General features: G+C 40.7%; 1 protein-coding gene and 1 pseudogene across 2 annotated transcripts; one reads left to right on the top strand and one right to left on the bottom strand.

Annotated features, from left to right (window-relative positions):
- Positions 1-11472: 11472 nt before the first annotated feature.
- FCRL2 (Fc receptor like 2) lies at positions 11473-39321 on the bottom strand (the record flags this gene model as incomplete). Its single annotated transcript, XM_081308849.1, has 11 exons — positions 11473-11550; positions 11647-11675; positions 13298-13366; positions 13594-13743; positions 27352-27468; positions 28129-28407; positions 29612-29899; positions 30707-30991; positions 31253-31510; positions 38361-38381; positions 39291-39321. 11 exons carry the CDS (start codon positions 39319-39321, stop codon positions 11512-11514), a joined length of 1566 nt encoding a protein of 521 aa, XP_081164975.1. The 3' UTR covers positions 11473-11511.
- Positions 39322-62234: 22913 nt separating this feature from the next.
- Positions 62235-62560, top strand: LOC308656856 (thioredoxin-like; annotated as a pseudogene). Its single transcript has one exon. The product of its transcript is annotated as a thioredoxin-like (transcript).
- Positions 62561-72089: the final 9529 nt, after the last annotated feature.

Below are 72089 nucleotides of genomic sequence, written 5' to 3' on the forward strand. Positions count from 1 at the left end.
ATTACTGATTAGTTGTTCAAGGTAGACATACAGCGGCTAGCGTGTGAAGGGAAGGGAGAAGAGTGTGTCTGGAAATCAGAATCTCTTCAAGGCACCTCCTCTTGGAGTCACTCGTAAAACTCACAAATTTATTAATACGAGATTACTCTTTATATCTTTTGTTAGGTAGTTACCCTTTAATAGTCTGTATTTTGTTTTTCTGCATTTTCTTCTTAATAAGTTTTGCTAGATGTTGTTTATCTCCTTTTTTTTTTTTTTTTTTGAGGAAGAGCTACTGGTTTGGATGATTCTCTTTTTTTTTTTTTTCATCCTTTTATTATTTTTGCATTTTTCTTCGCTTCCGTTTTGGTGGGAGAATATTATTGTTGCTTTTTCTAGCCTTTTTAAATTGAATGGTAGGTCTCTTGACTTTAATCATTTTTTTATTAATTCAATAAATAAAGGTTAATGAATGAAATAAAACTCTCTCCAAGAATTGCCCTGGCTGGGTTCTGTATCTTGCACATTATATTTGCATTACCAGCCTGGTGATTTTATAATACTCTTTATGATTTCCTCTTTAACTACAGGGCTATTTTGAGTAAGTTCTTGTTTCTTCTCGAGACACGATGTGGTTTTCACTCTTGGCTTAAATCTATTTTGAATTTTATTGCATAAAGGTTTGAAAACACAATGTTGGCTTTTTATTGAATTTATGATTTATTCATTTGAATATTCCGTGTGTACTTCCAAAGACAGTAAATTTTCAGATCCTTGTAAGCAGATTATTAAAAGCTTTGACGAGGCATCGGGATTTAATAGCTGTAAAATTCCATAACTAGTTGGCAAGTAGTCATAGGTGACTTTTAAAGTAAATTCTGAGAATCTGTTCCATGACTCTTGAACTCCTTATGTGGTTGAGGAATGTGAGGGGATGGGGAGAGACAGAGGAGACTGGGGAATATGCTTCTGTGGGCCACCTGATGTGCTGGGTTCTCCTCCTTAGTTTCCACAGTGGGAGGGCGGGTTGGGGGTGAAAGCATCTTTGCCTGGATCTGGACATTTGCTGCAGGTGTCTCAGAACTTTGACGTGTGTTCAGATGAGTGAAGCCTGCTCCTCTCCTGCCTGGCCTGCTCCCGTGCCAGTCCTCCTGGGGAGAGTGGAGGAAGAGAGACCAAGTTCAGCTCAGTCCACACTCTCAGACTTCCAGCGTGACACAGATATAGACTGAGGAAGGGGATCAATTTAATGCAAAGAAAAGGGGGACAGACTGAATATTGACTACGTACCTTGTGCTTAACACTCTAGTTTATAATTAGAGCATTAAATATGCAATTACCTAGCACCTAGGAGTGGGAAGAAAAAACATGAGACTTATTTGAATTTTAGGAGAAGGAGAATTTTATCAACACAAAATTCACTTTAATGGTAAAATCAGAGACCGAAATAGTTTTATTTTCAATGTAATTCAAATAGCATTGTTTGAATTGAATGAGATCGAATTGCAATGGTATAATATTGTGTTTATTTTGTACTGTATTATAAATATATTTATAAGCACATATTGAATTTTTTAAAAATATGATCTGGGACCATACCTTTTGATTAAGTTTAGCCCTCTTAAAATTATTGTTATTACTGTGCTATTGGGACCTAGTTTCTATTATTTTACTTTTTCATTTCTGTTTACTCATATTTTCTTTTTGTTTTTCTTTCCCCTTGCCCACTGTTTTTCATTCTGGAAGCTGAATTTTCTGTTTTTTTTTTTTTTTTTTTTTTTTTTTTGAGGTTCTCAATATTTTATTCAAGTTCTATTTTAAATGTTACAAATTACACCATTTGAAGGAAGAGAGCTAATTTCACACAAGGTGGACGCCTCTAAAATGAGCCCATTATACTGCTAAAAAAGAAATCGAATGATGAGGATTCAGCACAAGTCCAATTTAGATCTGGAGCATTGTCACTGCATTATTACAGCGGTAGGGGACATTTCTCAGCTTGTGGCTGGAGCTCCTGGTGGCTCTTTCTTACTTTGGAGCAAGGACAAAAGACAGCCACATCAGAGGGAATTAATTCCTTCATTATTTGCTTCATTACACACACTGTCTTGCCTGCAAAATGGCACCAACAAATTAGTCTCCATGCCCTGCAGACTACTTTTGGTGTAGCGATGAATTCAGTGTTTGGAGTAGAAATAGATCTTGAGGACTTTTCTTATCCCTTTCAGGAGAGTTTTACACACAGAGAAACAGTGAGCCGCTCTTCAGTTAAGGTACAAAGCTAAGGTTCAGATCTACAGAAGTCACAGTTTTATTCATTTACTCAATATGGATTTACAAAGTTACTACATATTACCACTTGCAGCTATTTCTAGATAAAATAGAAACTTGACATCTCTGGAGGGACCACCAATTCTCCCCAAGTTTACAGGTGGAACAGGGTTCATTTTTGTACTTTTGAAAGTTGAATCATCTTTAACTTGGAGGTTTCTCAAGATGTTGAGTGATACTTTAAAGCATTCTAGACTTTTAACATTAAAAGAAACACTAAATTATGAAGGTAACTATGCTGCAATATAGTTTAATGATTATACAGTGTTCATTTATGCTTGAGATTCCAGTCATAGACCAAGTAGCCACCAACATTGACATTCAGTCAGTAGACCTGACATATTTGGTTTGATACCTGGCTTTCTTGAGTCTGAGTGTATCCTAAATCTATCAGTTGGAGGTTACTCACGTTAGCTAAGAAATGGATGTTGGGATCGATCCATCTGACTTTTGGCTGCTATTCAAAGTGAGTATAGCTATCTCCTGCTGTCCAGAAGATTGACAGTTGTCTCTAACTTCTTGTTCACTTCTGGTAGATGGAGTCTCCAAACTCTGTCCCGTCATTCATTTTAGTCTAAAACTAGAGTTCACCAGTCTTCCAGCCAACTACAAAGTTGTTCTGGGTCACTTGGGACTTAATCGTCTCAAAATTCATTTGGTAGCCAGGCAACCAGCCTTCCTCACTTAGCCTCAGATCACCCTGTACGGAAGATGAGAGGTGTCAAGATCCACATCTCTGACCGGCCGATAAGCACCCACTAGTACTGTGTATTTATTTTAGCATCCTCCCTGTGCCCCAGTGTTAGGTGGCAAGAATGAAATACAGATCCGCTTCAGGCCATGTGCAAACTGATCTTCCTGGTCATGTCAGGGCCCAATGTGTTCTTAGTGATCCTCTTATCTATGGATACCACATGGACATTATTTGGTCTTTCTGTACTTGATCTCCAGACCATCTGGCACTTTGGTAACCTCAGTTGAGACGGAGCTTGTAAATTCCATTCTGGGCTCAGCTTTCATTTTCATTTTCAAATCTACTTTTGTTAGGCCAGACCCAGAGCCTTTGGGAGGGACATCCCTGGCAGATTTTCAAGATTGTGTAGGTGGGAGGCACCTTCTGCTCAGAGAAGGTGGTGGCCAGCTCAGTATCGCTACCACAGGGGTCAAGGTTGAATTTTCTTAGGTTGCTCCAAGAGTTGCCCATTCTATTCTCATTTTGGGTGGAAAGTACTAACTTACTAAAATGAATAATGATGCGCATTTGTTTCTTCTAATTGATTTCCTCCCAACCTTTCAATCATGTTACCATACTCTCAAGTTTAAGTGATAGAATTTTATTTATTTCATTGTGTTCATCCTATGTACTTTGTCATTGTTCATTTAAATGAAGTCCTACTAGTTTGCATACGGAAACTCATTTTCTGTGTCTGGTGGAATATTCCTCTGTGTGTGTGTGTGTATATATATATATATAAATATTTTTTTTTCCTCACTGGAGACTTCCTCTATGTGTTGTGTGTTTGTGTGAAACCTGTTCTATCCGATTATATCTTTATTCACCCTAAGAATTAAATGAGAGTCTAGATAGATACAAAATAGGTTTGACTCTTTTCCTTGAACACTTTGAAAATATTATTTGCATTGCTTCTTAAACTGAATGTTATTGTTAAGAAGTCTGAGGTCTTTCTTATTCCTGTGATCTGTAGATAATACCTTTATTCTCTTGACTATTTTAGAGTTATCCCTTGGTTCTGATATTCCTAAATTATCCTTTAATGTTTAGGATTTTTTTCCTATTTAGCTTAGCAAATGATTTTTATCTTGATAACTTTCCATGTGAAATCTTTCATCTTTCTCTGATTTTGTAAAATCCTTCTTCCTCTTCCACAAGTTTTCTCTTCTTACCTGTGATACCTGCATCATGCAGATACTGACACTATGCTTCCTAACTTTCCTTTAATAGCTGATCCCCTTTCCAAGATGTTCAGCATCTCCAGATTTCATTCTTCTCCCTGCTATTTCCACAGCTTCAGGGACCTTATATGCCTAAGACCCAGAGCCAGGGATAGAATGTAGAGAAGGGTCTCTCTCTCTCTCTCATGTACTGGGTATGTTATGGCCCAGGCTTTGTGGGCAGTGACCAAACAGACTGCATTTTACCCAGAGACTCCATGCCATGTAAGAAATGCTTCTCCCATGGGGACACCCCGCCTCTGTACCCATGAGCAGTGGCTTAGCATGTTCCGTAACACAAAATGGCAGTTCTTATACAATGCAAAATTGTTTTGTTTTTTTTTTCTTGGACCAATGCACCCTGTCAGAGAATGATTGTCTAGACGTTAGTAATCGTTCTTTAACTTGTATTCAGTTAGGGTCATTTTGACTCACTTCCCCTTCTGCTTATGATTTTAGATCTCATGATGTTTGATTATGGTCTTGAATCCTAGCAACAGCCACTTATGATTAACGTACTGACATGCTTTCCTTATGGTATAAAAGGTGTACTCAACCCCCAGAGGGTGTAGACTTGCAGCCTGCCCCTTGGCCCACCAGCTGGTGAATCCAGACCCACCAGCTGGTGAATAAAGATGGTTCTGTCTCCTGCTTTAAGATTGACTCGGTGATTTATTGCAGTCTTACCATAACAGTAGGAAGTGCAAGTCCCCTCTTCCCAACTTCAGGTCAGTTTTGGCTTAAGAATCCATTTCTTCATTCTAAAATTAACCGAATGTCTGAGCACAGAAAAGGAATCACAATTCCTTAACAAATTTCTCAGCTTCTCTTGTCTACTATTAGGAAATAAAATCTTATCAAGAGGTCTCAGAACCTATGGTGAATTTTGGTCCTTTATCTAGTGTTGATTTTTATTTTGTCATTTTCAATACTGGAGTTTGATATTGAAAAAGTCCCAATTACATCATTTTTAAAATTACCTATGAGATCAGAATGAAATTCACTGCAAAGACACTTTTATAAATTGAAATGTATCACTTTTATATTTTCTTGGAAATCTACGTCTTTTCATTTTCTCAGTTCCCAAATGGAGGACTAGAGACTAAAAGTGAGACTCGGTCTCCCTGCTAGGCTTTGACCAGAGGTAGGCTCTAAGAAAGTTCCAAAGATCTCCAGATGCTGGGTCCCCATCCTGTCGATACCCTAGATCTTGCTCCAGGTTGTCCAAAATGAACACCAACAGAAAGACCCAGTACCTTGAAGCCTCCTTATTCAGCCATTGAGAGGGGACTGTGCCAGCAATTGACCTGACAGGGTTAGCAAAAAAGTAACAGGGGGCACGGATGTTCCACTCTTTGGAACATTTGACTAAATAGAAAGCAAGAAAGGAAAGACTTCCCCCTTCCTGGTTTCTATTTGCTCACATAGTTTATTGAGAAAACAGAAATCCTTCTCTCTCTCTCTCTCTCTCTCTCTCTCTCTCTCTCTCTCTTGGAAATCAGATTGTTTCTGTTCTTTATCTTGATAGTAGATATCAATAGATCCTGGATATCTCATGAAAAATGTTGCCAAATTATTGTGTGACTTTGCATAGAAAAGGGCTGGGAATGTAGCTCAGTGGTGGAGAGCATGCTATTGGCCCTGGCCTCAATCCTCAGTACTGTCAAAAAACAAAACAAAACAAACAAACAAACTAAAACAACCAAGAATAACAGGTTTCATTTATCTAAACTAGTGATGCTACCCAAAATTTTGACTTAGAGACAAGGAGGTTCGCTGCAAAACTGTTTGTCAAATCAGCCCTCAAATAAGTCATTTATAAGTTACTATATATCCAAACATACCACACAAATATCTTACTACAATATTGAATGGTATGAAAACATAACAATAATATTAAAATAGAAAATGTTATCATATTTTAAATAGCATATATTTATGTATGTGTGAGCACATGCATAGAAAGTGGCAATCATCTTAGTGATGACGATTCGTGATTCTTATTTCTCTCTGACTTATTCTTATTTCTAGTTTTTCTATAGTGAATACACACACACACACACACACACACACACACACACTCCACATAGGTTCTTGTAGCTCTTCTCAGCTCCAAAGGGTCCAGGTGATAGTCCTCTGAGATTTCAGCATAAGCAGGTTGTATGTGTGGCTGTTAAGCAATTAGAGGAGAGTTGATTGGTCAAATGACGTCATCAGAGAGTCTCCACCTGAGACCAGAGAGGTCACTGGGTCAGACCTGGGATTTGTGAAAGTCTACAATTTCCTCTGGTTTCTGGCAAACCCAAAATAGGTAGATGAGTGATTCTTAAGGGAGAAGGGTGAGTTTGGGGCAAGCACTCCTAAACAGAGATACAGCAAGTTGCCCATGTTCCCATGCACACTTTAATATGTTCCCCCTCAAAGCAGCTATTAATAATGGGAGTGTTCCCTCTTCCTCAGGAAGGGTTGGACATAAACAATAGTGAATAATAGTTCATCACTACAAGGTGGTACCAGGTCCGGCTTGGAAGTTCTTTTCAGATTTTCTGAACCATTGATTCATGCCTGATTGTCTAGGAAGAATAGATTGGGTGGTTGTCTAGGTCAATTGATTTGAGGCCTCTTGTCTCTATTTTTTAAAAATTATTTATTTTTAGTTGTAGTTGGACAGAATACTTTTACTTTATTTATTTATTTCTATGTGGTGCAGAGGATCGAACCCAGTGCTTCACTCATTCTAAATGAGTGCTCTACCAGTGAGTCATAACCCCAGCCCCCTCTTGTCTCTTTTTTTAAAGTTCACATTTAGTATTTTCACCTTAAATTTATATCCTGATACCTGCTAATTCCCCAGGGTTAACTGTACAGGTTATACTAACCCACCTCTTGATAGCCCCATGAAACATGCTCGCCTTCAGTCCCCGATGCTCAGACTTCAATACCAGAGATGTTCCTCATTTCATTCTCATTTAACGTCCTGCACGGCTGTTTACTGTTTCCCAAACCAGGCAGTGAGGGGATTAAGAGAAGATGAACAGACACAAAAGTAGAGAAAAAGTTGGGGGCTCGGTGCTTCAGCCGACTCCTGGTGGAGGAAGACTGACCACAAGCAAACGCCACACGATTACTATATAGTGTAGACATCAAAAGGATTTACTGTGAGAAAGGATCTTCAAGATAAACAAAACTCAAGTTGGGGCTAAAACAGCCCAGTTAGGGCTTATCAGCGTGTGCCCATGACTCTCTACTGGGCAGCAGGTGTTGGAATCCAAGGTTATAAACTGATAAAATTCCTTAGCTAGCAAGGAATTCCCCTTGGCAACTGGGCAATCTCCGCTGGGCCCTTGGTGCTGAGAGTTCTCTAGAAGGGCTGCACCTCTGTCTCTGGGCAGTTCATAGACCCATAATCCATTTGCGGCTCCTGAAGGCATGCTTGTAGGTATTTCTATTATTTGTTCCCTTTCACCTGCATAATATTTTGAAGTAATTTCTATTTTATGGGTGGCATGTGCCAATACACATATTTTCCCTAATTTTGTGTTTCTTCAGTCATTTTAATTGTGATATGAAAAGAAAGAAAATTCAACCCAAGGATAAAAATAACAATGAGAATAATAATCTGGAAGGGGAGACCTCTCTCCTCTTGATATTTTCTTTGCCATTTTTTTTAAACCTATACAGATGCCCCCCTTTTTTTTCCTTCTTGACTATATTCTTTACTATAATTCTGTCATGACATTTGGTCTACATATTCCTGCCATTATCATGCGAATTGCACGTTAGAGATGAAAACATGTTATTTTATTACAGCTGCTACTCTTCTCATTAGCATTTGTTAAAAATAATTGATAATGAAATTGGAAGAGAGAATTGGAAGAATTGCTTTTCTGGGTATTAAAGAGAATTACAAGACTGAGTATGTAGCTCAGTAGTAAAGTGCTTGCCTAGCATGTCAGTTTGATCCCCAGCACTGAAAACTAAAAGTACCAGGTAGCTACAGTAATAAAGATATAATTTTGGGCTGGGGACATAGCTCAGTTGGTAGAGTGCTTGCCTTGCATGCACAAGGCCCTGGGTTCGATCCCCAGCACCAAAAAAAAAAAAAAAAAAAAAAAAAGAATACAAGTCTGTAGAAAAGAATGTAGAACCCAGAAATAGACATATTTGCCCAAGTGATTTTTGCCAAAGTCTTGAAAGGTGGAAAGATAACCTTTTCAATGAATGATACTCAAGCAATGAGACATCCAGAGGTGAAGAAGATACACCTCAACCTAAGCTTCATATCTAATATAAAAATGGATCACATACTTAAATGTAGTATGTAAAAATATAAAAATTTGGGAAAAAAAACATGAGAAAAACCTATGTGGGTTGAGAATAGGTAAAGAGTCTAAGACTTGATATAAAGCACAAGGAAAGAAAAGAATCATAAAAGAAAAAAATCACTAAATTTGACCTCTTTTTTGGAGGGAGGGGTACCAGGAATTGAACTCAGGAGCTCTCGACCATTGAGCCACATCCCCAGCCTTATTTTTTATTTTATTAGAGACAGGGTCTCACTGAGTTGCTTAGCACCTTGCTAAATTGTTGAGGCTGGCTTTGAACTCGTGATCTTCCTGCCTCTGCCTCCCGATAAATATGACCTCTTTAAAATTAAAAATAGTTTCCCTGGTATGTGAAAGACCTATTATGAAAATGGAAAGATGAGGTATAGACTTGGGAGAAAGTATTTGCATCCAATATCCAACAGAGCTTATAAAAAGCTTTCAAAATCCAACAGCAAAAGCAAACAATTCAATTAGGAAATGGACAAAAACCTGAATAATATTTTTCTCAATGAGGATCTACCTGTGAAAAACAGGTAATAAAAATATATAAAGGTCAACATTAGTCCTGAGGGAAATGCAAATTAAAACAACAATTGGATATCACTGTACAGCTATCAGAATGGCTTTAATGAAAAATAGCAATGAGACCAGATGCTGGCAAGGATACAGAAAGAACAGATCACTCATTCATTGCTGGGAAATGAAAAAGAGTAGCTATTCTGGCATTTTCTTTTCAAATTAAACATGCACATGCCATTAAGACCTAGTAATCACTCTTAAGCATTTATCCCAGAGAAATGAAAACTCGTGCTCAGTAAGAACCTGTTGATAAATGATCATAGAAGTTTGATTGGTAATAGTCAAAACCTGGAGCCAACCTCAATGTCCTCCAGTAGATGAATGACTGATCTGTGCCGTGGAATACTACTCAGCAATAGGAACAATCAAATTATTGAATGACATGAAGATGGCTCTCAAGGCATGTGCTGAGTGAAAAAAACTCAATCTGAAAACCTGTATATTTTATGATTCCATTTAAATAACCTCCTTGAAATACCATGGTTCTAATCATGAAGAACAGGTTAGTGGTTGACGTTAAAGATTGGGAGTGGAGACAAGACCATGTGGCCACAGAGAGCTCGCTGTGAAAGCAATCCTCTAAATCCTGATCACCGTGGAGATTGTTATACAAAGCTACACTGTGGATAAAACTGTATTGAAACACACACGCACGCACGCACGCATGCACGCACAGTGAGTGTTTGTGGAATGTGTGAAATCTGAAGACATTTTGTGGATGACACCAACATTGATTTACTCAAGATGTTACCTGACAGAGGTGCTGGGTCGAGGGTACACAGGTCTCTTGGTTCACTGTGTTGAAATTTCTGGATAATCTATAATCATTTCAATAAAAAATTAAATAATAACAGTCATAATCACTCTGGATTATTTTTTTCTAACGAACTTTATGTACTTCATACATTCTGAATTATTTTCAGTTGTTTAAATACCAACTCCAAGCCCACAGCCACCTACATCCTTCCAATTGGTGACTGCATTTGCCAGAAGGAATTATATAAAGAAAAGTAACTTGTCCTCCCTAGAACAGATTGTTGCTCTGCATTGGGACCTGTCATCTGTACTCACTGTGCTACTCCTGCCAACTACACTGTGGATGAACGGTATGAGCAAGAACACAAGTCAATTTCTTCTCACCAAGCAGCTTATTTTACCGTGACAGAAATAAGGGCATGAAATTATATAAAACATTCATTTAAAAAGCAGAGTGGTGAAAATTTGCTAGTTGCCCTTGACAGTCAGTAGATTTGAGTTCCTCATTACTTCGATTTCTTTTTTTTTATTTATTTTTAATTTTTTAATTGGTTGTTCACAACATTACAAAGCTCTTGACATATCATATTTCATACATTAGATTGAAGTGGGTTATGAACCCCCAATTTTACCCCAAATGCAGATTGCAGAATCACGTCGGTTACATCGATTTCTTAATTAAGCTGGAAGCTTTAGGGCTGAGCTTGAAGGCGAAGTGATCATTTTGTATATCTGACATGAACACCAAGAACTTCTGTAGTGTGACCTATAAGGCAGAAACGGTGTCAAGCAATGAATGGATGTTTACATAATCCTCACGGTAACCCTGTGGGTTATACTTATCTAAAACCATAACCCTGTGGGTCATACTTATCTAAAATCGAGGAAGCCGAGGCCCAAGAAGGTTCAGTAGTTTGTTCAAGAACACCCGACTGGAAGGGAATGGGGGATTGGGGCCACACCGCAGGACTCCAACGGCTGTGTTCCTACTGCCCACACTGTGGGAATCCATGCGCAACACTGAACACTTCAAAACACGGTAAACCCCCTTGTTAGTTTGTTTAAACTGATGTAAAATTGAACCTTCCAGAACCTGGACACTGTGGCAAGTACCCCAGGCTGCCGTTTCCTCCCACAGAGTCCCTGTCAAGTTCTCACAAAAGCAAGAGAGAATTCCGTTTATCAGTGAGGTCTCTGGGGAGGCAAAAGGTAAAGAGTCCTAGTTTGGGAAGGAAAAAGAAGCCCCTAGACAGGTTCTATTGTTCTCACTTCAGAGGAGGAGAAGGCGAGGCCTTGCCTCTCGCGTTCAAGTCTTTTCACATTGATAATTTAGGATCTAGAGATCATTGACTTCACAGTACCTGGGATGTAGTAGCAGTTCAAGAAATATTTAATGAATAAAAGAAAATATTGGGGAGGGAAGTTGATGGGAATAAAAAATCATGACGCGAGGTGGCTTGCCCAGAGTCCCTGGGGCACATTCTTGCTGAGACAGGGGATCAGCCTTGAGCATTTGCATAGGGGCTAATAAAATCCATAGTGAGGTGCTATCTTTGCAGCCATCTGCTCTTGATTCTGCCAAGTTTTATGACTTCTTCACAGAAGAGTAGATGACTCGGAAATCCTGGGAGAGACACAAAACAGTGGGACATACCAGCATAAGAGAAGGAATAAGGTGAAGAAAGTCGAGACGCAGGGACTGTCACAGGCTCTAGCTCACCTTGTTCTCCAGAGACGTCCTGATGTTTGCTGTGGAGGCAAAAAACAAATGGTACTGAATACTTGGGTCTCTGCTTATATCCTACGCCCAGACTGTGTGCGGCAGGGCAGAGAACTGCTAAGTTTCATGGATAGAAGTCCAACCCTTCCTGTTCCGTAAAATCCATCCATTAAATTTGCTCACTCTGAGCTCCTAGAAGACTGCATGCCCCCTGTCCCCCACCAACAGTTACTAACAAAGCTCTTCCTCTCTCTGATGCAACTTCCTGTGAGCTATTATCCTCATGATTTATTTTATTTTTTATTTTTTTGGCTTCTCTGACCATTACAATATCCTTCCAGGGCTCATTTTTCTGTCATTCCTCTATGTTTTTTTTTAGATAATCCACCACGGATGGTTCACCTTACCATAGAGAAGGATACTTAATGCACATTCAAAGAGGACAGGTCCCAGTCACCCAGCAGTTGGAGTCTGGCTGCAGGGTCTGCTCACTGCTGTCTGCTTCTTTCCCCCTTCTTTCAAAGTGTATAGTAGGACTGAATCTCCTCCTTCTTAACTGCGGATCGACACCTCAAGAGCTTGGAAGATGAACACCCGGTGGACCCTACTGTAGTTTGTCTATTCTGCTAGACTGGTCCCAGAAGGAAACAACAGTGGCACTACTTTAATCCACACTAACAGAGGACCTAGCTTCACAGGTTCAGAGGACAAAGGTTGAGTGACCACAGGTCAGGAAATTGACCAAGCTACCAACAGCCACTGGCTCTGTCAGAAGCTAAGAGCACAGAAGAAAGGGCAGGTTCAGGGCCACAGCTGGAAGTTCTCACTCTGCACTGCCACAGAACTGTCCTCTTGGTTCCTGCAAAGCTATGTGTCAAAGTGACAGTTGTCTAGATCAGGTGATTCGTGGAGTCATCCCAAGTCTTCAGGCACTTAAAGAGAGGCGTAGCTTATTTCACTTTGCATGATGTTCTCCATCTCCATCCATTTACAAACCTGGGAGGTACTGTGGACAAAATCTACCCAAATCATGTTGTGTCTACACATGAATAGACCACAAGAAATCCCACCTTTGTGTGTGATTAAGATGCATCACTTAAATAATGGTAAATAATAATGGTGATAATATTAAAAATAGGAGATGAATAGAGCAGATTACACAGATTGGGGGGGGGGATAGAAGGGGAGGGGAAGGGAAAATAATGAGGCATGAGATTAACCAAATTATGTTATGTGCATGTACGCATATGGCATTTTCAATCCCACTATTATGTGTGATTATAATACACCGATTAAAACAGAAAACTGAAAAAAAAAAAAAAAAAAAAGAGGCTTCGCAATGACCCATTCCAACCGAGACTGGACTTTGGATATGATAGCTTTAGAAATTCTAACTCTTCTCTGTTTTTCTTCTCTCTTTCTTATATTCTGGATACTCCTTAACTGTCTAGTCCTATTCAAATGAAGAATTATTGGATCTTCTGCTTTTTTTTTTCTTTAGTTCAGTTTATTCACAAGAGCCTGCCTCCAGGTACCTCCTGATCCTTCCTGATTCATTCCAAGGGTAAGTGATATCTTGCAGCCTGTTGTGCACAAAATGCACATTTCCAAGGAACATCCACCTGACAGGAATCACTCTGAAGTTTCTTACCTGAGCCTTCTGGTTGCTGGCTGCTATAGATCTGGGAATAAACCACATCCTCATCTCCCCCGGGACTCACTGCAGGAAGAAGACAAGCATTCCCTGATGTTCACAGTTAAGTTCAAGCATCAGCCACACCTTCCCAGCCTCCTGCTCCATGACCACACCCTCAACGTGGCTCTGAAGGACTCATTGGTTTCTTGGAGTGACTGGGCCTCCTGAGGTTGGAGAGGCAAGATCGCCTGGTTGTCTCTTCTGCTTCCCTCCCTGTCCCAGCCCTAGATCCCCTCCCGGTGGGGACTCACCATTGACATACTCCGGCTGCAGATCCTCCGTGTCCAGGAGTGGGCCAGGGTGGGTGAACCCTCGAGGATTCGGGCTGGAAGCATCTCTGTGAGAAAGTGAACTATCTACGTGGTAGTCCCTGGGGAGAGAGAGAATAGAGAGGGAAGAGGCTGGGGACAGCGTGAGTAGAAGCCAGGTGCAGGACACCCCCGTCAGGTGACCGAATGGCCCATTACACAGACTGTTGGCTCTGACTTGGCTACGACTTTCTCTTCCTCATATTTGTTTTCTTTTCTCCCCATCTCTATCTTTTTAGGTCCTATCAGAGGACCTAGCTTCACAGGTTCAGAGGACAAAGGTTGAGTGACCACAGGTCAGGAAATTGACCAAGCTACCAATAAACTCTTATAAACTCTCACAGAACTTAACCAGCATCTTTCTCATTACTTTATCTCTGTCTCTCTTGTTCTCTGTGCATATCTTACATCTCCTATAAGATATTCTCTCTCTTGAGGAAATAGGCCTCTAGTCTATGCATATTTTCACCCCTCTAGGGGCTGGGGATGTAGCTCAGTGGTAGAGCACCTGCCTACCAGGCATGTATCAGAGGAGCTATTTCCTGGACTTCTGACTAATAACTCCATGTAGATGGCACATGGATGGATATAGGAGATCCTCTGGCTTCAAGGGAATAGAAACTTTATAATTAGTTTGTCTGTTGCTCAAGGCTCTGGATTCAATCCCCAGTACTGCAAAATGATAATAATCATAATCATAGTTAATAATGATATTTTTACCCCTCTAAATATCTAATGATAACTTACTCATACATATAGGTACTCGATAATCATTAATATCTAAGTTAGTACATTAATTAAAGTATATTTAATCCTAAATAACTTAACACCTGGAGTCATGTGGATCACCCTAAGACAGAGCTCTGATAGCATAAACATAATGAAGTATTAAGAGACAAGAGTATTAAAAGGAAGACACCACATGATCCAATAGCCTCAGTCTCTATTACAAACAGAGAACTCATAGGTATTCCAAATTGTGATCCAGGGAGCACTCCAGAGTTGCAATTTTGACTGGGAAGTTCTCACCTGGGTGCACTAATGGCAGAACTTTCTCCTGAAAACCAGAAAAAAGAACATTCATTTCAGAAGAGAAGCTTTTTCTCTTAAAGCTTTGACATACTTATCTGTGTATAATTAGCTAGTAAGACATAAGATATAGAAGAATGAACCAACTGTATTTCATCCAAATGATTACTTCCTTATTCCAACACTATTAGTTATTATTTGAATAATTCATCTGCCACCCCCACCCCCTACCCAGACTTGAAATGCCATTTCCTATGGAGCTTCCTGCATGAATCCATCACTGGATGAATTTTCTATGGTGTTCTATTGTCTCTTTGTCCATGCACACACCTGTACAATACTATTTTTAATTATTCTAAGATATATTTTAATTGTCAATGGATCTAGTTTTACTTTGCTATTCTTCCATCTTAGATTCTACATAGCCATTCTTAATTTTTAAATGTTTTGATATTTGCAACACTCAGCCTACAGCAGTGGTCTTGGGGTTAAGCTTGATATTGACATTCAGAAGATCCATTAGTCTATATCTTGCACCATTCATCTTTGCAGAGAGATGCAAAACAAGAAACATGGCCTATGAGTATAGATGTACCAGGTATGTGCTCAGAGGAGCTATTTTCTGGACCTCAGACTAATAGCTCCATACAGATGGCCACACGGATGGGGAGTTCCCCTGGCTTAAAAGAAAGAGAAACTTCATAATTAGTTTGTCTATTATTTAAGGAAATAAAAAAAATTACTACAGTTGTTTACCAAACAAAACTATTATTCAATCATCAGGCTTGACATTTTAAATCATCTACGAAATTAGTGTATGTTTCTAGCAACTCTTTCTTGAAGACATTATTTTTAAAGTGGACTTCAGCCTGCTATCTAAGCATTCAGAACAGAAACTGATGATCTGTGTTTCACAAAAGAGATTTAAAAATATTCCCCAAAGTAGATATATTATAAATATTCTCTGATTGTTACAAAACTGGTAATTCATAACAAAACTAGGAAAAGTCTAGATGTGTTTATAACTTTTATTTTTGGTACTGAGGATAAAACCAGGGGCACTCTATCACTGAGTTGTATCACCAACCATCCTGATTTTTTATTTTGAGACAGGGTCTGACTAAGTTGCTGAGGCCATCTGCAAACTCACAATCCTCCTGCTTCAGACTCCTAAATTGCTGGGATTATAGGTATATGCCATCTGCACCCAGTTCTGCCTATACTTAAAAGAAAAAAAAAAGGAAATAAATCACAGGGTATTAAATATGCAATTTTTTTTCAAAATAATGAGGATAGAGAAAACAGAAGGCAGTAACTAAAAAAGATAAAAGCAGAATTCTAGAATTATAAAGCAAAATGGTTAGATCAAATTAAAGTAATTCTAAGAAGTTTACAGTACTGCCATAGAGGCCATATCTTTCTGGTTTAAATTTCAAATGGATGGTTCTCAAATCCTTGAGATAGGCATTCCTAGGTGGTACAAGTGGCAAGAGGCAGGGAGAAGATTTATCTCAAAGAGGCAGAGAAAAAATTGACAATTGGAAGTTTTCTAAAGTTGATGGTCAAAGAAAATGGATGCATAATTGATTACATTCATTAGCCATTGGTGATTAACTCCATTTCTACCTCCTCTTCCTTCCCCAGTGGCCAGGGTGGGGCTGAAGGTTCTGACCTTCTGATTACACAATTGGTCTTCCTAGTAGCCATCTCCCATTCAGCCAAGGACCATCTTATTATTATTCCTCAGGGAATTCCAGAGCTCTTAGGAAGTCTGTGCCAGGAACCAAGGACAAAGAGCATATATACCACAGTGAATCTCACCATCACTCATATTCACAAGACACTAACTAAAAGAAAAAGCAAAAGACAGACAAAAAACTAAAATCAAATAGCAGAAAGGTCATTAGAGTAGGAGGACAGGAACAGGAGGAGGGAGAAGGGATGGGAAAGGGGAAATACTTGGGACTAAATTAGAGCAAATTATATTCTGTGCCTTTATAATTATGTCAAAATGAATCCCAATGTTATGTATCACTAAAAAGAATCAATAAAAAGTGAAAAGAGAGAGAGAGAAAGAAGAGTAAATAAACAAAAAAAAATGTTCCCATCATTCAGGTAAACCCTAGTATTTCAGAAGCTCTTGTGAAGGGCTGCAGGTATAGTTCAGTAGTGGAATGCTTGGCTAATACACATGAAGCCCTGGGTTCAATTCTCAGTACCACAAAAATTTTTTTTAAATAAAATAAAAAAGAAGCTCTATGGTTAGAAACCAAGGACGAAGACCAAATACATACTTCTTATATCATAATATCATGGTATGTTATAAAGGTATCACTTCACTGAGGGAATGTTTTATGAAATAAATGCTATAAGAACAAATCCGTAAAGGCAGGTGTGGTGGCACATGACTATGATCCCAACAACTCAGGAGGCTGAGGCAGGAGGATTATGAGTTCAAGGCCAGTCTTAGCAATTTACACTAAATGTGAGGCCATAAGCAATTTTGTGAGACCCTGTCTCTAAATAAAAAATAAATTAAAAAAAAAAAAAACAACTATGTAGCTATCTGGAAAAAAAAAGTAGGTTATATTCTGACCCTAGTACATACTTAAAAATATTTCTGGACAGATAATAAATATGAATCCAAAACAATTTTGCAAAAAAATAGGAGACTTTTGTTTAACATCTAAAAATGGAGAATGCTAAAACATGTTACAAAATCCCAAATGCACACAAGAGAGATTGAGAAACTAGACTACCTAAACCCATTTCTTTTGTATAACAAAAATACCACTGTGAAAGTCGGTCAAAAGCACTCCAAAACCTTTTTACTATTACATAAGGAAAGGCTGACATATTTACTAGGAGAAACCACAAAATACTAAGAATAAAATAAGTCAGGTTCCTTGGATCCATGTCTAGGCTGCCCTTCTTTTTTTTTTTTTTTTAAGTTTTATCTTTTTTTTTTTCCAGGATGGTATCAATTGATATTTATTTATTTATTTATTTTTTTATTGGTTGTTCACAACATTACAAAGCTCTTGACATATCATATTTCATACATTAGAATCAAGTGGGTTATGAACTCCCATTTTTACCCCAAATACAGATTGCAGAATCACATCGGTTGCACATCACATTTTTACATACTGCCATATTAGTGACTGTTGTATTCTGCTACCTTTCCTAACCTCTACTATCCCCCTTCCCTTCCCCTCCCCTCCCATCTTCTCTCTCTACCCCATCTACTGTAATTCATTTCCCTCCATGTTTGTTATCCCATTCCCCTCACAACCTCTTATATGTAATTTTGTATAACAATGAGGGGCTCCCTCCATTTCCATGTGATTTCCCTTTTTTTTCTCCCTTTCCCTCCCACCTCATGACTCTGTTTAATGTTAGTCTTTTCTTCCTGCTCTTCCTCCCTGTTCTGTTCTTAGTTGCTCTCATTATATCAAAGAAGACATTTGGTATTTGTTTTTTAGGGCTTGGCTAGCTTCACTAAGCATAATCTGCTCTTGGGCTCAGGAAGCCCGAGTCTCTCTACTCTGCTTGGGCTGGAAGATCCTCAGGGAAAACCATGGGCATCATAAAAGCCAGGAAATGAATATTTTTTTCAAGATTTGGCAAGACGGAAAAGGAGAGGGGAGAGGCACGGCCCATTTGCTCTGCTGTTTGGAATTTGAACCATTGGAATAAGGTCTGAGATTCCTACAAAGGGGGAAAGTGAAACCCTGCAGTGAAACTACATAGAGACTCCCCTAACAAGTTTGACTCCTTTGGATCAGAGATGAGAATAAACAAATGGTAAACACAAAGAAAAAAACCTACTTCAAAAACCTGACCAAGACCAGGCGCGGTGGTGCACGCCTGTAATCCCAGTGGCTCCAGAGGCTGAGACAGGAGGATCATGAGTTCAAAGCCAGCCTCAGCAAAAGCAAGGTGCTAAGCAACTCAGTGAGACCCTGTCTCTAAATAAAATATAAAATAGGGCTGGGGCTGGGGCTCAGTGGTTGAGTGTCCCTGAGTTCAATCCCTAGTACCCCCCCAAAAAAAACTAACCAAGAACAATAGTTTAGTGGGTTGCAGAAGAACATTATTAGTATTTTTTTTATTTTTATTTTTTTTTAAAGAGAGAGAGAGAGAGAGAGAGAGAGAGAGAGAGAGAATTTTCCAACATTTATTTTCTAGTTCTCGGCGGACACAACATCTTTGTTGGTATGTGGTGCTGAGGATCGAACCCGGGCCGCACGCATGCCAGGCGAGCGCGCTACGCTACCGCTTGAGCCACATCCCCAGCCCAAGTATTTTTTTAAATATATTAGTAGAAGGCATCGCTCTGAAGAGGCTATAATTACTGGGGACCAGTATCTCATCTCAATGTGATATTAGAGACAGAACATAGTAGCAAGTTCAAAATGAGTGAAAATACTGACATTTAGCCAACCCAGGAAACATAGTAAAGAAAAAACAACTCGCTAAAAAATCCCTCACATAAAAGTAGAAGAAAGAATTATCCCAGGAGATGGGCATAAATACTAACAATATGAAAAATGAAGAGAGCAAGCTATCCCAAGTACCTCACGACATAACTGATCCCACGGACACACCAGAAAAAGAATTTAGAAAGTTGATAATTAAAATGTTCAATGAACTAAATAAGATCTAAGGAAGGAACTAAGATAGAACATACAGAAAGTGAAACAACATTTCAACAAAGAAATAGAGATGCTGAAAAAGGACCAAACACAAATCCTGAAAATTAAAAATTCAGTTGAAAAAAACCACTAATAGACTAGACCACTTTGAAGACAGATTCTCAAACCTTGAAGGCAAAATATGTAACTTTGAAAGTGGAGTCAATGATAGAGAAAAAAATGTTGAGATCAGAATATTCAAGAAATCTGTGATAACATTGAGAGACCAAATCTAAGAATCATTAGCATCCATGAAGGAACAAAATTAAAATAAAAACGCACAATCTTTTCAATGAATAATAAAAAAAATTCAAACCTCAGGAATGAGTGGAAAACCAAATGCAACAGAAAATTAGAATTCCAAATAAACAAGATCAAAAAGGACTTTCTCTAAGACACATTATAACTGAAATGCCTGCTCTGCAGACCAAGGATAGAGTTCTGAAAGCCAGAAGAGAAAAAGAAGAAGTCACCTTTAGAGTTAAGCCGATTATAATTTGTACTGATTTTTCAACCCAGAACCTAAAAGGCAAGAGGGTTTGGAATAAAATATATAAAGCATTAAAAGATAACAATTTTCAATCAAGATTACCATATCCAGAAAAACTACCCTTCAGAATCAAAGCAGAAGTAAAAAATTTTCAAGACAAACAGAAACTAAAAGCAGTCGTAACCACTAAGCCTGCACTACAAAGTATACCAAGTGAAATATTTCATACAGAAGAAATAAAAGGTAAATATCAAAGCCAGCATATGGCTGAACTTCACTAGAAGAATTAATTAAAGGAGAATAAAGTCTGGATAAAACATCATAAATAAATCAAAATGGCCTTGATGCATCTACTCACATTTTAAAAAAACCTACTAAATGTAAAGAATCTAATAGACCATAATTTAATATTTCTGGCTGATTTCAAAACATCTCTCTTACCAATAGATAGGTCATCCAGATGTAAACCAAGATTCTTCAGAACCAAACAATGCTATTAATAAAATGGATCTAACAAACATCTATAGAATATTCTACCCATCAGTAACTGAATTCACTTTTCTCTCAGTTGAACCTGAAACCTTCCCTAAAATAGACCACATTTTAGGACAAAAAGCAAGTCTTAGCAGTTACAAAAAAAAAAAAAAATTGAGATAATTTCTTGCATTTTATTATATCATTATGGTATGAAACTAGAAATCATTAAAAAGATAAAAACAAATCATTTAACACCTGGAGATTAAATAATATACTTTTGAAGGAGGAGTGAGTCATAGACAAAATCAAAGGAGAAATTTTAAAAATTCATAGAAACAAATGAGAGCAGAGAAACAACATACCAAAACCTCTGGAATAGTATGACAGCAGTTCTAAGAGGAAAGATTATAGAATCGAGGGCCTACATTAAAAAAAAAAACTCAAATAAATAATTTAATATTATACCTCTAGGCCCTGAAAAAGGAAGAACAAACTAGTTCAAAAATCAGTAGAAGGCAGGACATAGTTAATATCAGAGACAAAATTAATAAAATTGAGAACAAATGCAATACAAAGGATCAAAGCAACAGAGTTGGCTCTTTGATATGATAAGCAAGATTGATACACCCTTAGCCAAATAAATCAAAAACGGGAGAGAAGACCCAAATCAACAAAGTTGGAGATGAAAAGGGAGATATCACCAGAGATACATCTGAAATTCAGAGGATCATGAGAAACTATTTTGAAAGTTTATACTTCAATAAACAGGGAAATCTAAAAAACATGGACAAATTTCTATGATCTACTCAAATTCACCCATGGAATATAGAAATATAAACAAACCAATATCAAGCAATGAGATTGAAGCAGCAATTGAAAGACTTCCAACAGAGAAAAGCCCTAGACCAGATGGATTCTCAGCCAAATCCCACCAAACATTGAAAGAAGAAATAATGTTAATCTTCCTTAAATTATTCCATGAAATAGAAAGGGAAGGGATACTCCTCAATATAATCTGTTCAGTGTTCCCAGCAATCTGGGAAATGTAAATCAAAGTCACATTGATATTTCACCTCACTGCAGTCAGAATGACAATCATAGAAAATACTAAAAAAAAAAAAAAAATACTGGCAAGGATGTAGGGGGGGAAATACACTCATACAGTGTTGGTGGAACTGCAAATTATTTCATACTCTAGAAAGCAGTGTGGAGATTCCTCAGAAACTAAGAATGGAACACCATCTGACCCAGCTATCCCATTCCTTGGTATTTATCCAAAGAATTACAGTCTGCATACCATAGAGATGCAGGTACATCAATGTTTATAGCAGCAAAATTCACAATAGCCAAGTTATGGAACCAGTCCAGATGTCTGTTAGCAGATGGATAGATAAAGAAATGTGGTCTATATACACAATGGAGTTTTCGTCAGCCATAAAGAAGAATGACAAAAACATCATGTTAAGTGCAGTAAGACAGACTCAGAAGTCAAAGGGCAAATGTTTTCCCATGTGTGGAAGCTAGAGCAAAATAAAAGCAGGTTGTGGGCGGGGGCGGGGGGGGGACACCATGAAAATGGAAGGGAATCAAAGAAATGGAGAAGGAAGATTGAAGGGGGGGTAGGTAGCGTAGGGGTGGTAAAGGGAAGCCCAGTGAAATGAGATTGATCAAATTATGCAGGGTGCTTATGTAAAAGGGCCACAGTGAATTCCATCTATATTACTATAAAGAACAAATTCATAAAAACCATAAATAGATGCAGAGAAAAGCCTGGGAGTAGAGGAAAGGAAACCAGGGGCAGGGAGAAGGGGCAGAGGAAGGAGGTACTGGGGACTGAAGTGGAACAAATTATATTCCATGCATGTATGATGTCAACATGAACCCTACTGTTGGGTTCAGGGACACCAAGATGGCGGAGGCAGAGTATTAAAAAGAAGTTGGTGAAGGACCAGACAGGAGAGAAGTCCTGATCCTGTTTATCATAAAACCCATTACCATGACAACTCCTGCCACTGAGGACATCACCATGACAACTCTTGCCACAGGTTCAAATTTTGAAATGACCAAGGGAAGGAAGTCAAGTGGGCAGTATTCTAATTAGGTTTTCTAAAGTAATCAATGGGGAAAAATTGGAAAATTTTCTGATCAGATCTCATAAGACAATCAATGGGAGAAATGGGGTAAGGTCTTCAATCAGGTCTGTACAGGGAAGAGGACACCCTGTGCCAGGATATAAGACCCTGATTTCCAGACATCGGGGCCTTGAGCTTCTCTCTTACACTTGGCCCCCTCCATTCTACCTACTGGAGTGCTATCTTCACTTTAAATAAATCTGTACTCTGTTACTTCTGTGTGTCCAGCTCAATTCTTTGTTCAGGACATCAAGAACCTGAACTTCAACTGGGTATCCCAAGGGTAACACAACTATTATGTATATTCATAATGCACTCATAAAAACTGGAATAAAAAAGAGATTAAAACAATAATAACAATATACTGTAATAAAAAAAGAATATTAAAAAAAATCAAAGGGGTAAAATGGCATGCGCAAAAAGCTCACTAAAAAGAGAGATTCAAATAAAAGCTATAAGGCACAGGGATGTTGCTCAATGGTAAAAAGTGTCCTAGGCTCAATCTTTAGTACCAAAAACACAACAACAAAACTATAAGGCAGTAATGTTTCTCAATTAACAAGGAGACAAAAATCAAAAACTTACATTGAATGGCTAGTCAATCATGAAATAAGGACTTACATCTCCTTATGAAACAAACTTCCTCTGAAAATAAGGGCAACTTCCTATAACTTTTTTCTATAACCTGCATTTCCTCATGCTGAGAATAGAAACTGCCTCATGCCAAGGACAGAGAGCAGGGAGTTTTCGAATGACAAATTCTGTTTAACTACATCTGCATATGCATATCCCCTGTCTTTTGTCCCACTTTGCTTATAAAAGTTTTTGAGCCCCTGAGACCCCCCAAATAGAGTTATGAGATAGAAAGTTCTCCTCTGTCTTTGGAGTAAACCTATCTTCCTGTCAATATGACTCCTAAGCATTTGTGAGAATGATGAGTGAGTAAAGCACGCTCGCGGGAGTGTGATTTGGCGTAACCACTATGAATAATGCTTCACTATAGACATCAGGTTAGGAAGGTGTTGAAGGATCTGGGGAAATGCCACTAGAAAATGTGCTTCTTTAGCATACCAACGGCTTCAATCCTAAAGCACCTGGTGAACAGCGAATGCAGAGAGGGGCTTTCTCCAAACTCCCCTGATTCTCCAAAGGGAACACCCCAGTCATCAGTCCCAGGAGTTTCATAAACCAGGAAAAATCAACTCCCATCAGCAGAAAGCAAGACTAGAAATCAGCATGACACATCATCTATCATCTATTCTTATAAGGGCCCGTCTTAGTCTGTTTTCTGTTGCTTTAGCAAAATACGGGATGGTTTATTAAAAAAAAAAAAACAAAGGTTTATTTATTTAGCTCATAGTTCTGGAAGTGGGAAGTTCAGGAGCTTAGCGCCAGCACCTGTTAAGAGTCTTCTTGCTCCATCGTAACATGAAAGGGGTCATCACTTGGTAAGACGGAGCAAGCATGCATGCTAGCTTGGGTCTCTAGCTTCCTCTTTTTACCAAGTCACTAATGCAGTCATGGGAATCCCCACAATCATGAGTTCATTTAACCCTATTTATCTCCCAACAACCCCATCTCTCTGATTTCACTATTAAATATCACTAATTTATGACTTTGGGGGTTAACATATAAAAAGTTCTAGCATATGAACTTTCAGGAGATGCGCTCAGAATATAACAGGACCCATTCATCTTTCCTAAAAACCACTTAACTCTCCCTAAATGGCCTGTATCCTCTCTCCCTCCCCCCATATAAAGAGGCTACACAAGCTCTTAAATCTCACTGGTTTTTCGTGTACTCACTTTTCATTCTTCTGAAACCCTGGTGCACATAATAAACTTGCATACCTTTTCTCTTTTAATCTGCCCATTGTCAGTTTATGTTATAGAGAATTATTCTTAGGGATCTATTGACACATGTAGCATTGTGCATAAAGGAAAATGACTTGAGGTTACCTAAATAGCCATCATTAAAAGGCCATTAAAATAATTATTATGAATCCTTAAGTAAAACACTTCACAGTCATTAACAAGATGTTGTGAAGCTGCCTGTGGTTAACACTTGCCTGTAGTCCCAACTACTCTGGAGGCTCAGGCAGGAGGATCACTTGAACCCAGTAATTCAAGGCCAACCTGGCAACCTAGCAAGATCCCATCTCAAAAATAAGTAAATAAACAAACAAATGAAGAGTCATTGTCATTCTGTGTGTATTGAATATGCAACATCCCCAAATAATATTCATGAATATGCTAAGTTATACATAGCAGATCGTATGTTACATGAGGTATTACTAATACACAAGATATTGCTGATAGTGGAAGCCTTTGAGAAAAGGAACTGAGAGACCCAGGAAAGTGAGTGAGAGAAATGATCACTTTTCACTGTATATTTTGGTATCAGTTTTTTTTTCTTTTTTTCTTTGTGATACTGGGGATTGAACCCAGAGACTGTAACTGAGCCACACCCCAGCCCTTCTTTACTTACTATTTGAGACAAAGTATCTCTAAGTTTCCATTTTTCTATATGCAATGATTTGCAAAGGGACTTTGTCATTCCCCAGTAAAGAGGTAGAGACTATTTTTTCATTTGTATTTGGGCACATCCATGTGACTTACTTTGGTCAATGGGACAATAGGAGGCTTGAAAGGTGTTCTCATAACCCTGTGTTGGGCATTGTTACAGACTGAATGTTTGAGCTCTCCCAAAATTCACCTATTGAACCCTAAAGCCCAATATGGCCACATTTGGAGATAGACAGTCCTTAATTAAATTTAAGTGATTATGTTTAAATGAAGCCACAGGGTGGGGCCTTTATGCATTAGGATGGATGTCCTTATATGAGACACCAGAGAATGTGGGGTCTTTCCCAGCATATTCCTCTAAGCAGTCATGTTAGCACACAGCAAATGACAGCTGCCTACAAGCTGCCTATCAGCTAAGAGAAGAGGGCTCCTAGTGAAACCTGCTTTGTTACATCCTGACCATGGACTTACCAGCCTCCAGATCTGGGAGAAAATTAAGCCACCTAATCCATGCTTTTTGCTGTTGTTATAGCAGCCCAAGCAGACTCATACAGACGCCCCATGCTGTCACCATGGAAAAGAACAAATACCCTCTTTTGTAGTCTGGACCAGTTGAAGTTAAGTTAGGTGATTCTATTTTCTTATTTTGTGGATGAGGAAACAGAGCAGGACTTGTTACCTTCTGCCCATGTAGAAGGTCCTGGAAGACCATTTCATCTCCCCCAAAGCAAGTCAGTGATAAGGAAAGAAGGTCTAGAAAGGCATTAGGGCCTGAGAAAATTATATGCAGAATAGAGCAGTAGAGAGTAACAGAGAAGTTGGTGTAGCATCATAATTCCTTAATCTTGGGTTGTCTGTTGAAAAATAGAACTTCCACTGGACTTGAAAATACTGGCTGAAATATTTACTACTTGGAAAAAAAAATTAACTGATGAATTGCCTAAATTCCTTTTAATTGGTGTTAATAGATAAGTCTAAGGAAGTCCTTTGCACAAGCTTAAAAGTTTGCATAGAGATTCTGGTGTGCTTATCCTGTGTCTGACAGACTGCATGAATAACAGTGTGGTGCAGGGGTGTATGCCTGTAATCCCAGCTACTCTGGAGGCTGAGGCAGAAGCATGCTGGCCATAGGTTGGGACACAGGCTGAGACTGTCAACTAGAGCACATGCATATGACCTCTCACTATTGCCCAACCTGAGCAATTTAGTGAGATCCTGTCTCAAAATTAAAACAAAAATAAAAATTAGAAGAACTGGGTGGGGGGGGGTGTAGCTTAGTGGTAGAGCACCCCTGGGTTCAATTCCTAGTATCATGAAAATAAATAAATAAATAAATAAACAAACAAACAAAGCAATAAGATAATAAAGAAATACTGAGATAAGACTTGAGGAGGATAGTCTCAGGGAGATAAACCCGGCTCCTGGAATTACTTTTTTCATAAAACATTTGCAGGTTTTTGAGGGCAGCCGAAGGTTTATGTTTTTTATAGTCATTTGGGGTTAGGAGAGTGGATTCCAGTCATGGGTTGGGATATGTGGTGGTGTGTGCAGAAATTTTAAAATCATGGCTGCAGATTCTTCGCTATTTCCCCCTTTAGAGGTGGGCTCTGTGTCCTGTTGTCTTACATCTGGGTCAAATTTGTGGGGCACTAGCCCACCATAACATGGTGGCAGATCATTCCCACTCACTCTGGAGTCTAGGCTGACATGAGAAAACTATGACTTCTTTGAAGTCATTGTGCTCTGAGGAAATCTACAGAGAGAGGTCATCTGCATGTGCTCTAGTTGACAGTCTCAGCTGGGATCCCAAACCAAAGCCATCATCAACCACAGGCCATGGGCGACATTGTCTCCTCATAACTCAAATAATGGATCCAAGAATTCAAAAAGAAGTCACTGCTCTTGTTGAGAGCAGAGTAACTAGTAAGAAATGGATCAATCAAAGAGAAATGATCACACCAAATTGTTTTAGTTGCTTTAAATCTACCTTACATATATCTTATTCTATTATGTATAAACTATGTCTATTAAAAATTATGGAGTTGTATTCAATGCTTTGACTTTTAAGTTAAAAGTCAAGCATGGAGAAATGTGTCCGCATTTCTATCTCAAATGACCACAATTGGAAATAGTGGCATATTGTAAAATCAGTAGTGTGGTGGCAGTGTTGCCCTCTGCAGGGGAACTTGCAGAGTTGTGGAGTACGGGAAGAAATTGTTGGCTTTTAGAAAGTTTTCCTTTCCTCTTCTTCTTTGTCTTTTTTTCTTCTCTTTCTGTAAATCCAGTCTATATTATTGATGGAAAAGGTGATAGAAAGAAAGGGAAAACAAAAAGAAATCATAGACACTCACCTGGTGCCTTGTGGGACCAGCAATAACACAGCAGAGCCACACCGGTGGAGCCAAGGACCCCAAAGAGTCCCCCAAGAACTTTGGCTGTGACATGGCTTTTTCTATTTCCATCAGGTCCTGAGGGAAAAAACCAGGGCTTCAGCTTCAGAAGGTCAAACCTTGGGCCCTGGAGCCCCACAATGCTAGGTAGGAATGGTAGGTGGCAAATGGAAGTTCAGTGGATTAGACAGAGGGGAATGAGGGGAAGGGGAGAGAACAGGGAAAAGACAGACGGAGGGATGACTCAGACACAAGTTTCCTCTATACATACATGAATCTCACCATCACGTATGTACACAAGAAATTAATTTAAAAGGTAACTATGGGTAAAGGGCGGAAAGATCAATAGAGGGGAGGGAGCCGGGAGGGAGGGTAAGGGGAAGGGGAAGGAGAGGTACTGAGATCTGAATTAGAATAAGATAGATCCCATGCTTGAATAATTATGTCAAAATGGATTTTACCGTCATGTCTAACTAAAAAGAACCAATACAATAATTTTTACAAAAAAAAAAAAACAGGTAGATACAAATTCAGGTAAAAGATGATTTAAGTGTAGACTGTACTCTTGTGGTTGGGAGAAGAAAATCAGATTTTAGACACGGAGACTCCCCTTTCCCCCTCTCCACACACCACAGACATCACCCTCCTGTCTTCTGAAATCCCAATATTGTACCAATAAGGACAGATGGGGCAGTCATGGATCATAATATGACACGTATCTAGGGGCCACAAGCCCACCTGAGATGAGGAGTAACAGGGCCTCGCTGCGCTGGGCACCCTGGCCATTGTTGGCCTCGCAGGAGTAGTTTCCAGAATGTTCTGCAGTCAGGGAGAGGTTGAAGGATGCTCCTCCCCCAGAGGGCGCCGAGCTGTTCCCCAGGGTGACGTCCTCAAGGTAAAACTGGTACAGGATGGGGGGAGAGCCCCTCAGGGCCTCACAGTGAAGCTCCACCACGTCCCCCACCACAGCCTGGGCCCTGGGAGCCCCGAGGGTGAGGACAGGGCGGGACACTGGAACTGAGAGGCACAAGAAGATTATCAGAGGATCTGTGAAACGGCAGCAGAACCCCACACCCACACTAGGGCTGCAGCTGAGGCCTCGAAGTCCTTGTTTATCATTCTCACATTTCACCTCACCAAACAGAGACACTTTCCTCAACAATGTGCAGTTGCCCTTGAACAAGGTGGTGGTTAGTGTGCCAACCCCTGCGCCATCAAAATCCACATATCACTCTGGACTCCCCTAAAACTCATCCATGGGTCGTCTCCTGTTGGCTGGAAACCTTACCAACGGACAACCGATGAACACACGTTTTGTATGTTATATTATCTGACACAGGGAAAAATAGTCCAGAACCATGAGAAATCACAATTTCCTGGAGAGTTGAACTGCTCATGAGCTGACTGGCATTAATTACAGGGTGCTTGAGTGCACACTTGCAATACTTGATCTCACCGCAATGGCAACAGCAGGTGACTCTGAAGTTACTACAGCACTAGAGTAGGCACAACAGTTAATCTTACGCAAGTTTACTATCATGCCGCACCCTGACATTTGTTTACATTTCTCTCCACTGCAAATGGTACTGTGTCCAGCCTGCATTGTGCAAGTTTTGACAAACTTTAGCTTTTTATAAGATTTTGTCTGTACTTTATGATAGTAAATAATAAAACAGATTATTATTTACATATATTTTAGGCCTTCATGGCATGCCTAACTTAAATTTTTTTTTGAAATATTTCTAAGCTACATGGTTTATGGTTGGTCTGTGGATTTTTTTTTTCTCAAATTGCTGTAAATCTAAAGAAACAAAACAAAACAAAACCCAGATTTGTGTATGAGCAGAAATGTGCAGGTCAAACCCATATTGTTCAAGGGTCCATTGTATCTAGAGATTTGGAAGAATGTGGGTTCTGTGATACTGTCTAGAGATACGGTGATTTGTTGTTCTCATTTTATTTATTTATTTGCTTATTTTAGACCCATCCTTCCATGCAAAGAAAGATGTCCACTTAGTTTACCTGGCTAATCCATCTTGCTTATTTTAGACCCATCCTTCCATGCAAAGAAAGATGTCCACTTAGTTTACCTGGCTAATCCGTCTTCAAATTGTCTTCACCACACTGATCCCTGAGACCACCTGGGATTTCCTCATGCTACCTGGGTACCATGGACTTAGCTTTAGCACGTCCAGCAGAGATGAATGAGAACACAACTCACTTCTCACAAGAATGTTCAGCACCTGGCTCTGGACAGCATCATGACCATTGTCAGCTCGACAGAGATATTTTCCGCCATCGCTCTCCTTCACAGCTGGGATCTCCAGCTCTGCTGACAAGGAACCCTGGGTCTTCTTTCCTAGACAGGTTCCTGTGGCCTCTCTGTGCCAGGAGAATGTGATGTTTCCTGTGCCCTCAGCCACGGAGCAGAGCAGGACCAGCTTCCCTCCTTCCATCACTTGTCCCCCAGGGGCCTGGGTCTCCAAGCTCACTTTGGAAACAGGGACTCCTAGATGGGCATAAAATGACATGTGAGAAACCCTGACTTCAGGAGACTCTGAGAACAGTTGATAGGCTGATTCCGCTCTCCAATGCAAGGCGTGGGAACATGGGGATTGCATCTGTACTCCGTGATATAAGCATCCCTACAGAGATAGGGATTCCATGAGAAATATCCTTGAAGAACATTGCTCTTGGCTAATATCATGGGTAGCATTAATTACAGATTTTGTGATGAATTATCCATTTCATGAGATGGGAAACTTGAAATTTTTTCTGGATGAGTCACTTTGCAGACAGTGGCCCTTTACACAAAATGAAGAGGGACACTGGTATCATCAGTCCCCGCCCCCTTGCAAAAGGCATTTTTTTTCCTCTAATACAATTGCAATAAGAATTCTTCTATTACTCTTGGTTTCAAGGCTTAAATCACAACCTCTCCACTGACCACTTCCGTTCACTTGGATCTCTGCTTTCTCTGAGGCTTCATTTAGCCCCACAGGCCTTTGTAGTATCCCATAGCCTTCAGATTTGTGACCCCAGCATGTGGGCATTGGAAAAGCCAATGAACAGCAGGTGTCTTGCTCTTTAAAGTGCCCAGACCACTGCTCTTTGCTAATAAAGAAGAGAAAAATGATAAGAAGCTTAGTCTATTCCTGATTCTTAGAAGACCGATGTCAAGAGCAACTTGGAATGTCTCTATCGAGGTTCCTGCTCTCCACAAGGACAGGCGCTACACAAAGAAGCAAAAAGACTATGAATCCAAGTTCCAGCGCTCATCTCTTTCCCCCCTGGGCTCAACCTTGCTGATACTTACTCCGCACGTGAATCTGGGATTGAAGGCTCTGTTTTCTGATCCTGTGACTCACTGTTTCTGCCTGGCACCAGTAGGACCCTGAGTCCTCTGTCCCCAGGGCGGGAATCCGGAGCTCTGGGGAGCTGCTCCAGCCTGACCCCAGAACCTGACCATCTCTGAAGAAGCAGAACTGGAGCTGGGCATGTGACCTCTCTGGAGGGAGCTGAGTCTGACAGGTCAGGGTCACTGGACTTCCCTCCGTGGGCTCAGAGGAGCTCGCTGTCAGCACAGGACGAAGGAACAGCTCTAGAGAGAAGGAAAACAATAGTCCCAAGAGCAGTGAGATTCAGGTTCCCGCTGAAAAGTTCTGGGTGAGAAGTGGCCACAGGAAACAGATGATTCAAGACCAGACACATTCCTCTCCGAGTCTCCTCTGCGTGCTCAAATAGCAAGCGCGTCAGTGCACATTGGGTCCTCACTTGGGCAGCTTGCTCCTGCCAGATACCCATTCTGCTCTGTCCCCAGCCTCCTGCCCAGCCCATCGCACATAAGAGTGAAGGTTTTTACCTTGAACTGCAATCTTCACTTTTTCTGAAGATGTTTCCCGTCTCAGCAAGATCTTAGAAGCAGCGGTACAGAAATAAATGCCACTGTCACTCAAAAGCGCACTTTGTATAGGGAAGCTTGAGAGTTTATTGGAAGAAGAGAACTTTTTCCCGTCCTTATAGAAACTTATCTCTTTTTTTCTGTTGTTTTCTTCCCAGCACGTCAGAACAATATTGTCTCCTTCAAAGACAGAAGAGGGCGCCAGGAGGGTCAGCCCATCTGCAAAGGAAGGAGGGAAACTCTGTTTACCATTCCTGAAGGGAACCCCGAGGTCCCACCTTGCTCTTGGGCGGTGAAGTGTCAGGCAGAGCCTCTACATCTTTAGACAAGAGGAAGGTGCAAAGTCAGACCTTAATTACTAAGCGTTGCATACCATTTTTCCTTAGGGGGTGTGCTAGTCAACACTGGGATCAAAATACCTGGTATGAACAACTTTTAGAGGCAGAAAAGTTATTTGGCTCAAGATTACAGAGGTCTCAGTACATGGCTGACGGACTCCATTGTCCCGGGCCCAAGGTGAGGTAGAACATCATGGTGATATGGCATAGAGGAAAGCCCCTCAGTTCATGTTAGCTATCAAAAGATTAATCCACTTGCTGGATTAATCCACTGATGAGGTCAGAGCCCAAGTCATTGCCTAAAAGCCCCACCCTTGAACCATGTCGCATTGGGGATCATACTTTCAAAACACAAGCTTTGGGCGGATATTCCAGATCCAAATCATAACAGGAGAATCTTAGTTCAGGCTGTTGTAACTAAACACCACAAACCGAGTGGCTTTTCAACAATGAGAATTTACTTCCCTCACATCTGGAGGTTGGAAGTCTGAAGTCAGGTGCATCTTTCAGGCTGTAACTTGCTGACTTCTCATTGTATCCTCACATAGGGCAAAAATAACTCACTGGCTTTCTAGATTCATCTTAAAAGGAACCAACTTAATGAATAAAGAAAATGTGGTTTATATACACAATGGACTATTACTCAGCCTTAAAGAAGAATGGAATTATGGCATTTGCAGGTAAATGGATGGAACTGGAGAATACCATTCTAAGAAAAATAAGCCAACCCCCCAAACCCAAAGGCTGAATGTTTTCTCTGATACGCAGATGCTAATTCACAATGCGGAGAGGTGGCTAGGGAAAAATAGAGGTACTTAAGATTAGGTAGAAGGGAGTGAAGGGAGGGGAGGTGGTATGAGGGTAAGGAAGGAGAGTAGAATGAATCAGACATTATCACCCTATGTACAAATGTGATTACATGACTGGTGTGATTCTACATCATGTACAACCAGAGGAATGCGAAATTCTACTCCATTTATGTGTGATGTATCAAAATGCATTCTACTGCCATGTATAACTAATTAGAACAAATTAAAACATCTAAAAAAATAAAAAAATAAATTTATCCCATTTCCAAGGGCTCCAATCTCATGCTTAATTGTATCTCAAAGTTTTTACCTCCAGTCAGGTGTGGTGGCCCATGCCTGTAATCCCAGTGGATTGGGAGGCTGAGACCAGCTCACAAGTCCACAAGTTCAAAGCCAGCCTCGGGAAAGGCGAGGTGCTAAGCAACTCAGTGAGACCCTGTCTCTAAATAAAAAACAAAAAAACAGCTGGAAATGTGGCTCAGTCATTGAGTGCCTCTGAGTTCAATCCCTGGTACCCCTTCCCACAAACAGGTTCTTAACTCCAAAAACCATCCCATTAGGATTAGAGTTTCAACATGTACCTTTGGTGGAGGCAGTGGGGACAAGAACACTCAGTCCCTCCAGGAAATGTCAGGATACACATGACTTTATTCACGGATGAAGTGTTTTGCCCAAGCTCCTTATCCCGAGCCCCCTACATTGGTGATGCCATCAGGGGGTCACCGTTCTCTGTGGGCACTCCGCTGTCCCATCCCCCATGTCTTTACCCAGTCCTAGAGAGGCGGCATCGTTTCATAAATTCTGAGCCTGTCCGTTCCTCTCATCTCCTCCAATGAACCACAGAGTGGCCCTAGGAAGTAGGCCAGTTACTAGAATGAGGTCCAGTCTCTCTGATTCTCAGAACTTTCTATTGGAATGTCTTCAGAAACTTTCCCTCACCTGGTCATTCAGTGTACGAAGAGGTAGGGGTAACTTTTAATCCAAGGTTCAGTTCCTAAGGATTGACCATAGAGAGGGGGAAAAAAAATTCAAAAGTGTGTCCCAGGGCTCCTTTCCTTAGACCGGTCACGGACTCTCTAATTTCTCTCCTGTCAGTTCACTTATTTGCGGTACCAGACTATGTTCTGTGTTAGTGACACTTCCATTATATTTTAGGATTATAGGTGAGAAGTTTGGCCTTCAGGTAAATCACTAAGGCATCGCAAATGAAAAATTTCCTTAGCACTCTTCGATTGTATCGTGACTGCCTGTCTCTGGGTGTGTAGCAGAAGGAAGGAGTGGTGTTGGCTCGTAGAATACCACTGCAGAATCCCAGCCAACAGGCTTGTGGAATTGGGGATTATAATTTTTGAGAAAGCTTGTGCTTTATTACTGGATGCTCCAGGAAAATCATCATGACCCGTTGGGCATTAGAAGACCAACTTTTTTTTTAAGTGGGTTTAATTGGATTTATTTATGGACTACTGCTATGCAATGATTGAATGGGGGTAATTAGCATATCCATCACCTCAAACATCCATCATTCTTTTAGACCACTAGTATGCATTTCCTTCAGAAACTGGAAAAATAAAAATTCCTAGGGAAAGAAAGTTGTTGGGAAGAGGAAACATTCTGAGTCATTGGTTAAGGACCCTGGTGACAAATGGTACAATGGGCAGCCTCACAGGTAGAGGCCTGCTGCAGAGTGAGCCTTTGGGTCAGTTGATTCATTATCTCAAACTCCTTATGGGTCAGAAGGCCCCAAGAGTTAGCCACAGGGTAAAGAGTAGAAGGGACCAGAGGATGTAAAGACACGCCATTCGCCCAGTACGTGGGCACAGCAGGGTGAGCCCGCTGGGGAGAGGGCATACAGCTGGGACGCACGGACATGAAGGGGCAGCGAGAGTGCGAATGACTACGATTTTAGTTGTCAGAAATGTCTGACACAGTGGCTAAGTTTTGGGTCACAATGCTTTGAATCCAGGTCTGCTGAATGGTCTTGGACAGAGCACTGTAGCTTTCTCTGCCTCCGTTTGAACAATGAAGAATATTGGCCTCTCATCAGGCTGTTTTAAGGATTCTGTGAAATAAGCCTAGAATGGAGCTTGCCTCTCTGGACCCCTCGGTTAACGATGAGGGTAGTTGAGGGGCAGGGATTTGTTGCCGAAGCTAATGATGACCATGATGACCGAGGAAGAATAAGAGGATATCATGGCTGCACTTCAAAAGCAACCAAAATAGTGGGTTTCAAGTCTGTAAGATGGGGTGTACACGGGGAGCCTGAGGGGTGAAGGTGGCTTGAGTCAAGCCTCTTAGGAGTGGCATTGTAGGGAGTGGGATTGAGCTGGAGCCCAGCTTTTGTGTTGTGTTGGAGTCTGTGTCCACTTGCTCCCAGGGTTGCTGGGACTACTCAGATGCCTACCACCTGGCCATTAGGAAGCCTCAGCAGAAGTGTGACCGACTCTCCTTGGCTCTCGTGTGATCCATTCTGGGCACAGTAGCTCTGGTGGAGAGAGATGGATCAGAGGCTCTGGAAGGGCAGTGTGAGGAAGCCCTCATGCTGACTGTTCATCCTCAGGGGGTTCCAAACCCTCTAGCAACTAGATGGATAGGAGCAGGGGAGGTGTGGGAAAGGAGATGCAGGCTGCGCGCCACGGGGCAGCTCACAACTGGCCGCTACATTGCCCAGGGAGCACCTCCTTGCAGTCAGACAGCTCCCTGTCAATCTGGAGAAAACGGGTGCAGGCCACTGGGGTGATTGCCAACAGGGTGAAACTGACCTTAAGGAGGGTAATGGCTGGAACTTCCCCCAAATGAATAATTCATAGAGCGGGGAGGAACCTCAGCAGGCCATAAACATCCACACCCAGAAGTTGTGGGCTTTGCCTTCTCTCTAGGGGCAGACACTCCCGCTTTCATTTTGCTAAATAAACCCTTCATCAGTGCCTCTTTCTTTTGCAAGAGAAGAATGGATTCTCCCATCGCCAGGTAACAGGATTGATAAAGACCCAGCACGGTCATCCTGAGGGTAGGAGCACCCACAGGAATCCTGCTGGACTATAAGGGAGAATCACATTGGGCTAACAACAGCAAGGGGGAGGGGGAGCTCAGGCTGTGAACAGAGAAACCCTTAAGCAGAACAAACAAATGGGACCACAAAAGTGTAACTAGGGTCAAGCTATTTAGAGGCTTTTTGATTTTTGTTTTTTACAAGAATTCCTGTGAAAAAAGTATTTTCACCAGAACAGCAGCAAAAGCAAAAGGCAAATGATATTTCTCAGAGGTTTGCATGCAAGGGGGAAGTTCCCAGGTGGTGCCTGCAGGTTATGGGTGGGTGGGGAGCCGAAAGGAGGAAATGGGCAGAGGGGGGCCACCTTGAGGGTCTGGGTGGAGAGTCATTTTTGGCTGCTATGCAGATTGGCATTTTTGTCCCTTTGCAGGGATGCATTCTCAACAAGCCATGATTTGAGGGCTGTTGCCCTGTTCTGTGAGTGGCTGAGGGTGAGTCACTGCAGGCGGCCTGCTCCATGCCACCCTGAGACTGAGTAATAGCAGGATTCCCACCTGTTGTCAGAAACCAGCTCAGCTCTGAGACTTCTGCACATGACCGCCCAGACAGGTGGAAAGGGAAGTAAAGTGACCGACATGGCACGGGGGCCTTATGTGGCTCAAAATGAATGCAGGAGACGAGACTTGATGATGAAGTCCCGGCCAGGACTCTGAAGGTGTCCCTGGACACTCCTATTCCATTTAGGGTGAAATTGGAGATCTGATTATCCCAGAACAGTTTCCAGGAGCCCAGAGAGCCCCTTCCACTGGATCCTATCACTGGAGAGGCAAGAGAACAATTCTCTCTTTCTTTTTTTTTTTTTTTTTTTTTTTACAAATCATATATTTAATAAGGAATTAATATGCAGAATATATAAAGAACTCCTACAATTTAACAACAACTAACCTGTTGAAAAAAAAAAAAACAGGAAAAGACTAGAGCACACATTTCTCCAAAGATACAAAAATGGCCAATAAGCACATGAAAACATCATCAGCATATTGTAATACATACTGTTAGAGAAATTCAATCAAAACTACAAGGAGACACCAGTGCATTAGGATTCCTATTATGCAAGAAACAGAAAATGATAGTGAGGACATAGAGAAATTTAACTCTGTGTGTTGCTGGGGAGAATGTAAAATGGCACAACCACTGTGAAAAGCAGTATAGTTGTTCCTTAAAATAATAAAGCAGAATCACCATACATGTCAGCTATTTCATTTCTAGATATACAGCCCAAAAAACTGAAAGTAGAAACTTAAGCAGATACTTGTACAACAATATTCATAGCAGCATGACTCCCAATAGTCAAAAGGTTGAAAAAACATGCATATCCATGTATACCTACAGTGAAATATTATTCAGCCCTAAAGAATGAGATTTTTTTTATTATTTTATTGTTGGTTGTTCAAAACATTACATAGTTCTTAATATACCATATTTCACAGATTGATTCAAGTGGGTTATGAACTCCCATTTTTACCCCGTATACAGATTGCTGTGTCACATCAGTTACATTTCCATTGATTTACAAATTGCCTTTCTAGTGACTGATGTATTCTGCTGTCTATCCCATTCTCCACTGTCCCCTCACCCCTCCCCTCCCCTCCCCTCCCCTTCTCTCTCTCCATCCCCTCTACTATAAATCGTTTCTTCCACTTATATAATTTTTCTCCTACTCCTCCTTTCCTCTTATATGTAATTGTGTATAACCCCGAGGCTCACCTTCCAATTCCATGCAATTTCCCTTAACTCTCACTTTCCCTCCCGCCTATCATCCCTGTTTAATGTTATTCTTCTTCTCCAGCTCTTCGTCTCTACTCTGTCCTTGGTTACTCCCCTTATATCAAAGAAGACATTTGACATTTGTTTTTTAAGGATTGGCTAGCTTCACTTAGCATAATCTGCTCTAATGCCATCCATTTCCCTCCAAATTCTATGATTTTGTCATTTCTTATTGCAGAGTAATACTCCATTGTGTATAAATGCCACATTTTTTAATCCATTCATCTATTGAAGGGCTTCTAGGTTCGTTCCACAATCTTGCTATCGTGAATTGTGCTGCTATGAACATCGATATAGCAGTGTCCCTGTAGCATGCTCTTGTTAGGTCTTTAGGGAATGATTTAGTATTCTGTATGTTATAGAATAAAATGTTTTCCTTGCCTACTCTCTTTATTAAACCAGCTTTAAATCAAAAGGATCGAGATGGAATTAGCCACACAATTTTAGAAAAGCACTATGTGCTTAAAAAAAAAACTAAACTAAATAATGAGTCTAGAGCAGGGGTTGGCAATGGACTGTGAGTCACGGATGTCCCATTTTGGTAGATAAAGTGTCATTGGAACTAAGGCATGGCCCCCTGTCACTTACATATGATCCCTATCAGCTTTTCTGTCGGGAGCATAGGGTCCAGGAGTGAGGCCAGTGACCAGAGAGTCCTAAACTATTCACTCTCTGGACTCTTATGGAAAAAATTTGCTGCCTCCTGACCCAGCACTAGACAAGACTGTTGGCACAGGCTGGGTCTGCCCACCTAGAAGTGTTGAGCCCTCAGCTTTTCTCTAACCATCCTCAGAGCTGTGAGCACATTCGGCGCTCAGCCAGACAATACTGAGGAGCTGTAGATAGTTCTGGATGCAGTCTCTTCTGCAGCCAGCCTGCAGATCCTCTTTGGGATGTTACCTCTCTCCCTGCACCTGGATTCTTAAGGGGTGTGGTGTGATCACCCGGGAGGGTTGGCAGTGTGGGAGCAGAGACTGCATCATCACAGAGTGTGTCAGCCCAGGGGAATAGTAACATCTGGACGTCTCCACAGTCCTTTTGCCCAACCCTGTGGTGGCCAGTTACTAATGTGCCCTAGGTGGGGAACAATAAAAGAGGGTACTCACCTCCCCGTTTGCTGAATGGCACTGTAATGGGAGTAAAAGCCAGAGGTTAGCACAGAACATTTGTGTTTGCAATTTAGAAATTAAGATCACTCTCATAGGTTGCTCAAAAATCTTCTTTCCATCTTCCCCCTTTCTCTATTCTCCTACTCCCTCACAACCAGGAATCCAGTCTTCCTCAGACACACAATTAGCCTTGATCACAAGTCAAGCTGTGAGCTGTGGGTATGGCTCAGTGGTGGGGCCCTTGTCTAGCATGGATGGGACCCTGCATTCATCCCCAGCAGCAAATAAACAACAACAAACAAACAAGTCAAGTTGCAAACTCATCCCTTGACCAGAGGTATTGCTAGAAACAAGTCCCATGGACATTGAGTGTTTTGCGATTCTCTTCTTTATTTCATTCTTCTTCCCCCACCCCAGGACCCTCCCTCATATCCAAGTTATTCAAGCACCACATTGCCACATGCCAATGCAGTCACATTCACGAAGTGTTCATCAGGAAATATATAGATGGGGAGAGACATGAGAGTTGAACTCAGCCTAAATCAATACCTTTCCTCAGACCGTATTTTCTATGTTAGAGCCCTTTGATTCCATTTATTTATTTTATTTAGTGTGAGTATTAAGCTCTGAGATCATGAACATTTTACTTAAGAATGTATCATATTCCTCAATGAGCTCCAAGATATTAAAACACATACTTATGATCAAAAAATGACAAGGCAGCCTGTCCTGAATGTTAAGGGTTAGAATGTTATGCAATTTCATGTTCTATAGCCCCGGATTTGCATCTGCTTCTGAAGTCAAAGCTGGAAACAGAGACTCGATTATCCCACTGTTTTCTGGGCTCTCATAAGCCTCAGACCTATTTGGAAGCTAGAAATCTCCTCCTGCTTCTACCTCTGTCCTAATTCAAATTATTGAACTTACCAGAGAAGACCAGCAATGTCCATAGCAGCATGAGAGCTTGATCCAGCTGTTTGAGAAGCAATCTCTCAGCCACCATCTGGGGCCTGTGAACACAGGATGAAATGTGCCTTTCAGAATAGGTTTTGTATAATAAGCCAAAAAAAGGAAGTAAAAGAGCTCAGCATTGAATGACCATTATCTTTCATCCTATGGCATTAAGAGAATTAGAGGCCAGGCACAGTGGTGCACGCCTGTAATCCCATGGCTCGGGAGGCTGAGGCAGGAGGATGGTGAGTTCAAAGCCAGACTCAGAAAAAGTGAGGTGCTAAGCAACTCAGTGAGACCCTATCTTTGAATAAAATACAAAATAGGGCTGGGGTTGTGGCTCAGCGGTTGAGTGCCCCTGAGCTCAATCCCCAGTGCCAAAAAAATAAAAAAGAAGAGAGAATTAGAGTGATCCTTTTAATGCCGGAGCAAGTTCATTTGTTGACACTAATGATAACAACTACTGATTCCACATGGCTCTCTCTGAGGGGGACCCAGTTCTGAGTGCCTGACGCTCATGGTTACTTCAGACCTTCAGCGAGCTTCTGCAGTCAGCACCATCCCGTGAGCACAAGGAAAGGCAAGTGACTTAATCTATCTGAATGGCTAAAATGACCGATGTTAGACTGCGTAATCTATAAGCAACAGAATATTACTCGCAGTTTAGGAGGCTGGTAAGTCCAAGACCAAGGCACCAGCAGATTTGGTGTCTGGTGAGGGTCTATTCTCATAAATGATACTTCAGTATATCCTTGCATGGTGGAAGGGGCAAACGAGCCCCCTCAAGCCTCTTTTATAAGGGCACTAATCCGATTCATTAGAGTTCCAGCCTCACAATCGAATCATGCCCTGAGGGCCTCCCTCTTCATAGGATTGCTTTGGGGGTTAAGAAGGAACAGGTGACTCTCCAAGGAACACAGCTCTCAGACGGAAGCAGCAGTAAGTTGACCAAGAACAACACGATCCATTTCTAGTAGAAACAGAACCAAGACTGCAGCCTAGGCAGTCTAGCTCTAAGGTCTGGCTGTTAAACACTGATATATTAGCATGATATATTGCTTCTCCACGTTCCTTAAATTTAAAAAAAAAATCCCAGAAGTAAATAATTAATAAGTTTTAAATTGTTTTGCTGCTCTGAGTAGCATGATGAAACCTCACTAAAAACATAAATCAATCCTTGGTCCAGAATATAATACCCACCATTAGTCACTTACTAGCCTCTAGTTTGTCAAATTGAATGTCATGATTTCATAACACTTGTGTTACAGTCACCTTTATTTTAATTAACGATGGCTCTAAAGTACGAGTAGTGGTGCTGGCCATTTAATTACAGTGTATTGTAATAATTATTCTACTTTAAGTCATGGATGTTAATTGATTACTATGCCTGATTTGTTCATGTAACTTTTTCATAGGTATGTATATATATGGAAAAACCTAGAACCATGAGAGGGTTTGGAACCATGAGAGCTGCTCACCTCCACTGGGGTCCTTGGACACATCCTCCATGAATGAGGGGGAGTCTACTGTATGACTGCCTGCTCAACATCTGTGTCCAGACAGATGCAAGTTGACGTTTGGGAATGTATGCAGCATGAATTAAATCACAAAATTATAGGGAGGGACTGACCAATAGTGAAGTAGTCATAAACTCAAATGTCATCTGTTCAGGTGAAGTCCTAACTTTTTTTTTTTTTTGGTACTAGGAATGTTCTAACTCTGAGCTACACACTGAGACTCTTTTATTTTATTTTATTTTATTTTAAGACATGATCTTGCTAATTTTCCCAGGCTGGCTTCCTCTGCCTCAGCCTCCCAAGGCACTAGGTTATAAGCCTCACCACACCTGAGTGAACACTTCATATTTTATTACCCAATGTTAATATAGTTTCACTTTGGGAAATGCTGATGTTTCCATGATATTTATATGTTTATCATGGCCTTGCTCATGATAGTAAAAGAGAAAATACTAAGAATACCCCTAGAAGGGCAGATTAAAAAACAAGTGTGTGTGAAAGTCATGTGGAATGCTAAGCGGTAATTAAAATGATTCTGTGGAAGAATATCTCATAAGATGCTTTGCATAATGATGATGATGAAGAGGAGATCGGTGGAGAGATGCAAATGGTGGAGAGTGGGAGGAGGGGAGGGAAAGGGAGGCACTAGGAAGTAGATTGAGCAAATCATGTTATGTGCATGTATAAACATGGCATAGCTGTTAGGTGCAGGACAGGCTGAATATGTTGTCTGCAGGACATGCCAAATAAAGTTAGCTGCAGGGTGACCTGGCCACTCAAACCCTCTGTCTGGTTCTTTATCAACTATTTGCTTCAAGCCCAAACACCCAAGCCCCCGCTCAAGGCTGAACACTCAACCCCCTGCTCAAGGCCGAGCACGTAAACCCCCTTGTGCCAACAAGGCAGCTTGCAGACCCAGAGACCCCATTAGATTTGGGCTATAAAAACTCCCTCCTGCCCGGCCCCTCTCTCTCTTGTTCTCTTGCTCTCTCTCTTGCTATCTCTCTTGCTTTCTCTGTCTCTCTCTTGCTCGCTCTCTCTCTCTCTCTCTCTCTCTCTCTCTCTCTCTGTCTCTCTCTTCTCCTCTGTTGCACTGCTGTAATAAAGATCTCTTGGTCACTCCGAGTGTTGTGGTCACTTTCCTTCCATTGGTGCTGAGACCCGGGAGGGTTAAAACCCACTTTTGGGTCCCTCTTCCTGCGGAAGTGCCACTCACCGGATGGCCTGAACCCATTTGCTCGACCCCAGAACTCCATCCACCCCCGGCCTTCGATTGGTAAGTTCCCCTTCCTAGAGCCCTAAACCCAATGGTGGTGTCGGGAGGATTTGACCGTTGATTGTCTGGCAAACCTCTTTGCCCACCTGCCGGGAGGAAAGCACCCCATCACAGCCTTCAAGGCCACGGTGGCCCTCAGGGACTCCTCCCTAGGGCAGAATAGACTCCTGGGTTCAAAATTATTCCCCTTCCCTTTCCCAGCTGGTAGTTTACCAGCATAGGCTTTGTAGGTCTCCCTCAAAGGACTGTGTAACCTCCGGACACACGACAGAGAACTGAACATCACACCCCACCCAGACCTTCACCGTCTCGGTGGCTCATAAAATCCTCACACCTTCAAGACTCGGCCGCTAGAGAGACACTTACCCTCCCCTTCCTCTCTCTTCCCCTGTCTCTCTCTTTCCCCTCTTTCCGGCCCTGGGAGTCTCCGGCCTCTCCAGGAGGGGTCCCGAAAAGCCTTGGCCAAGGTCTCCCACGGCTCCAGCTCCGTCCAGGACGAGAGCTTCGACTGTCAGGATTCGGTGACGACCAATCTCTGCAGCTCGAACCTGCCACTAAGGCACTCCTGATTTTTGGCTCTAGTGGGGACGCCCCTTTTGCCAATAAATCAGTTTCCTCCTTCTCTCTTATACTATCTTTGCGTCTCCTTCCCTCTCCCTATACTACGTTTGCGTCCTCTTCCCTCCTCCTTACACTACGTTTGCGACATGGGTAATGTGTCCTCTCTGCGGGTCGACTCTCCCCTACAATGCCTCTTGGATAACCTCAAAACCCTCTCCTTGACACCAGACATCAAACCCAAAAAATTGATCAAATATAGCGCCCAGGCCTGGCCCACTTATCCCTTAGACAACCAAAGCAGATGGCCCCCTTTTGGGTCCCTGGACCCCTCCATTCTGAGGGATCTCTACAATTACTGTGAACGGTCGAAAACATGGGTAGAGATCACTTTCTCCTTGCTCTCATCCAACCCTGCTCTCTGCACCTCTTGCAAACCTCTACAAGTTCTTCCAGCTTGCAAACCAACTCCCCCAACCACGATCCCCAACTTTCTCCTCCTCCGGACTCATCCACTACTTTTGACCCTGCTAATGAACCTCCATCCTATCGCCTGGCTCCAATAGGCCCTCACCCTCAGCCTTCTGCCCCAGACTCTCCTCTGCCACTCCCACCTCAGTAACCTGCTTTCTCCCTCCAATTACTAGATCAAAAACCTACACCACCACCCTTCCTCAGACCGTTGCCCCCTTGCTGAGGTAGCACTTACTGAAGGAATCCGTCCACCCACCCACTCCTCTCTTCTACTGTTAGCACCCACACCGGGTCCCACCAGGTCCTCTTACCATCACTGAAAACAAGGTTACTAAGAATTAAAGTCCCTTACAGACTTTTTGGGATACTCACTCCCAACTTCCCTTCTGCTCTACCTGTTCTGCTGCTCAAGTTCTCCTTGCTAGGGAAAATCCCAAACCCCTTTCCCATTATTCTTTACATCTCCTTCCTCATTCTCAGATCCACTGAGCTGCTCTCAGCCCCGCCTTCCCGTCTTCCCCCTCCCTACCAGGCCCACAGAAAAGTCTTAACTGACCTTCTCCAGCAATCTTCACCATGGCTGATTTTAGGACTTTCAGCAAAAGAATCTCTACAAAAGAGTTTAATGTAGATAAACTTCCACTTTTCATGTTGCCCTGTTTTACTTGGCCACTGTCTGAAAAAAATCAGCACTCCAGGTGCTGGACACCCCCTTACTAGTTTTTCACAAAAATATGTGAACAAGGCCTCTGGCCTTGAGCTGGGCTTCACAGTGCTGACTACATTTCTAAGATAAGGGTGTTACCAACTGGGCTCCATGGTAAGAGCTGGCAGGGGGAGGAAAGAGAGGGAAAAAAAGCTCTCCCCTTCCCAGGTGTCCTTGAAAAGTTAACTTGCCCAGAACAGAGGAAAAAAAAAAAAACCTGCTTTTTGTGAACTTTTGCAGACTATGAACTTCTGAGTCTCTCCCCTTACATGTTGGGTGTAAAATTCTGAAACTACCTAAACTTGGGATTCAGGGGATTAATTGATTACAGCAGAAGGTGTGCCCTCTGAATCTGGCTGCAGCCAAATAAGACTGCTTCCCTATCATCAGTGCTATCTTAGGTGCCTTGCCTTGTCCATCCCTACAACAGTATAATTCTATGTACTTAAGCATTGTTCATGTTTTCATGAAATAGTAAACAGATGGGATTAGTTGTGAAAATAACAAAATATCTCTTATTGAAATGGAATAATTTGCCTAAATTCAGAAATTTACAAGGATTGGTTCAAAGTGTGAATAAAGAAGGAATTAACAGATGGGAAAGAGAACTTAGAAGGTTCTAGGTATGGATTTAATAGAAGGAAAATGTGTTTCTGGATAAGAGAGTCTATGTGATTAAGTAAATAATAGGGTTTAAGCAAGTGATAAAGAAGGTCTGTGTATGTTGGTTATATATGTAAGTTTTTTGAGCAAGTAATCTTGAAGGAATTAAGCATTATACAACTATGGTTAAACAACAACTGTTATTTTGCAATATTGTAATATGTTATTTCTTTAGGAGCTAAACTTGATTAATATAAAAACATCAATGTAATTGTGGTACTATTACTCTTGTTTGTATATTAAATGTGTTCATATTTTCCAGGTATATAAGTCTTTAAGATAGAAGCTTTAAAAAAATTATATCAAGCTGGTGTTCTCCAAAAGGTTGCATGGTAATTTTGGGCTTATAAAAATAACATATTGGAGATTTATTTATATAATTTAATTTTCCATAACTGGACCTATTATCAATAAGATTAATATAAAGTTCTATAAACTGGGTACAATTTAAATGTAATATATTGTGTTAGCTAGTATTCATATGACCTCGAACAACAATATATGTAAACTTTAAAAAATAATATTTAAAAACAAAGATTAGCTTCAATACTAGAACACTTTACCTAAGATTTATAAAGAGCCCTGCCTTACTTGAGATAAGGCTCTGCCTCCCATCTTACTACATGTAATAATGACTCCAAAGTAGGCCAGACTTCAGCTAAAGCCCAATACTGTTAATTTAGGGTGAAACTGATTTTGCTGGATGTTTAAGATCAAGACTTAAAGTTAAATTAAAATGGCCAAGAAAACCAATATTTGGCTCTTGCCCTCTGAGTCAGTCTGAATCCAGGGAACAGGGGACATCTCTAAAGAGCTTTGCAACTCTGGGCCACATAACCTCCTGAACAGGAAGATTAATGAGACCACTGGAGAATGAAAAGCCAATCCGTGCATTTGCTATGAAGAGGAGGGTCATCGGAGAAGGGAGACATCCCTGATGCTTCCAAGAGAAGCCACACGGTTAAGCAAGACCTGGACCCATCCTAGCACAGATGGCACTAGCAGAACTGAGAAGCTGCTCTCAAGTTCCCCCATGAGCGACCCCTATGGGAACTTGGCTGACTCTTAACAATAGATAGAAACAAAGTCAATTTTGACCAGCTTGATCTTAAACAGCTACCAAAAACAGTTAAGCCAAAAAGTCATGCTTAGGAATAATGAAAGACAAGAACAGCTAAAAAAAAAAAAAAAAAAAAAAAAAAGAGGAGACAGCAACTAGGCCAACAGGCTCCATGGGGAATGTTCAATCAAGTATGGCCTTGGCTCCTCCCCCTCACAGGACCCATATTAGTCCTCTTTATGTTTCTCCTAATAGGACCATGTCTGTTAAATTGCCTACAGAAGTTCCTGCAAGATCAGATAGACAAATTCACCAACAAGCTGGTCAATCAACTACTTCTTTAAGACTGCCAGCCCCTGATGCCCAAGATGGAGACCTGTGACTCATGACCAACTCCTCTAGCTCCAGAGACTCTGCCCCCACCTAAAACCCTCCCTAACCCCTTTTCCAGATTTTACAACCCCTCTTTCACTTCCTAGGAATGAGAACTACTCTCCTGCAGGTCCACTCTGCTTGTTCTGTCTGCTCTACAGCATCCCCACAAGGAAGCATCAAACCTAAACACCCCACACCTCAGATGAGGAGCCACCAGCCAGGCGAAGACTGGTAGATCAACTTCACTCACGTGCCTAGGCACAAAAAGCTTCACTACCTACTTACTTTGGTTGATATTTTTCAGGTTGGATAGAAGCCTTCCCTACTCTAGGGAAACTGCTGACACCGTCACCTCCATCCTCATCCAGCAGATCATTCCCAGGTTCAGACTTCCCGCCTCCATCCGGTCAGACTACAGTCCGGCCTTCACTTCTCAGGTTGTTCAATAGTTTCCAAAGGCCTCAACATCACTTGGAGGGTCCACATCCCCCACCAACCCCAATCCTTGGGTCAGGTTGAGAGGCCTAACAGCATTCTCAAGGATCATCTCACTAAACTTGCTATTGAACTCAGGCTCTTCTGGCCCAATCTCCTGCCATTGGCCCTCACCTGAATCAGGCAGCCCCAAGGGCCCCCGCAGGCCTTAGCCCCTTTGAGCAATTCTATGGATGCCCTTTCTTAATCACCCAAAGCTTTTCAATCACTCCTCCTCCCCTTGTGTCCTACCTGTCCTATCTCACACTTCTACGCAAACTCCTAAGGGAACAAGCAGACCAGTGCCTTCCTGTTCCATTCATTGCCTCAATCCCAGCACAACCACAAACTGAATTGGACCCTCTTCAACTGAGTGACTCAGTCTTACTTCAGGAACTGCATTCTCCATCGTTGAAACCTCGCTGGACGGGACCCCATACAGTCATAGTTACTACCCCAATGGTGACCAAGCTTTTAGACACTCTCCCTGGTACCATGTCTCCTGCCTTAAAAAGGCACCTGTTCCAAATGTCCAGTCCTGAACTTCCACTACACCCACCAAACTCAAAATTTCTCACCAAACCTCTTCTTCTTTTACTAATCATTATTCTCTCTCAAGTTTTTATCCCAACCACAGATGGCGCTTTAACATCCAAGCGACATGGCACCAGGATGGCACCACCACTCTCAGTTTATGGGTCAAGGTGATTGTCCTTCCACTGGCTGCAATCGGGCTGTCACCCTTAACATTACTGGATTCAACCAAGCCACCTCCAATACTTCCTAGAATCCCCACTACAGGACCAGTGGCTGATACCAACAATCTCCTCCATCCTGGACTGGTTTGATGCCATCGACGACTTGTGGCTTCAAGGAACTTTTATGGACTTTACCCCTATCAAAGAAGTTATCTATAGCCACTGAGTGTTATTTTTGGCTGCCCTGGTGTTCTCAGACCTGTCCCCTGAACATTCCCCCACTTTCCCTCCTAGGTCCTACACCACCCACCATTAAGCAGGAAGTAGCCAGAGGTCTTTATGCCGTCCCCCATGTCACTTAGAAAAACAAAAAGGGAGGAATGTTAGGTGCAGGACAGGCTGAGTAAGCTGTCTGCAGGGCATGCCAAACAAAGTTAGCTGCAGGGTGACCTGGCCACTCAAACCCTCTATCTGGTTCTTTATCAACTATTTGCTTCAAGCCCAAACACCCAAGCCCCCGCTCAAGGCTGAACACTCAACCCCCTGCTCAAGGCAAACACTTAACCCCCCTTGTGCCAATAAGGCAGCTTGCAGACCCAGAGACCTCATTAGATTTGGGCTATAAAAACTCACTCCTGCCGGGCCCCTCTCTCTCTTGCTCTCTCTCTTGCTCTCTCTCTTTCTCTCTCTCTCTCTCTCTTCTCTTTCTCTCTTTTCTCCTCTGTTGCACTGCTGTAATAAAGATCTCTTGGTTGCTCTGAGTGTTGTGGTCACTTTCCTTTCAATAGGGAATCCCACCATTATGAATAAATGTAATGAACTAATAAAAAAAATTAAAAAGATCAGGTGCTTAGGATATATTCTTAAGGAAAAGTGGTGCAGAATGCAATTCAGTTACTGTACACCACTCAACCCCACCCTAAGAAAAGGTATCTTGTACAATAAGCACCAAAGAGTTAGTGTAATTATATCTGAATAGTGGAATTTAAAGTGATGTTTATTTTTCTCACTTTGTTTATTAGTGATTTCTAGTATTCTTAAAAAAAACATCTGCTATTTGTGTATTTTTTTTAAAAAATAAGATGTGGGTTTTGTGGTCTTTCTCCCCTCAAAGTGTGCCAAACAACAATATTCTGCACAGGTGAATGGGCGATCAGAGTTTGGAAGAGAGCAGGTTCTTCTCTCCCTGGGGACAGAGCTGTCACTTTTCTCATTAGGCTGTGCCTCCTGGATGGGCTTCAGGCTTCTAGGTCTGTCATTCCTCTCAATCTCACCAGCCAGGAAGACATGGAATTCTGACGGGAAGTGAACTGAGGAGAGAATATAGGAAGGAGCATGCGGAAGGCGGTGGAGAGTCGGTGGTAAGTACCTATATTTTCATAGACATCTGAAGAGATTATTCACACTATGATGTCCTTCACTCATTCTGATATGCCATCCATAACAATGTGGCCTCTTCAGTGGATAATTTATGTTTCCTTAGGCATTGCAAAGTGGTATGAGGTAGAATTCATGGTTGGTTCTAAAAGGAGTGTTGCAGGTAGAGAAGAGACCAATGAGTCAGAGACCAAGGCTATTGCAGTGAGATGGTAGGAAACAAGGGTTACAGCAAGCCCTCTGAGTATTGTCAAGTGGTAGACAGCTAGTAGACATTTATAGGTGTATAGAAATAGCTTGAAAACATTGCCAAACTTGGATGCAAACTTAGAACCACAATCAGAGATTAGAAACTTAACAGTTCCTTGGGGGGAAGAGCAACTTGATGATTAAGGTTGTAAGTGGTAGAAACAACATTTTGTATGGAGAAATTGGCTAAAGTGAGAGAAAACAATAATTCTATGCAAGGACATTTATCTACCAACAGATTGGAGTCACAGATATCCAGGGAATCAGCATTAGATAAATGAAAAAAAAATCCCCTTAGATCCACTAGGTAGATACTTGGAGATTCCACAGTGGGTAGCATACAGAAAAATACAGGTGCAGAGAAACAGTCTTCTCTGTGAACCATGTTCAATATCTTGAATAGGATACAAATTAACAATGCCAAGTTGGGACACATTAGGGTTGAGACAGAAACAAATAGCATCTTCAGGAACTATACATCAGGGCCAAGCAAATCACATTTCCCAACTGAAGAGGTTGATTACTGGGATAGTTACAGTTAAAGTTGAAAAATGGTGCAGTTAACTTCAGAGAACCCTAGATATCTATAGTTGAACTTGGGGTTTGAGGGTCATTATGACAGAATTAAATGTCATATTGTATATAAATCACTTACCATAGTATAAGTGCTGCATAAGTGGCAATAGAGTAGTCATAATCCTGATTATCATAGTTGTCGTGGTTGTAGTGGTCACAGTAATTTTAATTGCCTACAACAACATTTTGTGTCTTTATTGAATGAGACTTGATCTAAGAATGTCATGTCCAAACTTATAAATAAATATATACTTCTGGAGGTACAATAAAGGTGATACTGTTGTTTGGAGAACTCCTAGAGCAGAATTCGCCAGAAGAAATCTAGATATTATCTCCTTAGACACTTTCTAGATGTTATTCAGGCAGAGTGAGTCCCTTCTACCTAGAAGATCCTCTACAGTGTCATTCATTAATTTGTAGAGCTACAGTGGAGACCCGGAACAGACCAAATACATGATAGGGAATTTGAACTGCGTAAGAAGGGCTGGAAGCTGTCAATCATTCCCTCTCTGGCAGAGAGGAAGAAGGACATGCCCTAGAGATCTAGTTCCAAAAAAAACTTGCATTTGCATATTTACTCCAAGAAATTAGAGAATGGCAAGAATAAACTTGTGCTTTCTTCAGGTAATGATTTCTGTATTGGCTGGAGTTTTACAGAGTTTCTATGTCTTTTATAGGCTTATATGAATTTTTATGAATTTCTTTATGAAGAGTATCATCAGTTCCTTCAATAGTGTAGAAGATATGCTGGTTCAAAAAGGCATTGCTACTCCTCGGGTGGAGAATAAAGGGGAGTCCAGTTTTGGAGTCTGAGGAGAGGCAGGGGGAGGAAGATATCATGATGGTTGGAAGACATTACAGCAGCATCTGCCACAGGAAGCAGCCCTCCCCCTGTGGGAGAAGATGCCTCCGGCAGGTGGGTGGCACTCCATGGGGGCAGCAGGTGGGGGGGGACCCCTAGGGGATCAAAGAAAATTCAGTTGCAGCTTCTCTACTTTCTGTTTTAATGATACCTGTGTGGGTTTTCCAGAAGAAACGGAGGCTGATGACTAAGGGTAACTGCAGTCCATGGGTCATTGGCTGTACCAGCCCTTGTAGAGGCACCCACAAGAGTTTCCTGTGGGTGTCTTCCTGGCAAGCAGGTAAGTATCAGTTGTATTGTGGTCAAAGAAGTCAAGAACCAAGATCCAGAGTGTATTTTTGGCTTTCAATATTGGTTTCCCCTGAGGTTTCCTGCTTGATCTTGTAACATGTTCTGTTAAAACTCCTTCCCGGTTCACAGAGGTATGATTTCCAAGAGAGGAAGCATGACTGAGGCCTCCATTCACACATTCATCCATTTTATAATGTTCTCTTCAATGCTCTCTACTTTCTGGACACTCTGCTAGCGTACCACATGCACACAGATAAAAAGATATGGTCCCCAACCTTCTAAGAATCCCAGCTTGGCCATAGAAGACTAACATTGATAGACGACGCATTCATGCGTCATACCCTGTGGGGGAACTCTATACGGGGTGTGAATGGACACGGTGGAGGTTGAGGAGTGGAGAAATAAAGGCTTTCAAAAGACACTGACATTAAAAATCAAATTACATCAAAGAAGTGGATATGGAGGGATGGGTAGGTTTTAATCAAACCATTAAGATTTGGGAGGAGGGGGACCCTGCAGGCCTGGAAAGCAGCAAAAGCAAGATGAGTGACAGGGACACATGTGGGCTTCTCAGGGAACCGCGGTTACTTGAGATTGGCAGATGCATCCGTACAAGGAGACAAATCCCAAAGGTGGGCAGGGGACAACTGAGGGCACACCTCGCAAACATGCTGAAAATCCGGTGAGAACCCTCATCTTTCCGCAGGGTGGAGGAGGCATCCACTGCATTTCCCAGGAAAGGACAGTAAGAGTGTTGGGTATCCTCTTACCAGTGCTCCCCCGTCCCTACTGCTTTCTCTTCGGCATGAGAGAAGAGGCCCATCTGATCGATGAGTTGGGGTGAAGACACCAGCTCACAGTTTCTTGCTCCCTCTTCTTTGTCCCCAAGCAGAGAGTAATCTTTCATACTCATTTTCCCCTGTGGAATTTCAAGGAGCCGTCAGCGAAGCCTGCTTCCTCTGCTTTCGGGTTGGCCACAGCTGTCTTAACAAATGAGCCCCAAAGTCTATTGAGAAAAGTAGAAACCCTCCATTTGGCTCAGATCCAAAGCCCATGATCCAGTCTAGCATGGTCTAACAATGCTAGGAGCCACAAGCATATATACGATGTATGGCACCTTTGGTTGTAAAGTGACGCTAGCTAGCCACTGAGATGATTATGTTAAAATTTACATTCATATGCAAACTGGACTCCCGCTGTTCACCTTGGCCTGCTACCGGACTCAAGTTACGGGACTTTACGGGACTGCTGGAGAGTTCCCATTGGTTGGGGAAGGATAGTAGGAGGGAATTCCGGAGGAGGTGGGAGGAGACGGGGGGGTTCCGGTCGGCGCGCGGTTCCGGTCGGACACCCTCGTGGGAGGACCGGTTTTTGACTTGCTGGCGCTGAGAGTGTTAGCGGCTTTTTCAAAATAAAGTTTTGTTCCTGCTTGATTGGCTCGTGATTCTGTGCCCAGCCAAGACTGCGGCATTTGGCGGCCCGTGCGGGGAACGCCTGAAGCTTAGAGGTGAGTAAATTGCTCGCCCCTGAGGGAAGGCGACAGGATGGATGACCTTCTCAGAAAACAATGTGTTCTTGTTTTGATTTATTTTGTTTTCATTTCGAGCTCCCTAGCCCTAGAATTTTCTCAGGCGAACTGGAAAAAATGGTTGGCTCAAGGTTTGAAGTTATTCAGCCCTGAGAAAGAGAAAATTGATACAACCATTGTCTGCTCCGTCTTTGTTTCATTCTGCTTCGGCTTTGTTTTATCCTACCTTATTGGGTTAGGTTATAGTAGATTAGAATCCAATAAAAAACAAACCGAAAAACTGTTAAGTAAATTGTTAGAGGTCCAGACTATGGTAGAAAAAACGCTAGGTCAAGCAAAAGAGAAGGTCTCTCAAGCTAGTCAGACAGAGGAGAATTTAAAGAAAGCAAGCTTAGAGGACAAGCAGCCATCAGGTGGAGAATTACAACAGGAGGTTGCTACCAACTCCGTTCTATCACCAGAGGGCGTAACTCAGCCAACAGCTCCATCTACCGCTGAGCGGCCCTCAACTACCGTAGTTGATGGACGGAATTCTGAGGCAGGACCCCAAAGATTAGCATGCCCTGTACTTGAGCAGGCAGGAGGGCAACGAATTCACCGTGCTTTAGATTTCAAAACAATAAAGCAATTAAAGGAGGCTGTAACGACCTATGGGCCGCAAGCTCCCTTCACAATAAGCATGGTTGAATCTGTTACCAACTTGGACATGACACCAGCAGATTGGGCTAACATGTGTCGATCTGTGCTAAACGGAGGACAATATTTGTTATGGAAGGTTGCCAATGAGGAATTTTGCATGGAGACAGCTAGGCGAAATGCAGAAGCTGGGTACCCTCAAAGAAATATGGACATGCTTTTGGGGAAGGGACCTTATGAGGGTCAAAGACAACAAATTGAATATGACCCTGGTGTGTACGCACAAATTGCTGTAGATGCAGTTAGGGCATGGAAAACTTTACAGGGGCATGGAGACTTACAAGGTCAATTATCTAAGGTAATACAAGGAACTAATGAACCTTATGCTGAATTTGTAGATAGACTTATTCAGTCAGCCTCTAGGATATTTGGAAATACAGAACAGGTAATGCCATTTATAAAACAACTGGCTTATGACCAAGCAAATCGTTGCTGCAGAGAGGTCATTAGACCATGGAGACATGAGGATTTAAACACATATATTAAATTATGTAGAGACATTAATGAACAGGGGCAAGTCTTAGCAGCAGTACAACAGGCTTTAGATGCCAGGCCAAGAACATGCTATAATTGTAATCAAACAGGACATTTTAAAAGGAGTTGCCCCATAAGAGGAGGGTTTAACAAAGCTGGATATCAAAGGAATAGAATACCAGGTATTTGCCCACGATGCCGTAGAGGGAGACATTGGGCTAATGAATGCCGTTCTCAAACCACCATAGAGGGTATTCCGTTATCAAAAAACGGACAAGGACCAAGTGTTTACCCACGATATCGTGGAGAAAGGTATCAAGCTCCATTGCCAAAAAACGGACTAGAGGGCCCAATGCCCCGGGGCCCCAAACCACAAATATATGGGGCAATGGAGGAACCCAACAGCCCCATCAAGGTAGTGCCCAGGACGCATTATCCATTAAATCCCTCATCAGACAAACTAGAGGGAGCGCAGGGCTGGACATCTGCGCCTCTGCCAGAGCAGTACTAACCCCAGAGATGGGAATTCAAATCATTCCCACAGGAGTAAAAGGACCTCTTCCCCAGGGAACAGTAGGCTTATTATTGGGACGCAGTTCTTCTACACTAAAAGGACTTATGATAAGTCCTGGGGTAATTGATCCCGATTATGAAGGTGAAATAAAAATTATAGCTAGTTCTCCAAGAGGTATATCAGTAATTTCACCAGGAGATAGAATAGCACAGTTATTAATAATACCCAGCCTGCATGATAAATTTTCCAGTTGTAATGTAGAAAGAGGTTCCAAGGGATTAGGCTCCACAGGTGTAGATTGGGCTATGCTGTCTTTAAATTTAGATTCTCGCCCAATGCTAAAATTAAAAATTCAAGGACATGACTTTAATGGGCTGCTGGACACAGGAGCTGACCTCAGCATCATATCTCGTCAAGAATGGCCAAAACATTGGCCATTACAACAAGCCACTCAAACGCTTCGAGGCCTAGGAGTGGCAACAAATCCCCATAGAAGTGCTATGGTATTAGATTGGAGGGATCCTGAAGGATGTGAAGGAACTATACAGCCCTATGTATTGGATCATCTTCCTGTAAATTTATGGGGACGAGATGTCCTAGATCAATTAGGATTGACATTAACAAATAACATCAATCCTAACGCGCCCACTACTAGGGCTAAACAAGGCTTTAGGAAAGAAAAAAGATTAAGAGAACAAGAACAAGGTATGACAGCACCTATTCAAATAGATCAAGAAATAAATAGACATGAATTGGGTTTTCAGAAAGGGCCACTGAGACAATCAAAATTACTTGGAAATCAGAAAGACCAGTGTGGGTTCCTCAGTGGCCCTTGACTAAAGAAAAGATACAAGTAGCCCATGACTTGGTCAGACAACAGTTAGCGGAAGGACATATACAACCTTCCGTATCCCCCTATAATACTCCCATTTTTGTCATTAAAAAGAAATCTGGTAAATGGAGATTATTACAAGATTTAAGAGCCATTAATAATGAGATGGTTATTATGGGACCTGCTCAATCAGGGATTCCTCAATTGTCTGCTTTACCAAAAACCTGGCATGTTTTAGTTATAGATATTAAAGATTGTTTCTTTTCAATTCCAATTCATCCCGAGGATAGTCCACATTTTGCATTTACTATCCCTGCACTGAATCATGAAGGTCCTGATCAGAGATATGAATGGAAAGTACTCCCTCAAGGGATGGCTAACAGCCCAACTATGTGTCAAATTTATGTTAATAAAGCAATCCAGCCACTTAGAAACCAAAATCCTGAACTACAAATATTTCACTATATGGATGATGTGTTACTGGCACATAAAGATAAAAACACATTACTAGAATGTTATGCCACACTTACAAATTTATTGAAAAATTATAATCTAGAGATAGCAATAGATAAAGTACAATTAAATCTTCCAATTAATTATTTAGGAGTTCTATTATCCTCAACCATGGTCCGTCCACCAAAAATTCAAATACGAGTAGATCAACTCAAATCACTTAATGACTTTCAAAAGTTATTGGGAGACATAAATTGGATAAGGCCTTATCTAGGCATACCAACAGGAGAGTTAGGACCTTTATTTGATATTCTAAAAGGTCCATCAGATCCAAATTCACCCCGCATGTTAACGCCTGAAGCAAGAAAAGTATTAAAAATCATTGAAACATATATGGAAAATATGCATTTGGATAGAATTGATATAAGTTTGCCTTTATTATTTATTGTACTACCAACAAAAAATATTCCTACAGGAGTATTTTGGCAAGAAGGTCCATTATTGTGGATACATTTATCTTATTCCCCTAACACTATTCTTACTAGATATCCTGAGGCTGTAGGACAATTAATACTCAAAGGAATAAAAGCAGCTAAGGGAGTGTTTGGGATTTCTCCCAATAAAATTATTACTCCATATACTATGGATCAAATTGATGAGTTAGCTAATGAGTTAAATACTTGGGCAATAATCCTGTGTAAAACTAGTGTTTCATTTGATAATCACTTACCATCTAATCCTTTGTTGTCTTTTTGGTCTAAGCATCCTGTAGTTTTTCCAAAAATGACAAGAAAAACCCCTATCATAAATGCTCCAAATATATTCACTGATGGGTCAAACAATGGTACAGCAGCAGTAGTTACTCCTGATCAAACTTTTACATTTTTAGTACCCAAACAATCAGCTCAAAAGGTAGAGCTTAATGCAGTATTACAAGCTTTTATGATGTTTAAAGATTCTGTATTTAATTTATTTTCTGATAGTCAGTATGTAGTTAATGCTATTAATTCCCTTGAAGATGCTGGTAGGATTTCCCCTTCCTCTACTGTTTTCTCTTTGTTTTCCGCTATACAAAGTCTAATCTGGGACCGAAAAGATCCATTCTTCATAGGTCATATCAGGGCACATACAGGATTGCCTGGAGCCCTTAGTATGGGCAATGAACTAGCAGATAAATCTACACATGACATACATATTTTCTCCACAATAGAAGAAGCTATAAATTTTCATAAAAGGTTCCATGTCAATGCTAATACTTTACAAAAGCGTTTTAAAATAACTAAAGAACAGGCCAGACATATAATAAAACAATGTCAAAATTGTGTGACATTTTTACCACAAGTTAATCTTGGAGTCAATCCTAGAGGACTAATACCTAACCATATTTGGCAGATGGACGTCACACACTTGCCAGAATTTGGAAAATTAAAATATTTACATGTTACAGTTGATACCTCTTCCGGATTTTTGATGGGCTCCCTTCATGCCGGAGAAAAAACTAAAGATGTTATAGCTCATTGCTTACAAAATTTTGCCACTGTGGGCGTTCCAAAACAGTTAAAAACGGACAACGGTCCTGGTTATACTTCCTCCTCTTTTAAACAATTTTGCTCATCATTTGGTATTACTCACATAACAGGAATTCCATACAATCCACAAGGACAAGGCATAGTTGAAAGAGCTCATCAAACTATTAAAATGTACTTATTAAAACAAAAGGAGGGAATTGGAAAGGGGTATATATCCCCCAAAGATAAACTTAAAATAACCCTTTTTACTCTAAACTTTTTAAATTTAGATTCATCGGGACTTAGTGCTGCGGAAAGACATTTGTACCCCAAAAATGTACATAAGCCTAAGGTACTTTGGAAAGATATTCTAACAGGACAATGGAAAGGCCCGGATCCAGTGATAGTCTGGAATCGGGGCGCTGTCTGTGTTTTCCCACAGGATGAACAGCAACCGATTTGGATTCCAGAGAGATTAACTAAAACAATTTCTACAGAAAAAGAAGATGATTTGACTCAAATCCATAACAGCTGACATCCAGAGCTCCAGCTTGGCTATTCTTACATCTGCGACAGTGATTAACCAAGGTTTTTTTTTTTCAGTATCTATTTTATTATTGCATTTTTCCACATCATAAAGTTCTATTTTATTTTTGAGCTCATACAAACCTAGGTTAATGTTTTTCTGATCAGTTTTATTTTTTGACTGTGTTTTATTTTTTATTTATTTATTTATTTATTTATTTATTTATTTTTTTTTTTTTGACTGTGGAGTTTTTAAACATTGCAATGGAGATTTCACCTAAGTATAGTTACAAGGCCTTTATTTACTATTGTCTTATGTGTTGTATGTTGTGTGCACACTTCTGTTTTGTGTTGTATGTCTGTATGTGTGTATGTCCATATTTCTTATATGAGGAGCGCTCATGAAAAAATGGATCCGAATTTTTTCTTTATTCACGTGATTTATATGGTTTAATTTAAATTAGGTGAACAGCTGTTTATGATTGTTGTTAAAGATGGTTAACAGATCTGTTTGTTTACTAATTTAAATTTGGTAAACGGCTGTTAAGGATTGTTTTTAAAGGAGTTTAACAGATCTGTTTGTTTACTTTCACCTTTTCTTTTTATTATATTTAATAATTCTGTTCAGGATAATGTCTCTTTACCATCATTGCCAGAATTTCCATCTCCATCCCAATTCCAGTGAAGACTGAGATAAAACCAAACTACAGCTTCTATGATAGCTATCACAGTAAACTGTATAAACTGATGCATCAATGAATATAACTCAACAAGTAATGCTATCAAGGACTTGATTTACTTTGGGAGGATATGGACATATTGATAGACTCCTCCAATTTGAACTGCTTGCAGAACTTGCCTGGACTATATATCAGTTGCATACATTGTGAAATATCATCTGGTGCACCGAATTGTGGTACTGCTGGCATATTTTTGCTGATGGTGTCACCAGTGATGCAATTTCCTTGCCAGCTCACCCCATGTTTATTGTGGTAATACTGGCATATCTTTGCTGATGGTGTCACCAGTGACGCAATTTTTCCAAAGGAGCCGTCAATTGGCTTGGTGTCGTGGCATTTCTGTATCCTCCTCCCTTCTACTAGTGATGGTCTAAATTTGGGGGCCAACAGAGGTGAGGCAAAGAACCTCACCCCCCCACTGGCACCAAGGCTAAATTTGGGGGCCAACAGAGGTGAGGCAAGAACCTCACCCCCCCACTGGTGCATAGGCCTATCCACAAGCATGGCTGAATGCTGGACCGGTAGTCAGCGACGGGTTGCTCTGATTACAGTGGATTCAACCTAAGACAGGAAGCTGACGCCTAAAGGTCAGTTCTCCCATGACGGGTAAGAACCATATGTTAAATTGGACAACCTACCAGGCACGGTCCCTAGCCACATTGCTTGTTGCTTAATTAAACAGAAGGGGGCAGATGCTAGGAGCCACAAGCATATATACGATGTATGGCACCTTTGGTTGTAAAGTGACGCCAGCTAGCCACTGAGATGATTATGTTAAAATTTACATTCATATGCAAACTGGACTCCCGCTGTTCACCTTGGCCTGCTACCGGACTCAAGTTACGGGACTTTACGGGACTGCTGGAGAGTTCCCATTGGTTGGGGAAGGATAGTAGGAGGGAATTCCGGAGGAGGTGGGAGGAGACGGGGGGGTTCCGGTCGGCGCGCGGTTCCGGTCGGACACCCTCGTGGGAGGACCGGTTTTTGACTTGCTGGCGCTGAGAGTGTTAGCGGCTTTTTCAAAATAAAGTTTTGTTCCTGCTTGATTGGCTCGTGATTCTGTGCCCAGCCAAGACTGCGGCATAACAAGGCTGATAGTTTGGTTCCAATCCGACTTTATTCTCAATTTAGTTCTCCCTGGAGGGGAGATGTAGGTAAGAAGTTCCATGAACTCCTAGCTATTCTGAGACTAATAGGAACCTTTTAACCATGATGACAGCAAAATTATTTGGGATTTTAACAACTGGGTATGTTGGGGACTGGAGAGAAACAACTAGAGAGAAATAGAGTCGTTGGGTGACCACTGATACATGGGGAGGATAAATACAAGAAATGCCAGAGAATCAAAATCTGTAGGACTTGGTGGCTGATTGGATGTGGGGTGAGAGGAAAGCCAGAATTCAGGCACATGCCCAGATTCCTGCACCTTGATTTTACTGAGTTATGAATTCACTGGTTTTTTTTTTAAAGAGAGGCCTGATCTTCTTTTCTTGATAGAGGTCCCCCCCTACCGCCCCCCACCAATTGTTCTTAATTCCTGAGATTCCCATGAGAAGACATTCTAGACTTCCTGCCACGTGAATTGCAGTCTTATTATATAAATTCTGCGGAGCTCTCTCTGACCACTTTCTCAGGTATTTGTCTCACCTTTAGCTTCTTTCCTCCTCTCTGTCACCGTCATGCTCAAACTCAGCCTGCTCTGCCCGAGTAGCATGGTGGCAGCTTTGTGACTTACAGGAAACCTCCACCCTCCACGAAAGAAGCCACCTACTACAGACCCATTCAAGAGGATGATGCATAATAATGTACGTGGCAAAATTATAAATTGCCCCATTGGGCAGGGAACCCAGAGCCCAGCAAGGAGAGAGCAAAGGAAGGATCCGTTCTAGAGTTCCTTTCTAACAATTTCAACATCCACATGTAACCAAAGTTAGAGTTTCCTTCCAATAATTTCTAATTAACTCAAACTTCCCTTTCATGTGGCATCAGATACATTGGAGACTAAAAGTAAGAAGTTTTAAAATATGGTTTTTGAATTGATGGTCACAATACTGCAAGAGATTACTGCTGGTTACAAGAGAAAGACAATTGGGGCTGGGGTTGTGGCTCAGTGGTAGAGCACTTGCCTAGCATGTGTGAGGCACCGGGTTCGATCCTCAGCACCACCTATAAATAAGCAAAATAAAGGTGCATTGACAACTAAGAAAGACAATTATAGAACCATAGAACCCTATGAATACAGATAATATCAAAGGTTACCAATGTTTTCAGAAAGCCACTGTTTTCAGGCAGGAATATTTTAGAATTTATTATTATGTTAAATATAAATGTCTATTTTCCATTACAATAACTATTCTGTGATCCAAGCTGGATAAATAAGGACTGATATTCAAATCTCCTTACTTTCAAAGTCTCATTAAAAGATGGGGAAAAAAGCCAAGATGAAAATAAAGCCACATCCCCACTGGGAAAACAAGAAGTGGAGTATATTAGTTCTGGGAAATTGTGGAACACTAAAAATCCTGAAAATCCTCCCACTTTGAATGCTTGTGAGTGATGAATAAATAGCATCTAACTTGAAGTGCACACCTAAACATGCAAGAAAGAAAGAAATTCCCCCATTACAGACAAAACGGGAAGTAAAAATTAAAAGTTAAATATTTAAAATGGCATTAGAGCCCCCCACCACCCGGAAGGAGGTATGAGAGAGGAAACTCTATACTAGGTAATTTACATAGACACATATGTCTATGTGGAACTATGGGATGAAAATTTGGGCTTTCAAAAGGCAGACTCTTGAAACTAAACCACCAGCATAAAGTCTAGATTCCAAATGAGTGGTTGGTGGGGGGAAAAGCTACCCACCAGCCTAGACAGGTAACAAGAAATTTGTGTTTGTATGAGCTCTGGGGGAAATAGAAATTTTCTCCCACAATAGCAAAACCCGGGACTGTGTCACGTGCATAGGTGTGTTTCTGGGAAGCCCCAAATAAGGAATCACCATAAGACTCGGTTCTGAGCTGACGGTATTTCTAGGGCTTAGAAGAAACAAATGCAAAATGGCTTTTGAAGGACATAGAAGCACAGGACAGAGTAACATCAGCAAGATGGCAGACTAAGAAATATCAGCCTTCACCTTCAAAATAAATAGGCAATTAAAATTGTTTTTAAATTAAAGCAAGAAAGAAAAAAGATAAATTGAAAAGTCCATGATTTGGATACAATTTGTCTTTTCCAAAACTCATGTTAATGTGTGTCCCCAGTACATTAGGGCTGAGAGGTAGTGAGGCATTTAACAGGCAGTTAGGCTATTCAGAAGGTTAATGTTAATCTTCTTCTCATACTCTTCGTCCCTACTCTGTTCTTAGTTACTCTCCTTATATCAAAGAAGACATTTGGCATTTGTTTTTTAGGGATTGGCTGGCTTCACTTAGCATAATCTGCTCTAATGCCATCCATTTCCCTCCAAATTCTATGATTTTGTCATTTTTTAATGCAGAGTAATACTCCATTGTGTATAAATGCCACATTTTTTTTATCCATTCATCTATTGAAGGGCATCTAGGTTGGTTCCACAATCTTCCAACGGCATTAAACATTAACAGGGATGAGAGGTGGGAGGGAAAGCGAGAGAGAAGGGAAATTGCATGGAAATGGAAGGTGATCCTCAGGGTTTAAAAAATTACATACAAGAGGAAGTGAGGGGAAAGGGAAGAATAATACAAGGGGGAGAAATAAATTACAGTAGAGGGGGTAGAGAGAGAAGAGGGGAGGGGAGGGGAGGGGAGGGGGGATAGTAGAGGATAGGAAAGGCAGCAGAATACAACAGACATGAGTATGTCAATATGTAAATCAGTGGAAGTGTAACTGATGTGACTCTGCAATCTGTATACGGGGTAAAAATGGGAGTTCATAACCCACTTGAATCAAAGTGTGAAATATGATATATCAAGAACTATGTAATGTTTTGAACAACCAATTTAAAAAAAACAATTAAAAAAAAGATAGGGAAAAACTAAAAAAAAAAAAAAAGAAAAAGAAATGCCGTTGGGATTTTGATTGGCATTGCATTAAACCTATAGAGAACTTTTGGTAATATCGCCATTTTGATGATGTTAGTTCTGCCTATCCATGAACAGGGTATATTTTTCCATCTTCTAAGATCTTCTTCTATTTCTCTCTTTAGGGTTCTGTAGTTTTCATTGTATAAGTCTTTCACCTCTTTTGTTAGATTGATTCCCAAGTATTTTTTTTTTTTGAGGATATTGTGAATGGAGTGTTTATGTACAGTTTTAATGCATGATTTTTTAAACTTTTTGGGAAGTCAATTATTTATTAGTGATGCAAACAGAGGCTTAATGTTCAAATTTTTAACAAAGGAAAAAAGATAAAGATAAGGCAGGCTGCAAGCTCCCCTCCCAACTCTGTCCCATGGTGCCTTGGATCCATTTCCATCAGATGCAACAGTCACTCATTAGACTCCCAACAGCCAAAATGGTGAAGCAGATCAGCAACCAGGAAGCTTTTCAGGAAATCTCGGAGTCTGCAGGAGACAAGCTTGTACTAGTTGACTTTTCAGCTATGTGATGTGGCCCTTGCAAAATGATCAAGGGTCTCTTTAATTCCCTCTCTGAAAAGTATTCCAACTTGTTGTTCTTTAAAGTAGTTGTAGACAACTGTCAGGATATTACTGAGGAGTGTAAAGTCAAATGCATGCCCACTTTCCAATTTATTAAAAGTGTCAAAAGGTAGGTGAGTTTTCTGGAGCTAATAAGGAAAAGCTTGACACCACCATTAATGGATTTGTCTATGATTTCTGAACAATATAACCATCCATTAGTTGTTCAAAACTTATAATTTTTTAAATTTATGAAAAGTATGAAGTTCAGAAACTATATATCCTACTGCCAATAAAATATTCATTCTACCATTTTTTAAAAAAAGAAATAAACTCTCAACAAATTATGATATAGGGAATATACCTGAATATTAGGCAGGCTATACATCATAAGCTTGTGCTAACATCATACTCAATGGTAAAAATGTTGAAAGATTTTTCTCTAAAAATCAAGAACAAGGCAAAGATGCCCACTTTTATCATTTTTCTCAACCTAGGGGTCCCAGCCAGAGCAATTAAGCAAGAAAAAGAAATCAAAAACATCCTAATGGCAAAGGAAAAAGAAAAATTGACTTCTCTCATAAACAAATGACATGACTCAGTGTAGAAAACTGTAAAGACTCCACCAAAAAAAGGTGGGGGTGCATATTAGAAACAATGAGCAAATTCAATAAAGTTGCAGCTTACAATTCAACATACATAATTTCCATATATTAACAATGAACTATCTGAAAAAGAAATCTTTAAAGATTTCTTTTCAAGAAATCTTTCAAGAGAGTCCAATGTATAAGCAGAGGTCACCAAAAGCAGAAGTTATTAAGAGACCAAATAAAAAATGGATAAATCTAGAATAGCACAAAATGCAATTTATTAGGGACAAAGAGATGGGTGTGTCTTTAACAGCAGCAAGACAGGAGGAAAGGGTTTGTATGCTAAGTTAGACAAACAGCCTGTGACCAACTGGAATGTACCTGGGATTTCTGAAACACTATTAACAGGTCAACCATCAATTAACAGGTATCTTAACAACTTTATCTTATAGGGTTTGAAATGAGTGCCAGAATCACCTGAGGGCAAGATGGCAGTTGCAATCAAGATGGCTATAATTATATCAATCTGGAGCCCTATAAAAACACTCCCATATAATGAAGGATAATAAAATAAAATACTTAGGAATAATATAAGCAAGTATTTGAAATTATGTATACTGAAAATATTGATGAAACAAGTTGAGACAGATACAAATAAATGGAAGGATATCCTATAATCATGAATTGGAAGAATTAAAATATTGAAAATGTCCTCTCTACCCAAAGTGCTCCTAAGATCCAATGCCTTCCCTATCAAAATTCCAATGATAGCCGGGTACAGTGGAGCACGCCTGTAATTTTTTAAATTGATGAAAAGTGTGAAGCACAGAAGTACTGCCAATAGCCAGCAGCCCAGGAGGCTGAGACAGGAGGATGATGAGTTCAAAGCCAGCCTCAGCAACAGCAAGGTGCTAAGCTACACAGTGAAACCCCATCTCTAAATAAAATACAAAATAGGGCTGGGGATTTGGCTCAGTGGTCAAGTGCACCTGAGTTCAATTTTAAAATCCACAAAAGACCCCAAATAGTCAAAGCAATATAGCAAAACAATTCTGCTAGAATTAAATTCTATTGATTTGGCAGAATTTGTTCTTGAGCAAAGAACAAAATTGGAGACATAAACCTACCCGATTTCAAAACATAGTACTAAGCCATAGTACTAGTAATTGAAACATAATTGAATTAGCTTAAAAACAGATAGATGAACCAACAGAACAGAATAAAGATTCCAGAAATAATCTTGTGAATTTAAAATTAACTGATGATTTATAAAGGTACCAGGAACACATAATTAGAAAAAGATGGTCTCTTCAATAAATGGTTTAGAGGAAAATGAGCATTCACAAGAAAAATAATCAAATTCAATGCTTACCTCACATGGTAAGAAGAAAAAATTCAAAATAGAATAAAGTCTCAAATATTAAAATCAGAAACTGTAAAACTGCTGGAGGAAACCCAGGGGGAATTTTGACATTGGTTTTGGCAATAATTTTTTTGATATGACTCCAAAATCACAGGCAGCAAAAGCAAAAAATAGACTAGTAGGATTGCTTCAAACTAAAAAAAAATTTTGTGTGGCTAGAAAACAATAGACAGAGTCAAAAGGTAAACAAACCTACAGAGTGGGAGAAAATCTTTCCAAATGATGTATCTCATAAACGCTTAATATCCACTGTATGAGGGACTCAATTGAGTAGCAATAAAAGAAACAATTCAATAAAAATTGGCAAAGACACTGAATAGATATTTGTCCAAAGAACACACACAAATGGCCAATAGGTTTGAAATGGGCTATGTTCAAATCATTGTTAATCAGGGAAACAGAGATTAGAGCCACCCAGAGCTCACACCTGTGAGAATGGTTGCATATCAAATAGGTGAAATGCAACAAGTGTTGGAGAGGATGTGGAGAAGGGGGGACCCCTGTATACCGTTGGTGGTGATGTAAGTTAATACACCCATTGTGTACAATAATTCAGGGTTTCTCCCAAAATTATAAACAGCACAACTGTATGACCCAGCAACCCCACTACTGAATCCATTCTCAAAGAAGATGAAATCGCCATGTCAGAGAGAGATCTGCACTCCCTTGTTCACGGCATCATTAATCACAACAGCCCTCAGTCCATCCATCAGGAAAAAAAGGGCAAAAGCCAAAATGTTGGCTATTTTCTCCTGGATTTTTTTACTTCCTTGACTTTGGTCTGCAAGTTCTGGTTTTAAACATGCAGCAGGCCAGATTTGCATTCTTGAAGTGGCAGTAATAGGCTTCAACTTGAATATCTGTAATTTACAGTTAGCCCTTCTGTTGGCTTCATGTTAGTATCAATGCTGGGAGTCACTGATGTGTTTTATCTGTCCTGGGGGTGATTCCTTATGGTCTCAACTTAGGTCATTCTGTTACAATTAGTACTTACTCAAAACTCTAACAGGCAACAGTTATAAAGTTTTGCAAGGAAAATACAAAATGTAATTTACAAAAGCAAAAACATATTTACTTCTTATACTATCTTTGGAATAAGAACCATAATTTCTGTCACAGTGCTAATGTATTTTTGGTATTTATTTAGCCTCTATGAAGATCTATAAATTCTAAAACTCTTATAATATTTAAATGCATTGTGTAATATACCCAAACCTTTACTTAGTTATGTATTGTATCCCCTATTTGAGATCACCTTACTGGCAGAAATCAAACAATAGTCTTAAACTATTTATTTATTTATTTATTTATTTATTTATTTATTTATTTGGTGGTGCTAGGGCTTGAGCCCAGAGCCTTATGCATGCAAGGCAAGCACTCTGCCAACTGAGCTATATTCCCAGCTTAAACCTTTTATACAATCAGGAAACAGTGTTAATCATCAGAAATAGACATTATCTGATGTATAAACCCATCTCATTTATTTTTTATTTGTTCTCTTTAGATATACATGACAGTAGAGTGTATTGTGACCTATTATACCTACTAATGGAGTATAACTTTACGTTCTTTTGGTTGGACATGATGTGGAGGTACACTGGTTGTATATTTATACATGAACATGGGAAATTATGTCTGATTCATTCCTAATTCCCATCTCACATCCCTTCCCTTCATTCTCTTTGTCTAATCAAATGAATGAGTTCTATTCTGCCTTTCCCCGCTTTTATTGTGTTAAAATACATGTATCAGAGAGAACATTTGGCCTTTGTTTCTTTGTGATTGGCTTATTTCACTTAGCATGATAGTCTCTAGTTCCATCCATTTACTAGCAAATGTCATAATATCATTTATATTCTTCTTTATGGCTGAGTAATATTCCATTGTGTATATATGCCACATTTTCTTTATCCGTTTATCTGTTGAAGGGAACCTAGGTTGGTTCCACAGCATATTGTTGGGTTTTGTTTTTTAACCCAGTCTGCCAATCTGTGTGTTTTGATTGATGAGTTTAGGCTATTTACATTCAATGTTTTACTGAGAAATGATTTTTTATTCTCTGTCATTTGATTTATTTCTGGTTTTTAATTTGAATTAGTTTCTCCTTTGATTAACTAGTCTTCTGATATAGTTCCCTTCTTTTCTGATATTCTATTTTATTTTTCATTTCTACTTCATGAAATATTTTACTGAATATGTTTTTCAGTGCTGCTTTCCAGTTGTGAATTCTTTTAACTTTTGTTTATCTTGGAAGGTTTTTATTTCATCATCAATTCTGAAGCTTACTTTTTCTGGTTATAGTATTCTTGGCTGGCATCCATTTTCTTTCAGAGCTTGGTATATATTATTCCAAGACCTCCTAGCTTTGAGATTCCTGGTTGAGAGATGAGCTGAGAAATAAATTGGCTTCCCTCTAAATATGACCTGTTGTTTTTCTCTGGCAGTCTTTAAAATTCTATCCTTATTCTCCATGTTAAGCATTTTTATAATAATGTGCTTTGGTGTGGATCTGTTGTAATTTTGTATATTTGGAGTTTTGTGAGCCTCCTGTATTTGGTTTTCTATTTCTTTAGGTTTGGAAAATTTTCTGATTTTATTTCATTGAAAAGGTTGTGCATTTTTTTTTTTTTTTTTTTGGTTTGTGTCTCCAAGCCTTCGTCTATCCCAATAAATCTTATGTTTGGTTTTTTTCATGATATCCCTTATTTCTTGGAAGTTCTGTTCATGGTCTCTTAACATCTTTTCTCCATGGTCAGTTTTATTTTCAAGATTATATATTTTGTCTTCATTGCCTGAGGTTTTATCTTCCAAGTGGTCCAGTCTGTTGGTGATGATTTCCATTTAATTTTTAATTTGGTTTATTGATTTCTTCTGTTTGATTGTTTTTTCAGAATCTCTACTTCTTTATTGAAGTGATCTTTCACTTCTTGTATTTTCTTGCTGATTTCACTCCTTACATCATCCTTTATCTTGAAGATTATTTTAACTATGTACATTCTAAACTCCTTCTCTGACATTTCTTCCACTGTGATGTCAATGGATTCTGTTATTGAAGTATCTTTATTGGTTAGGTGTGATTTGTTCTCTTACTTTTTCATGTTGTTTGTGTGTCTTCCCACTTACAGTATGGGTCTGAGACAGTAGAGTTTCTACACTGTAGACTTACAGTGTCCCTGAAGTTTTCCAATACCTCACTGTATAGGGGGAGACAAATAATAACAACAAAAAATGCAAAAAATATGCAGCATTAAACCAAATAGTTCCTACTAAAACATCAACAATATTAATTGTAACAATAAACAAAAATTATATGTTTATTTATTCCCTACAATAAAAACGGTAAGTTTGCAAAAGGGTTAACAACTTTGAATGGTGGACAGGGAGCAAATAGAACTGACGTAAGATGTGATGATTTGTGGGAAGGGTGCATGTAGGCAAGAAAGATGGTGGAATGAAATGGGCATCTTTACCCCAGGTACATGTATGACTGCACATATGGTGCAACACTACATATTGTACAACCAGAGAAATGAAAAGTTGTGTTGCAGTTATGTGCAATGAATCAAAATACATTCTGCTGTCATATATAGCTAATTAAAATAAATAAATTCATTTAAAAATTGTGATGATTTTGAGGGAGGAGAAGAAAAGATAGAAGTAAAAAATTAAAGAAAGAGTGAAAGAGAGAACAATACACATTGGTGGTTAGCAGAAGAAAAGAGAGAAACAGATCCAAGGTAAATAGAGAAGTGAGAGAAAAAAATACCTAAAGTAAAAAAAAATTTTAATTAAAAATAAATATAAAAAATAAACAAAACTGAAATATATGAATCAAACATCCTACTCCTCAAAATACTGACCCATGAAAAATAAATGGCTTCAAGTGAGAAATGAGAAAAAACAAATATGAATATGTATAAATGTACATGAACATTAAGATCACATTTAAACAGATTAAAAAAAAAAGAAAAGAAAAAAAGATCTGAATAAAAAGTTAAAGAAGTATTTTCATCGGCATGCAAAAGATTCTTGGCTTCCCTTTTCCGCTTTGTTAGGTGGGGTCCCTGGAGTGTGATGCTTGCTCTCCTTTCAGGGTGGGGTTGCCAGAGTGAGAGAGGTAATCCTGTAGGGGGAGCTCTGGTGGCAGGGTTTAGGCTTAGGTGGGGGCTCCAGATTCTTTGATGAATGCAAATCATCTGGGGATTTTAATCAGTGCACCTCCAGGGCCCCGCAATTGCTGATCTCTGAAAGACTGCACCCCGGGATCTCCCCTGAGTTCCACTCGTGTGGTGGATGAGCCAATTCTTGGTCAATTTTACCACCTGTGGACCCACTTTTACTGGTCCCAGGTTTAGTCTCCAATCTCAGTCTCCCACCCCAGCTTTTTCAAATCCTGACCAGGCACCTCTCTCCCAGCCAGTCCCGCAAGCAGTGTGATTGGGGGCGGAGGGGGAGAGCCAGGTGGGTTTCCACAGCCAGTATTCCCCTGTGAAAACCGCTCTACATTGGATTCTCTCCTGGTCACTTAGACATACTGTATGTCATGCAGTGTGGGTTTGCCAGGCCTGTATTTTGGGCCAAACTTGGGTTCGACAGGAATCAGCTGTTGGTCCCCACACCGTGGCTGTAAAATAGTGCCTTCCTCTGTCCCTCAGAGATGTGGCTTTTTTCCTGCACAGGGATCTTGTGCAGCATACTTTTCAGTTTAATTGGGCATTGTCTTTGATCTCTAAGCTCTCTGCACCCAGACTTGCCTTGGGCCCCCTAAAATTGTGGGTGTGGTGCTGAGGATTTCTTCCTTATTTATTATATTCAACCTCAGAGTCCCTGATCTACTTTGAATATTCAGTTTTAAATTTCAATGAAGTCTCCCCGCTTTTTTTTTTTCACCCACCTTGCTGAGAAGCTGCCTATCTGCTTTTTTGGTTTCATGCCACAGAGCATCCAAGAGAGCGACCATCTTTATTCTTCCATCTTGAAACCCCCTCCAGTACTTGTCCTTAAAATTTATCTCATTTGTATGATAAAAATTTGCTCATGCAGCTTACGAGTATGAATATCATACAGGCAGCTAAGGAAAAGGACAGCCTGCGTTCTGAGAGTGAGAGGCAAAAAGCTTATACATAGGGAGATCCCTGGGGTGCAGTCTTTCAAAGATCAGCAATTGCTGGGCCCTGGAGGTGCACTTGTGACCTTTTTTTTTTTTTTTTATCCCTTTCTTGTAAAAACAAGTCTAACAGCAAGAGACTGTTATGGTTCATGTTTCCCTCCAGAGATCACTCTTCTCTGTCCCCCAGATGGTAATCAGACCAGGCTTGGGTGCAGAAAGACCCTTGGCATTTCTTTCTCATGGTTTGGGTGTCAAATTTAATACAATTCCGTTTGACACACTGTGGAGGGGTGGAGACCCAGTTTCCTATATCTGAGACAGAGGGAAGAGTGGGAGTGTCCCCCACTGTTCTCAGTCTCCTATGAACCAGAGGATCCCTGGTTCTCCTCCTGCACAGTAGCCAGCCACGTACAGTAGCAGTTACTGCATAGCAACAGGCTCTTTCTCCTGGGCGACCATGAAGAGAGATGATGGCCTATTGGACCATCCACTTTTACCAGTGTGAGTCAATCTGAAACTCCCTCTGGTGAACTGGATAATTTCCTAATTGAAACCTGCTTATTTCTGGGGGTATCTTGAGCCCACCACCAGTTAAAAAAAAAAAAAAAAAAAAAACAACTTTCAGAGGGAGAACTGGACCTCACTCAGAATGGAAGATAGTAACTTATTATTTTTGATAATTATTTGAGTTAAAGGAGGGCATTTGCCAGCTGGTTGTGCCTTTAAAATTTCCCTTACATGTTCCTTTTGTCTCTTGGGGGTCCTCTTACTCATAGGACCATGGCTTCTTGTTGTGTTCCTCAACTTGAACAAGGAGGCAAGCCTGATAGTGTTCTGTGTCAATAGAACTTCTGGTCTTTTTCCTGAAGAATTAAGGGGGATACAGAATAAAGGGTGTCTTGTGAATATCTAAGGAAGGCAGTCTAAGTTTGAAACTAGGGGAGCTCTATCTTGGTAATCTCTTACAATGGGTTCCTGGTTTTTTCTTTTTAATATTTATTTTTTAGTTGTAGTTGGACACAATACCTTTATCTCACTTATTTATTTTTATGTGGTGCTGAGGATCAAACCCAGGGTTTTGCGTGTGAGAAGCGAGCACTCTACCGCTGAGCTACAGCCCCAGCCCTGGGTTCCTGTTTGAGACGATCACCAGGGAAAGATTTGGGGGTTGGGTCCCAGAAAGTACTTGAAAACCTGGAAATCCCTAGAGACTTTATTTAGGCACTTGATAGAAGGTTAGAGAATTGAGGGTCAGGAGGACATAAAGGTTTGTTGGGAGTAGCCTGAGCACCAGGGTATATGTGGGAAGAAGCATTTTTGCAGAGAAGAAAAAATACTCCTTGGCTCATGCTGTGCAGATTAATGGGTAGCCTCTTTCCCAAAGACCTTAAATCAGACTAAGACTTCATCTCATGATCCAACACTATCAGGGAAGGCTGCCCTTTACCATCAGGCCAAGTCAGTCAGAGAACAAAACACAGATAGTGGTTGCTATTTGGTACCCCTGAGGGCTGTCAAGGTCAGACTCAGGATATGAGACCTGTGTGCAACACTGGGGAAGCCACACAAGTCTGCAGCCTTCAATTATCTCAAGGCTTCCACAGTTCCATGCACCGATTCTCTCCTGTAGAAAGGAACTGAAGCAAGTCAGAACTGATATTCCCAACCCCAAGGTAAAGGAAAATCAGCCTCTCCTGCCCAGCAAGCCTGTCACCTGAGTCTTAAGACTGACAGCCATGCTAGTCACTTTTAACTGTCTGAGAGGTGCCCAGTGTTTAAAGGTAGTTTGTCCACTAATCAAGAGCACAGAGAGTAGGAACAAGAGCTCCATTTTCTGTATTTCCATAAATGTAACATGGAGTATGGATGAGAGGGCTCTTTGTCTCATGAATTTTGAAAATGAAATCCATTGGCACAAAATTGAGAGCAAAGTGACAGAATTTGTTAGAACAATAAAAAAAATGAGTATTGTATGTGTTCTAATCACCATTTTAAATATTTGCACAAGTAACTTTGCTTAATTATCAAAACAGCACTATGTTTCCACACCACTGAGTACAGTAGGAAGAAGGCCAGAGCTCCCAGAGGGGCAGGGTCCCAAGAGAGGGCTGCCAATGTGTGTCTGTTGTCTAGAGATTTTAAAAGCATGCCTGATTGCCCACCTTAGGGGTGAGGGATACTATCAGGTACCAATCAAGCTCTTCAATATCTGAGTTTAAGAAGCCAATCAGAAGTGTGTAGTTTAATCCTTTGTTTATGTAATTAAGAGAATGGGTCCAACTTTGTGGTTTGGCAAGTGTCAGGTAAAGTAGGTTTGGTGGTCAGCCATTACTATTGCTATTGCCCGCCATTGTTATACATGACAGGAGAATGCATTTATGCACCTTGCTATATCATACATAGAAGGGATACAACTTCTCATTTTTCTGAGTGTGCACATTGCAGAACCCATAGGTCACGTGGTCACATATACACATAGAGTAATAATGTCAGTTTCATTCTACTATCTTTCCTATCACTCCCCTCTACCTAATCTAACACTATGGTGGGGTAGTTAAGGAAGAGCTCCTGTGGTTAAAGCTGTCAGGAACAGTAACAAGATATTCTA

This window comes from Spermophilus citellus (genome assembly GCF_964194105.1).
Source record: "Spermophilus citellus genome assembly, chromosome: 9".
In the NCBI taxonomy this organism is placed as follows: Eukaryota; Metazoa; Chordata; class Mammalia; order Rodentia; family Sciuridae; genus Spermophilus; species Spermophilus citellus.